Source organism: Galeopterus variegatus, unplaced genomic scaffold (assembly GCF_000696425.1).
Source record: "Galeopterus variegatus unplaced genomic scaffold, G_variegatus-3.0.2 Scaffold647, whole genome shotgun sequence".
Taxonomy (NCBI): domain Eukaryota; kingdom Metazoa; phylum Chordata; class Mammalia; order Dermoptera; family Cynocephalidae; genus Galeopterus; species Galeopterus variegatus.
The window spans coordinates 300,714-370,488 of NW_007726758.1; the positions used below are offsets into that span (position 1 = coordinate 300,714).

General features: G+C 49.6%; 3 protein-coding genes and 1 pseudogene across 6 annotated transcripts; 2 read left to right on the plus strand and 2 right to left on the minus strand.

Annotated features, from left to right (window-relative positions):
* The first annotated feature begins 11,868 nt into the window (after positions 1-11,868).
* IRGC (immunity-related GTPase family, cinema) lies at positions 11,869-14,829 on the plus strand. Its single transcript, XM_008570943.1, has 2 exons — positions 11,869-11,944; positions 13,305-14,829. The coding sequence occupies exon 2, from the start codon at positions 13,372-13,374 to the stop codon at positions 14,761-14,763; it is 1,392 nt and encodes a 463-aa protein (XP_008569165.1). The 5' UTR covers positions 11,869-11,944; positions 13,305-13,371; the 3' UTR covers positions 14,764-14,829.
* Positions 14,830-19,901: 5,072 nt separating this feature from the next.
* On the plus strand, positions 19,902-21,035 carry LOC103589087 (annotated as a pseudogene).
* Positions 21,036-22,862: 1,827 nt separating this feature from the next.
* Positions 22,863-43,907, minus strand: SMG9 (SMG9 nonsense mediated mRNA decay factor). 3 transcript variants are annotated; one of them, XM_008570944.1, is made up of 14 exons: positions 43,561-43,907; positions 40,381-40,536; positions 37,776-37,850; positions 37,423-37,687; positions 37,228-37,325; positions 35,492-35,604; positions 31,386-31,497; positions 29,287-29,382; positions 28,819-28,904; positions 26,251-26,357; positions 25,384-25,491; positions 25,084-25,212; positions 24,636-24,780; positions 22,863-23,381 (listed from the first exon to the last, which is right to left on the minus strand). In XM_008570944.1, the coding sequence occupies exons 2-14, from the start codon at positions 40,528-40,530 to the stop codon at positions 23,303-23,305; spliced, it is 1,563 nt and encodes a 520-aa protein (XP_008569166.1). In that variant the 5' UTR covers positions 40,531-40,536; positions 43,561-43,907; the 3' UTR covers positions 22,863-23,302. The 3 variants fall into 3 exon arrangements, with proteins under 3 accessions (XP_008569166.1, XP_008569168.1, XP_008569167.1); XM_008570946.1 differs by lacking the exons at positions 40,381-40,536; positions 43,561-43,907 and adding an exon at positions 39,373-39,676; XM_008570945.1 differs by lacking the exon at positions 22,863-23,381 and having other exon boundaries at positions 24,694-24,929; positions 43,561-43,845.
* Positions 43,908-53,199: 9,292 nt separating this feature from the next.
* On the minus strand, positions 53,200-66,173 carry KCNN4 (potassium intermediate/small conductance calcium-activated channel, subfamily N, member 4). Of its 2 annotated transcripts, XM_008570948.1 has the most exons (9): positions 65,633-65,856; positions 62,606-62,701; positions 60,893-61,308; positions 58,983-59,118; positions 56,315-56,425; positions 56,033-56,151; positions 55,588-55,657; positions 54,165-54,332; positions 53,200-53,751 (listed from the first exon to the last, which is right to left on the minus strand). In XM_008570948.1, exons 1-8 carry the CDS (start codon positions 65,789-65,791, stop codon positions 54,168-54,170), a joined length of 1,272 nt encoding a protein of 423 aa, XP_008569170.1. In that variant the 5' UTR covers positions 65,792-65,856; the 3' UTR covers positions 53,200-53,751; positions 54,165-54,167. The 2 variants fall into 2 exon arrangements, with proteins under 2 accessions (XP_008569170.1, XP_008569169.1); XM_008570947.1 differs by having other exon boundaries at positions 53,200-54,332; positions 65,633-66,173.
* Positions 66,174-69,775: the final 3,602 nt, after the last annotated feature.

Sequence of the window (69,775 nt, forward strand, 5' to 3'; positions counted from 1 at the left end):
TATCCATGGGTAATTGATTCGGCAGTTCCAAAGAGTCATCAAGTACCTACCTTTCTGCTCTGGCGCTCTCAGCATGTTGCTGTCTGCATGACAATGGCCATAGCCTCAGCATCATGTCCTCATACAACCACAGCCAAAGCTGGAAGGGGTTGCTGCCCATCTTTGTCTTTCCAGAAACCCCATCCCTTAGCACACTTCCCCTCATGTCTCCTTGGCCAAAATCGAGCCAGCCAATCCCTGGCCAGGTGATAGACTTATCCTGATTGGCTTTGCCTAATCAAGATTCAGCCCCTGGGGCTGAGACAGGTCCCAGCCTCTTCTCAAGTACACGGCTGCCCCAGATTCTGAACAAAATGGGGTTCTATTAGCAAGGAAGAAGGGGGAATGGAACAACAGGGGTCAGCCAGAAAGAGAAACCACCACAGATGTTTCAGCAGAAGGAATTTAAAACAGGGAACTGTTTACAAAGTGTTGGAAGGGCTGGGAGAGCAAAAGAGAGAAGGAGGCGAGCTGGAGAGCAAAAACGAAGAAAGGGGAGGGTGTTCCAGCCACTGTGGCTGTGTAACAACATTACCCCCAAATTTAGTGGCATAAACCATTAATTCAGGATTGTGAAGCAGGAATTTGGGGATGCTTTGTCTCTGCTCCATGATGTGTGGTGCATTCACTGGGGTGGTTTGAGGTTGGGAGGCTGGAACCATCCGGGGGCTCATATACCCATAACTATGGCATCTGATGCAGGATGTTGGCTGAGACCTTACCTGGGGCTATCGCTAGAACACCTACATGTGGCTTCTCTGTGCGCTTGGACTTCCTTACAACATGGGTGTCTCAGCTTGTGGGAGGCAGAATTCTAAAATGGCTCCCCAAGATTTCTACCCTAATCCCTGGGACTGTGAATATCATGGAATACCATACTCATAATGATGTTATGTTACATGGCAAAGAGTATATTGCAAATGTCATTAAGGTTACCAATTAGTTGACTTTGAGTTCATCAAAGGGGAGATTATCTTGGTGGATTTAATCTACTCACACAAGCCATTTATTTATTTATTTATTTTTTTTAAAAGATGACCGGTAAGGGGATCTTAACCCTTGACTTGGTGTTGTCAGCACCACGCTCAGCCAGTGAGCGAACCGGCCATCCCTATATGGGATCTGAACCCGAGGCCTTGGTGTTATCAGCACCACACTCTACCGAGTGAGCCACGGGCCGGCCCCACACAAGCCATTTAAAAGCAGAGCATTTTCTCTGTCTGGTAGCAGAAGCAGAAGTTCATATTTGAAGTGTGAAAAGGATTTGATTCAGCACTGCTGGCCTGAGCTTGGAGGGGCTGTGTGTAAAGGATGTGAGAGTGCCCTCTAGGGGCTGACAGTGACCCCAGCCAAGAGCCAGCAAGAAAGTGGGGACCTCTGTCCTGTAAATGCAAGTAACCAATTCTGCTAAAAACCTGGACAAGCTTGGAATAGGACCCCAGGCCGCAGAGAAGAACCCAGCCTGGCCAACACGTTGATTTTGGCCTTGAGAGATCCTAAGCAGAGAACCTAGCAAGCCCAGCAGACTTGATCTACATAACCGTGTGATAATAAATGGGTGCTAGTTTATTTATTTATTTATTTTTTAAAAGATGACCGGTAAGGGGATCTTAACCCTTGACTTGGTGTTGTCAGCACCACGCTCTCCCAAGTGAGCTAACCAGCCATCCCTACATGGGATCCGAACCCATGGCCTTGATGTTAGCACCACACTCTCCCGAGTGAGCCACAGGCCGGCCCAAATGGGTGCTAGTTTAAAAAAATTTTTAATTGTGGCAAAATATGTGCAACAAAAATTTACCATCTTAATCATTTAAAACTGCACAGTTCAGTAGTTTTAACTATATTCACATTGCTGTGCAATCAATTTTCAGAGCTTTTTCATCCTGCAAATCTCATACTCTATATCCATTAAACAACAACTCCCCATCTCCCTCCCCCCAGCCCCCGGCAACCACCATTCCACTTTCTGTTTCTATGAATTTGACTCCTCTAGATCCATCACATAAGTGGAATCATACAATATTTGCACATTTGTGACTGGCTTATTTCACTTAGTATAATATCCTCAAGGTTCATCCATGCTGTAGCACGCGTCAGAATTTCTGTCCTTTTAAGTCTGGATAATATTCCATTGTGTGGATACACCACATTTTGTTGATTTATTCATGTATTGATGGACACTTTGGTTGCTTCTACCTCATTAGCAAAAGTCCCTTGAATGTCCTTGTCCTTCAGGGGAGATCTCCCGTCACCTATGGGGCTGTGGCATTCTTCTAAGACCTCTGTAGTGGATTGAATTATGTCCCCCCAACACTCACTGGAGCTTGAATTGTGTCCCTCAAGTTCTATGTATTAGAAACTTGGCCCCCGAGGGCCGGCCCGTGGCTCACTCGGGAGAGTGCGGTGCTGATAACACCAAGGCCACGGGTTCGGATCCTATATATGGATGGCCGGTTAGCTCACTGGGTGAGCGTGGTGCTGATAGCACCAAGTCAAGGGTTAAGATCCCCTTACCGGTCATCTTTTAAAGAAAAAAAAAAAAAGAAAGAAACTTGGCCCCCAATGTGACTATTAAGAGGGTGGGAAATTGAAAGGTGGAGCCTTGAAGAGGTGATTGGATTGTAGGACCATGCTGTAGTGAATGGATTAAAAATTGTGGTCAGGGGCGTGGTTCTGAGGGCTTTAAAAGAAAAGGAGAGTCTGCCTCTCTCCCTGCTCTTGCTGCTTCCATCATCTTGCAGTGTGAGACCCCTGGGTCACTGTCACCACCACCAGATGGACTTTGGACTTCCCAACCTCAGAAACTGTAAGCAATAAATTTCGTTTTCTTTATAAATCACCCAGTTCTCTGTATTCTGTTATAAGCAACAAAAAATGGACTAATACAGCCTTTATAGAAAAATTTTGTCAACGGGCCAGCCCTGTGGCTCACTCAGGAGAGCGTGGTGCTGACAACACCAAGTCAAGGGTTAAGAGCCCCTTACCGGTCATCTTTAAGGAAGAAAAGAAAAAAAAGAAAAATCTTATTAGAAGCGGCTAGTTCAATGTACAGACAGGAGACACATCCAAAGAGAGAGCCTAGCAGAGTGGTTAAGATGTGGACTCAGGTTCCAGGCTGTCTGGTTTTGAAAGCCAGATTTGCTTTTGCCAGTTACTAGTTCTGTGACCTTGTGTGAGTGACTTGACCTCAGCTTTCCCATTTGTGAAATGGGGAAAGAACGGATCCTACTCACAGAGTCAATGTTAGGGGCAGAGTCGATACGATAAGTGCGCAAAACTCAGAGCAGTTGACGACATTCAGAGAGAGCGCGAACGAGTCAGCGGTAGCCGGGACGTTCATTGTGGGGTCGGGGTGCCCTTTGGATCGTGCAGCCGGGAGGTGCGTTCGACTCCAAAAGCCCCTTTCTTTCTGCGACCCAATGTGTCCTTCTGTCTGGAGGGTGCCTGCCCTAAAGGGTCAGTGCAGAGGAACCTGAGGTTGGCAGGGGAGAGGGTGAGGAAGGAAGGCGACATGTCTGCCAGATTGGATCCCTGGGGATGGGGCCGGGATATGATCCATCCCGTCTGAGCCTGAAGCCCACCGGCAAGTGCTCAGAAAATGTTTGCAGTCGGAAATAGCCATTTAATGACTGCGACCCTTGGGCGAGGTGGGGGAAGTAGAAGGGAATTATTCAAAACATACAAAAACAAAATAAAAAATAAGCGGTGTTTCTAGTTGCTTAGTTGAAAGACAGAAAACATTAAAACAGTTGAAATTCCCAGTGGCCCTTTCCCTGGCCTTGTCTCTTTCCTCACCTGAGAAAACTATTCGGAACATGATATTTCTAATTTTGTTACCTATGTACATGCGTTTAATTTTTTTTTTTTAAAGATGACCGGTAAGGGGATCTTAACCCTTGACTTGGTGTTGTCAGCACCACGCTCAGCCAGTGAGCGAACCAGCCATCCCTATATGGGATCCGAACCCAGGGCCTTGGTGTTATCAGCACCGCACTCTCCCCAGTGAGCCACGGGCCGGCCTATGCTTTTAATTTTTTAAGGAATGTCTTTTCCTTTTTTTTTTTTTCTCTCTGCTTGGCCTTTTCCCTTTTCTCTCCCTCACTGACTCTCCCACAGGCCCCCATCCCCGGAAATTTCATGTTAATAACCTAGTGTATCTCCTCCCTTGATTTTCCAAACTCAAATAATCCTATATATACATTTTATACATACTATATGCATATATCTGTGCATATATAGATGTCAGTATAAACGTACATATTTATACATATCTCCACACATACATATAGATATATAGGGTTCTGGGATGTTTTTGGGGTTTTTTTCTGTCTTTCAAAAATAACATTAGCCACGGCTCTCGGCATCTTGCTTTTCTCACTTGACATTACCTCATGGAACTCCTCCAAGTCACTTGATTCACCGTTTTTAGTGACCATATGGGGTGGTTTTCATGGCCACAGTGTGGATGTCAGTCATTGTCCTATTGAAGGGATTCACGTTGTTTCCTTTTTTCTCCCCGCTACTATGAGAGATTCAACAGTAAATATCCTGATGAAAGTATGACAGTTTATTATCTTTCGTTTCTGTATCTCTTCTATAGATTCCTAATAAATTTTAAAAGCTTGGATGACATATCCCTTTAATGCATTTAAAGAAGATTCTAAAATGTATAATGAAATGAAATCAAAGGTTACAGTTAAAAATTAAAAGTAAAAAATAGTGAAGTGGCCACCACGTCCCCAGGTGCCATCTCCACCCAGATGAGGCTCCCTGGACATCCTTTCTCCTCTGCAGACTCCAGGAAGCAGACAATTAAATTACTTCAGTCCTGGGAAGGTCCATGGGATAAATTCTCAGGAACATGGGTGCTGGGTTGAAGGGAATGTGGGCATTTAATTCATTAATAGCTGATGTGGATTCGCCTCAAATATTTCTTCTTGAGCCCATTTGCGTGGGGGAGACCTGGTTCTCTCTGTCAGGCGGAATCTGACTTCCTAGCCCTGCCCCTCTGCCACTCCCTGCCCTACCTCCCTGAACCTTTGGAAGTAACAACTTGGGGTTTTAAGCAGTGCTGGGCCACCCCAGGCCTGATACAAAAGGCCCTATATACAAGGGTACTTCCAAAAGATTGTGGAAAAATAGCATTGAAAGATAATACAAATCTTTCTATGAACATTTTGAAGTACCCTCAAACCTGTGTACCTGTTACCTGCTTTCATGTATTTTTTAAAGGTGGATTTTTCCCCAGAACATTACATAAGTTGAAAAAAATACCAAAAAATTGTAAAGTGGATATATTAAAACTCACATTATTCAGAGGTAAATTATTTTAATTATACCAATATAAAAATTTATTATAATTTTATTTCAGCTTAGGTTAATTAAACTTGGTCAAGAAAAATTGTCAAGCAGGAAAATTCTCTCAATTGAAAATGAGGTAAGTCAGGAAGTAGATTTTTTTTTTTTTTTTTTTTTTTTTGGTTTTTTTTTTTTTGGCGGAATCTGACTTCCTAGCCCTGCCCCTCTGCCACTCCCTGCCCTACCTCCCTGAACCTTTGGAAGTAACAACTTGGGGTTTTAAGCAGTGCTGGGCCACCCCAGGCCTGATACAAAAGGCCCTATATACAAGGGTACTTCCAAAAGATTGTGGAAAAATAGCATTGAAAGATAATACAAATCTTTCTATGAACATTTTGAAGTACCCTCAAACCTGTGTACCTGTTACCTGCTTTCATGTATTTTTTAAAGGTGGATTTTTCCCCAGAACATTACATAAGTTGAAAAAAATACCAAAAAATTGTAAAGTGGATATATTAAAACTCACATTATTCAGAGGTAAATTATTTTAATTATACCAATATAAAAATTTATTATAATTTTATTTCAGCTTAGGTTAATTAAACTTGGTCAAGAAAAATTGTCAAGCAGGAAAATTCTCTCAATTGAAAATGAGGTAAGTCAGGAAGTAGATTTTTTTTTTTTTTTTTTTTTTTGGTCTTTTGTCTTTTTCCGTGTCCGGCAACAGATTGCAACCCTCAGTGTTACCCCCGTACCGGACCGGGGACCGGCAACGGGATTGCAACCCTCGGTGTTGCCCCCGCGCCTCGCTCAGCCAGTGAGCGGGAACCGGTCTGTATGTGGGATCCGAACCCTCGGGCGGGAGCGCCGCTGCGCTTCCCAAGCGGCGCACTTATCCAGTGCGCCACTGGGCTGGCCCAGGAAGTAGATTTTGAAAACATGGATGAGTTTGTTTCCATCAGAGCCGGGGTGCACATTTTCCTTTTGCTTCAGGTACCAACATGGCTTGGTACGGCATTGGTCTTTCCTTAAAATTTTGATATTTTGTTCATCAACGTGTAATGGATTTTTTTTTTGCATTAATTTTGATTTGTTAAAATACTGCATTAAAATATTATTTATCCTGATTACTGAGATTTTTGGTTCACCCTTAAATTTTGCACCCACTTGTTGGCCCTACTTCTGACCAAATTCTGCCACTGAAGGCAGAAAGATCCCCACTTCATTCCTGCGTTATTTCTCACTAGTCTGTGGATTGGCTGGGCTCAACTGGATAGTTCTTCTACCCCCATGTGGTGTCAGCTGGGGTCATTCCTGTGGATGCATTCAGCTGGAGCTCAGCTGTGGCTGGAATGTCCTAGATGGCTTCAGGTTCTTCTCCATGTGGCCACTGTTTGTACATGGGGTGTCACCAGTAGCATAGCAGGACCGCTTTGCACGGTAGCTCAGGGCTCCAAGGAGAAGCTGCTACTTTTAAGGCCTGAGCTTGAACATCCAAAAATATCACTTTTGCCACATTATATTAATCAAAGCAAGTCACAGAGGTGGCCCAAGCTCAAGGGGAGGGGAAAGAAACTCCACTTCTTGCTGGGAAGAGTGGCGTCTACTCACAGGCAAGGGAGGAATTGTCATGGCAGTTTGCCACACACTTACAGGCATTCCACCACGTCCCCCAACCTCCCATCTCCTTACCCTTGCTTGCTTGCTTGCTTTTTTTTTGGCGGCTGGTATGGGGATCTAAACCCTTGACCTTGGTCTTATAACACCATGCTCTAACCAACTGAGGCAACCAGCCAGCCCATTGCTTTCTTTTTCTTCATTTTTGCTTATCACCACTTGACACTATCTTAATTACTTTTGTTTATTATCTATATCTCTCAAAAAAATATAAGGTCCATGAGAACTGTGTCTTATTCAACACTGTTACCAGTGCCTAGAGCTGTGCCTAGCACATGGAAGGCCCCCAATATTTAAATGAATGAATGAATGAGTCCCTGGGGATGAGCTTCAGGTTTACCCAGGGTTCTGGGGAGTGGAGTGAAGGTGAAGGCCAGAATGTGTAGATATTCTTAGGGAAGTGCTTTAGGATTTCTGAGAGACTCAGAGAGGAAGGACAGGGAGGAAAGGAGAAGGATTAGGAGTGGGCAGGAGAAATGATAGGAAGACGAAAAGCAGAGGACTGGGAGCTTCATGAGGGACAGTCCTGGTCACTGCTATCTCTCCAGTCTCAACCAACCAGAGCCTGGCACACAGTAGGTGTCCAGAAAGCATGTGCTGAATGAGTGACCTTTCTCCCAAGAGCCTTCACCGACTCCGTTCCCCACCCCCTGACGCCGGGTCAGGCACCCCTCGGCTCCCACACCCCTCTAGGCAACGCCATCCCCACCTTAACCACTGTGGATCATCACTGTGTGGGGGCAGGGTCTGTGTTCCTCACTGGACTCTAAGTCCTGTGGAGGGAGGTTGGGGCTGTTGCAGTCACCTCTGGGTCCCGAACATCAACCACCGGGCCCTTGTTGCATCAATTTCCTCCCCATGAGGCAGGGCTGCCTCTGTCATTGCTGTGTTCCCAGCCTGGCCAGGCACAGAGTGGACACTCAGAAAACACTTTCATAGATGCTGAGACGCACTTCGCTCTCTCTCCCTGCCTTTTTTTTTTTTTTTTTTCTCACATTTTAACAATTCTGAGATCAGAAGGAGTCAAGGTGGAGGATGCCTTACGATCGCTGTCAGCTGGGAAGCCATTGTGCATACGTAGCTGGTCACTGCCCGGATGTGCTAATGGAGTTGCTTTTAATAGCATTATCACGGCTCCATGTGGTAAGGAGGACAGTGCAGTGTGGACTAGCACAGATGTCACCTACTCTGAGGCAAAAGCAACGCCAAAGAGTGGGACTCTGCGTAGTTTTAGGACTAGCTTAGCCAATTTATTTCCCTTTATTTTCCTAGTGGTGTATAATGAAAATCTGTGTTTTCTAAATCAGTTTACAAAAAGCTCTTTCAGTAACTGTAAAAGAAAAATTTTAAGTGATAAGGAAATGTTGTTTCATAGTTTTATTGGTAGCACTTTTTTTCTTTGTTAGGGGGACAGAAAAGGATGTGTCTGACAATCCACCTTCCATTTGATTATGTGTGGAACCCGTTGAAAGAATGAGTGAATAAATGTGTTCGTCTCATTTGTCTCTTCCTCTCTAGTCCAGCCTCAGCTGTTCGGTTTTACATCTGTCTTGGGATGAAGGTGAGAGAACAGAATTCTAGTTTTGGTTAAATGAGTTATCCGGCTGCCTGCTTGTCTCAGTTGATTAGAGCATGGCCTTGTAACCCAAGTCAGGTGTTCGGTTCCCTGAACCAGCCAGCTGCCAAAAGGAGAGGAAAAAAAAAGAGATAAAAAAATGATTTATTCTAACTAATGTGCTTGAAAATAGTGCCTGGCACGGCCCGTGGCTCACTCGGGAGAGTGCGGTGCTGATAACACCAAGGCCACGGGTTCGGATCCCACATAGGGATGGCCGGTTGGCTCACTTGGGAGAGCGTGGTGCTGACAACACCAAGTCAAGGGTTAAGACCCCCTTACCGGTCATCTTTAAAAAAAAAAAAAAAAAAAAAGTAGCGCCTGGCACATTGTAGAGGCTCATGAACGTACACGATTGTGATGTCACTCTGCCTTTGTGTGTGGTCATGTTTCTTGCTCCACCAGCCTGCGAGTTCTATAACAGCTGGGAGAAGCGTGACTCACACCTCTGAACCAGTACGGGGTCTGTCCTAGGATCAAGTCTAAAGAAATGTTTGTGGAATGATCAAAAAACTGAGTGAATTATTGGATAAACAAAAGTTCTCTTTCAACTCAGGGCCTTTGTGTAAGCTGGTCCCTTAGCCTGAGATGCAGTTCCCTGGCAGATCCCCCAGCTCACTCCTACTCACCCTTCAGGTCTCAGCTCAGGGCTGGCTGGTTAGCTCAGTTGGTTGGAATGCAGTGTTATAATACCAAGATCAAGGGTTTAAATCTCTGGAGTGGCCAGCCACACACACACACACACAAAAACCAAACAAAAAAACCCCAAACACACACAAAAAAGATCTCAGCTCAGGTGCTACCTCCTCCAGGAAGCCCTCCCTGACCACCAGGCTGGGTTAGGCATCCCCTTTGTTCTCCCATGACCTTATAGGGTCCCCTATCCTAGTCCTACCCACTCTGGGTCATCATTATCTTGGGATGGATGTGACTCCTCCACTGGACTCTGAGCCCCATGGGACAGCCTGGGGCTGTCTTGGTCATTGCTGCATCCCCAGAACCCAGCCCAGGAGGGGTCTAGAGAGGTGTCGAATGTTTGATGAATGAAAAGGGAAAAGGGAAGAGGCTTGCTAGGTGGGCAAGGGTGTAACCTCTCTGGCTGGTGCTGTCAGCAGCTGGCAGGGGTGCCCTGGAGCATGCCGGTCTGCATCGAATGCATGTGAGCATATGCCTGTGGCTCTGTCTCTGCCTGCAGTCACCCTGCGCTGTGACCATCTCCCTCTCCTCAGACCTGCAGCACCAAGGGCGGTGCCTGGGTCTGATGCACCTCTGTATCCCTGGCTCTGAGCTGGAGAAGGGAGGAGGTTCACATATGGATGCAGTACATTGGGTGCAGTCTGTATACATTGTGTGTAACTGTGTCTCTTAAGGTCTGCAAGTCTGTGTGTGCCTGAATGTGTGTGTGTGTTACCAGCTGGCCTGTACAGGGATCAAACCCTGGACCTTGGTGTTATTGGCATCACGCTCTAACCAACTAATTAATGGCTAACTGGCCGTGAATGTATATGAGTCTGTCTGAGTTTTGCTTTTCTTTAATAACTGTATCTGAGGTCTTTCTGTATCTTTTCTTTTCCTCTTGGGTCAGGTGTGTGTGTTTGTGCATTTGGGGAAGGAGTCTTGGGTGTCTGCTAGTCTGTATGTGTTTTGTGTCCGGGAATGTCTTAGAATGTTTCTTCATCTTTTAGTCTCTATGCGTTTGTGTCAGTCAGTGACGTATGGACACAGGAAATGGATGAGTCTGTGTTTCTCTCTTGCCTCTGGCTTAGGAACTCTGGACTATGTGGGCAGCAACTCTGGGTGTGGCCTCGAGCTAGTCTGTTCCCTTCCCAGGCCTCTTTTTCCTCCTCACTCGTTTTCAGAGATTTCTTTCTAGAACTGACCTGTGGATGGTCAGGCAAATCCTCTGAGTAGCAGAGGCCTGTGGTACATCTCAGAAACGGGGATGCGGGAAGGCCCTGCGGAGCCTGGCCTGGGCAGAGAGGAAGCCAGGAGGGGAGACAGGGCCGAGACAGCTGTAAAAGGACTAGAGGGCAGGGGGGAGGCCTGGGAGCTGCAGGGGCAGGGGACAGGGTGCAAGGAGCTGCTGGAGCCTGGGGGGTGTCCCCCAGTGGGCTGGGTTTTGGTCTGTCTAGGTCTTCACCTTCTTCCAGGTGTGTCTCGGCCTCCACCTCTTGATTCCCATCTTTAAGGCTCTGTGCCTTTTCATTCTCTCTGTCACTTGTGCCTCTGACTCTGTGGTTGTCTCTGACTTGGTCTCTTGTCCACTCTTTCTTCCCGCCTGACTTCCCCTCTGTTCTTTTCTTGGGGATTCTCTTCCCCCACCTAACCCCCTTTTTCTCAATGGGTCTTTGCCTCTCCCTTTTTTCATTCATTTCTCTCTCCACTTCCATTTCCTTCTTTGTCACACTGATGCCATCTCAAAAGGTCATGAGGAAGCAGAGGAAGGAGAGAGCAGAATGGAGAAAGGGGAGGACTGGCTCACTCGGGAGAGCGTGGTGCTGACAACACCAAGTCAAGGGTTAAGATCCCCTTACTGGTCATCTTTGTAAAAAAAAAAAGGTGTTGTGGAGGAGTTGGCCTCTGGGCTGGGATTTGAAGGATGGGCTGGGGGGACGGTGGGAGGGGATATTAAAATTCCAAGGAAGGAAGAAGGCCTGAGCTCGGGGAGTCTGGATACAGATTCACAGCTGGTGTGGAGCTGCCCTGCCGCCACCATGGGCTGTGAGTCCTGGCCAATGCCCAGCACAGGTGTGCTGGCAGGGACCATGTGGGTGGCCTCAGACTCGGCCCCTCCCCATGGCTTCTTCTGGTCCCTGCCACCACTGGCCAAGCCAACTCGCTACTCTCAGAGCATGCACAACACCTCGTGAAGAAGGTAGGTGAGAAGATGGTGCAGAGAAGGCCAATGAATGGCCTGTTTAGGGAACTGAGAGTCCCCTGGATGGAGGGTGGGGTGGTGGGCAGAGCCAGGTCCTCAGATGCCAGGCTGTGAATTTAGGACTTTGTCATGGAGGACATGGTGGCTTTTGAACAAATCTCAGTATTAGATCTCTTTGGGGCCCCTATGGGGGACTGAGGGCCCAGTGTGACTGAATGGTGGCTCCATCAGCTGCTGGGGGGTGGGGTCCCCTCCCCACATCAGGGCCCCGCCCCTTGACATCACTGTCACATTATTGCACTAGGGCTGGCTGACCAATAAGACGCTGCTTGCTATTATAATGGGTCCTAGCAACAGGGTCTGACTCTGGTCTAATGGGAGGAGGCCCCACCAGCAGGGAGAGAGTGAGGCGAGAGGGAGAGCCTGCAGGGCAGGTGAGTCCCCCGAGGGCAGGGGTCTCCAGCTGGGCCCTGCGGTGGGTGGAGGCAGGGGCTTCCATTCCCATTCCCAACCCCCTTAGTCCTAATTCCACCTGCCTTGGCCTTGCTGCTGGGTCCTGTCCCAGGCTCCTACTCTTTCTCCTAAGGCCATACGCTGAGATGGGTTAGGGAGAGGGCATGGGGGGAGTGGGCACAGCACTGGGGAAATGCCCCACCCAGGATAGGAGGATCAGCTCTGGCAGGAACAATGTAATGACGGCCCAGTATAAAACGAAAATGTAGGGCCCCGTTTCAGATATTATAAAGAATTTGCTCAGCATCAGCAGGACACTAAACCAAACACTGAGCCCTATAGGGCACAAGGCCCCATAAAACTGGCCCCTTCCCCAGGTCACCCCACAGACTCCTGACAGTGCCGACCATCATGCCCATTATCCAGAGAAGCAAACAGGCCCAGAGAGGGGCTTCATTTTGCTTCAGGTCACACAGAAAATTAGTAGCAGAGATAGGATGTGAGTTGGGGCCTGTGAGACTCCAAAGCCCCCTTGTCACCTCTCTGAGGGTAACGGAGACGAAAAGGATTACTCAAAGCCCATTTCTTCAGGGCAATGAGAGGCTCGAAGGGGTTAATCCCAGGAGGAATTTGCTCAAGAGAGGAGGATCCCAGGAGTAACCCCAAATAAGGTTTTCTCTCAGTTTTTATTGTCCAGGCAAGAAAGTTACAGAGAAGAACAAAGGTGGTTAATCAGTCATAGTGTAAGCAATTTACTATTTATGGAGTCAAAAACACTAAGCTATGTGAAGTACAAAGAGAAACAATGAGATAATCGTCATGGCAACACTTAGTTCCCCAAGAAACTGAAAGAAATAATTGAAGGCAGATGAGGAACATAACCCAAGCTTAACCTTGAAGCCTTTAGCTCACATACTTTCCCATCATTAGCTTTAGCTGCGCCAAGGACGACTGCCCTTAGAGCAAGCACTTTTGCTGTGTTACAATTTCCTTATCTACAACAGACTTTAGTCCTGAGAAAGTTTTCTGTCTTTTCCCAAGTTTAGCATTTCTATGTGTAATTCTAAAAAGTTAGGCTATTCCTTAAACTACAGGGCTTTGGCCCTGCTAAAACTAAGGACTGTGGTCCTACTAAGATAAAGGTTAAGGCCCCGTGAAATACATGTGCTTTATTAATGTTAGTATCTCCACACCCCTAACTCACGCCAAAAATGTACCCCGGGTTCTTGAGGAAGAGGGAGTGGTGCGGTTCCAGAAGGATTTCCTTCATATCCTTGCTTTCTCTCTCCCTGCCCCATGCCAAGTCCCAGGAGTCGTGAACTGCTCCCTTCTCCTCCACAGACGCTGAGGATCACGCGTCCTGTGACTCTCCCCTGTTCCCCTGCCACTCTCCGAACCACTGGTCACCATGGCTACTTCGAAGTTGCCCATGGTGTGTGGGGAGGAGGAGACGACCATCCTCATGGCAAAGGAAGAGCTGGAGGCCCTGCGCACAGCCTTTGAGTCAGGTGACATTCCCCAGGCTGCCTCTCGCCTCCGGGAGCTGCTGGCCTCCTCGGAAAGCACCCGTCTGGAGGTGGGCATCACAGGCGAGTCGGGAGCTGGCAAGTCATCCCTCATCAACGCCCTGCGTGGCCTGGGAGCTGAGGACCCCGGCGCAGCTCTCACAGGCGTTGTGGAGACCACAATGCAACCCTCGCCCTATCCGCACCCACAGTTTCCTGACGTGACCCTGTGGGATCTGCCAGGGGCTGGCTCTCCGGGCTGCTCGGCTGACAAGTACCTGAAGCAGGTGGCCTTTGGCCGCTATGACTTCTTCCTGCTGGTCTCCCCCCACCGCTGCGGGGCTGTTGAGACCCGCCTGGCCTCAGAGATCCTGCGCCAGGGCAAGAAGTTCTACTTTGTGCGCACAAAGGTGGATGAGGACCTGGTGGCCACGCGAACCCAGCGGCCCTCAGGCTTCAGCGAGGCCGCTGTCCTGCAGGAGATCCGAGACCACTGTGCCGAGCGCCTGCGGGCGGTCGGGGTGACCGACCCCCGCATCTTCCTCGTGTCCAACCTCTCACCGGCCCACTACGACTTTCCGATGCTCGTGTCCACCTGGGAGCGCGACTTGCCTGCCCACCGGCGCCACGCTGGCCTGCTGTCGCTGCCCGGTATCTCACTGGAGGCTCTGCAGAAGAAGAAGGACATGCTCCAGGAGCAAGTGCTCAAGACGGCCCTGGTGTCCGGCGTTATCCAGGCCCTGCCCGTGCCAGGGCTGGCGGCCGCCTATGACGACGCCCTGCTCATCCGCTCGCTGCGCGGCTATCACCGCAGCTTCGGCCTGGACGATGACTCGCTGGCCAAGCTGGCTGAGCAGGTGGGCAAACAGGCGGGGGACCTGCGCTCCGTCATCCGCTCCCCGCTGGCTAATGAGGTCTCGCCTGAGGCTGTCCTGCGGCTCTACTCACAGTCGTCCGGTGGCGCCATGCGGGTGGCCCGTGCCTTTGAGAAGGGCATCCCTGTGTTTGGTACGCTGGTGGCTGGTGGCATCAGCTTTGGCACTGTCTACACCATGCTCCAGGGCTGTCTCAATGAGATGGCTGAGGATGCCCAGCGGGTCCGCATCAAAGCCCTTGAGGAGGATGAGCCCCAGACTGAGGTCAGCTTGGAGGCAGCTGGTGACAATGGTGTGGAAAAGCGGGGATCCAGGGAGGGAGGCTGCGAGGACGCCCCGCTCTCGACCCGCCGGAAGCTCGGCCTCCTTCTCAAGTACATTCTTGACAGCTGGAAGAAGCGTGACTTAGAAGAGAAATAAAAGTGCAGCTCCCAGCCCCTGCCTCACCCACAAACGAAGCCTTAACAAAACCAGCCAACTAACCAAAGAGCCGGTGTGGTGAATTGAGAGCTGCAGTTGCTGAGGGCGGAGTGTGGAGGGGGGATCTGGAGGGAGGGGCGAGAACTCACCATCTTGAGGGAGGCAGGTGGGCCCGAGTCCAAGAGGGATAGACCAAATGGGGATAGGAGTTGACCTTGGGGTGAGAGGTTCAAGGTATACATGGTGGGCCCAGGGCTGCTCGGTGGTGTCACTCTCCCTGGTCCCCAAGTGATCAAGGGGGATTTGTGTGGTGGGCAGCACAGCCTGGTTCCCAGACAGGAGCCAATCGTCAGTTCACGTGGGTGGTTGAGTGGCGATTGGGTCCTACTAAGGTGCTTTAGATTCACTCTTATGTCCCTTTCTGAGAACCCAAGTGTCCCAAAGGCTGCCTCTGGAGAGGCAGCCAATCGGGACCTGGGATTGGCACAATGGTGCCTAGCAACTGTGTGAAACAGGTGGGAAGAGCAGGTGTCCCGGGCCCGCTCTGCCACCTGCGAGTGATCATTGGTGGGAGTGAGGGAGAGAGGCTAGATGGCCGTGGGGCTCACCTCCATGTGGCCTGTGGTGAGAGGGCGAGCGTATGGTTCCATGAGCATCACAGAAGAGAGGAGGCCATAGGCTCAACTCCACGGCCCAGAATGAGTCTCGTTTCAGAAAGACTGCAGGTGTCTCTCTGAGTGTGAATATGCGTGGTAAGATTTCTGGTGTGTCTGTGACTGGGAGTAATCTTGTAAGTCTCTGTGATTTTTATGCCATGGGTCTAAGACTGTGAGTTGTTTGCTGAGTCTTTGTGTGGTTGTGTATGTGTGGCTGGCAGGGGTGTGTTTGCGTGCATATACTGGAATTGTGCTGGAAGGCTGTGGGTCTGAGAGTGAGAGCGACTGTGCATTGGGGTTTGTGAAGCTGCATGTGGCTGTGAGTGACAGGGGGTACATGCAACACAATGGGTGAGGGTATCTGTATCTGGCCCAAGTGTCCCTGCGAGACCAAATCCTAAGACCAAACTTACAAGGCGCCTTGCTCTGTGCTTGGCTCTTGGAGGGATGTGAAAGTGAATCATCATATACATCGTATACACCCTCATACCTGTCCAAGCCTAAACTCTTACCTGCTGAGTCAAGGATCACACATGTTTAAAAAATTAAAAGAACTACCAGACTGAGGTGTTTGGACAGGACAGGGGCTGCCCCAAGGGCCTCTGTGGGCTCAGACAAGGGTCAGGTAAGGATTGGATTTATGTGCAGGGAAGAGGGGGAGTTTCCACAGTATGGGCAAAGGGATGGCAGCCAGAACAGGGCAGGGCTAATGCTGGGAGCCAGTGAGTTTGCCTTGTGTAAAAATAAGAAAAACTGCCAAAGACAGAGGAGCTGGGAGGGCAGCAGCTTCCCTGAGGCTTGAGGGCCTTGAGGATGGGAGCTGATTCACCACCCAACACAGCTGGTTGGGCTAAGGGCCCAGAAATGTTTCAGTGAAGAACGCTTCCTCCTGGGCTTGGGATCCTGGGGGCAGCAGGCAGTATAACCCTGGCAGCACAAGATGAGAACTCACATCCAGGGCTCAAGGAACTCAGAGGGGCAGGGGGAAGATGGATGGGACTGGAAAAACTGGCCAATGACTGCGAGCGGTGGGGGAGATTCAGGGTCCTGGGAGGTGGAGGAGACTCACCTTCCAGCTACAGCAGCTGAGGAGCAGTGATATGACCTGGGTCTCCCTTGGGAGAGTCTCCTGGATGCCTGGCTGGGGTGGAGGGGAATGTAAGACAGCAGCCGTCTTAGGGGGAAACAGTAACCGGGATCTGAGTCCTCTCCCGGGCTTTGCGTCCTCTGCCATGTGGGGTTGAGGAAGGATGGAGTCCAGGATCCAGCCCATGTGGTTACATCTTGGGCAAACCCTCCAAGGTTCATGAAGGTCATAAGGCAGCTCTGGAGGCTATGTACAAGGCGGGTGACAGAGGGGACCAAGGCACACGGAGTTGGCCTCATCCCTAAGTGCTCACATATATTCCCGTGGATTTTTCCAGGACCGGTGATGGTTCTAGCCTCATTTGGAGGCCTCAAATTACCCCTGACTCTAGGGACAGTCCCTAAGAAGGTGGTCTGCTTTTACCTTTAGGATTAGAGGGTTCCCTTTGCTGAAGGGCTCCTGTGTTTTGCAAAAGGACTCCCCTTTTCTCGGGAGGCCTCTCCATTGACTACTTGGTGTTCACATGGGCATTTCTGCACCAAAGAGAGTATAGGTGATCATGGTAGAGAAGTCCCAGACCCCCAGATGCCCAAGACTGATGGTCCCTTCCAAATCCATGCTCCAGTCCAGCTCACGTCCCTCTTCCCTGTGGACCCTCAGACTTTATCCTAAACACAGGACTTCCTGGCCTCGCTGGGGCTGGTATGGAAAGGCCAGGAATATGACATGTGAAGGTCTCCCCTCTCCTCTTCACCCACCTCAGCCAACTGGTTCCCACATCCTGTCCCCATCCCCCATCCTGACCCCCTCAGCCCATGCCAGTTCAGGCCTCGCCCTCTCCTGCCACCTCTTGCCGCAGCCTCCTGCTTCCTCTCCCAGGTTCCCCATAAGGCCCCAGAAGGATCTTCCTAATGTCCACAGTGGCCCTCTCCCTTCCCTGCTCAAACCTTCCGTGGCTACTCTGAGATAAAACCAAGCTGCTCAGGCTGATGTTCCAGGTCCTTCCCAAGCTGGCCTCTGCCTGAACCTCACCAAGAGTAAAACCCTGAGTCTTCCTAAAACTGCAGAGCTGAGAAGATTCCAAGGAGTCGGCTCTCCATTTCACAGGTAAGAAGACTGACACCTTTATCCTGTCCCATCCCTTACAGAAGGGGGAAATAAAGGTTGCAGCAGAGATGTGACCTGCCCCATGTGACCCAGCAAGTCCCTGGCACAGTTGGGTCTAGACGTGATCGTGCAGTCCCAGGGTGTCTGCCCTGGCTGTCCCTGTCCATCATACTAGTGAGAACTCCAAGACAGGACAGGGCTTGACAAGGTGTGCACCACAGTTGAGCAGACGTAAGTAGTCAGAAGCTAGGCAGCACGGGTGCAATGGGCAAATGTCGCACAGATGCAGCAGACCCACTGGCCCTGTCTTTTCCTTCAGGTCTAGGACTGCAGCACCCAAAGAGGTCTTAGCACTTAGTGGGCACTCAACTGTGCAATGATCTGGAGGTTTTGTATGGCAAAAAGATCCAAGGGAGCTGGTCTATGTCCTGGCTCTGGGGCAGGCTGAAAGATATGTAGCAAGTGATTTTTACCTTTCTAAGCCTGTTTCCTACTCTGTAAAACAGGGACTTAATAAAACTATGCCTGGGGCCGGCCCGTGGCTCACTTGGGAGAGCGTGGTGCTGACAACACCAAGTCAAGGGTTAAGATCCCCTTACCGGTCATCTTTAAAAAAAATAAAATAGGGCCGCCCCGGTGGCGCACTGCTATAATGCGCCGCTTGGGAGTGTGGTGGCGCTCCCGCCGAGGGTTCGGATCCCACATACAGACCGGCCGCTCACTGGCTGAGCAAGGCATGGGAGCAACACCGAGGGTTGCGATCCCGTTGCCGGTCCTGGTCCGGTACGGGGGTGACACTGAAGGTTGCGATCTGTTGCCGGACGCGGAAAAAGACAAAAAGGAAAAATAAATAAATAAATAAAATAAAATAAAATTATGCATGTGGTTAGAATAGTGGCTGGCCCAGAGTAAATGTTAACTATAATCAGTGATGATGAGGGTTTCAGCTCTTTCATTGCCCTATATTATTGATAATTGTGCCTGGTGCATGGTAAATGCCAAAAATTTATTTAAGAGTTTGAATTCTAGAATCAGAAGACCTCAGTCCCATTCCCAACAACCAATGCACCAGCCGGCAGCCTCGGGCATGTTAAATCATCCCCAGTGCCAAATGAGGATAGTAAGTGAATCTCTTTTTCCAGGCTGTTGTGAGCCAGGAGTACCTGGGCAGTGATGAATAAAGTTAACTAAAATAAAGCATTTAGCTTGGCAAATTGTTACACTCTTAGTACTATTACTGGTGATGCCGCAAACGCTTTGGGCATTGTTGTGTTTTCTATTATTATGGTTTCTTTTAAATTTGGCGTTGAGGTTTCCCTCTGGAGAGTCAAGACAGCCACTCTCTAGGAGAGCCCTCACCAGGGGAGTTAGGTTCATGTGTGAGTCAGGGGAGACACAACAAGGAGGTGAAACCAAAATGCCTAGAAGAAATTTATTCCTCACAGGCTCCAGAGAGGTTAGAGGTGCCTGTGGAAGGGAGGTGACAGAAAGCTCAACCAGTGGGGGACAAAGTGAGTGAGCGAGAGAGACAGAGGTAGGGAGAGGACCTGTGGCCCTATGCCTTTATTAAGGTATGTGGACATTATCCCTTAGGCTTTCCTGTGGGAGTTGTGGACTGGCAATTGTAAATATATTTACATTGGCATGTAAATAAGCTCAAAGGGGGGAACTTATTTCTATGACTCTGATGTCGACCATTAGGTTTTGTCATAGTCAGCTGCTGTGGGAGGGTTGGGTTTGGGGTCAGTGAGAGGAGGAACGAGTGGGCTATGTCACAAACAACCGCAAGGTGAGGGGAAGTTTCGACTAGGCCAATGTGACGAGGTATGACCGGATTTCAAACAACTTATGCCTGAAAATGGATGCTGAGGCAGCAACTATATTAAATTTATGACAGTATCTAGATAGAGAGGGCAATAGAGAGGGAAACTCAGAGTGAAGATACTCCCTTACCTGTCTTGTTGAAGGCCACCAAGTTCTGAAGACAGAGAACTAGGATCAGGCAGCCCATGGCAAGCAAAGCCCAGCCAAGCCTCAGCCAGTTAAAGACACTAATGCTGTCACTGGAGGAGGCCAGGTCTCTAAAGGAAGCCTTCAAGACAGGGAACCTGCTGGCAATAGTTGCCAAGTTGCAGTCCACACTTCATTTTCTGGAGAATGTCAGGCTGGACACTGGCATTAATGGGGACAGGCTCAGGCAAGTTGACCTTTGTCAACACCATCCAGAGGCTGGGAGACAAAGACCCCAACTCAGCCTGCGTGGGTGTGGTGGAAATGACTGCGGACACATGCCATACCTGCACACCAAGTATCCAGAGTCATCATCTGGGACCTGCGGGGCACAGGCACTCCCACCTTCCAGGCTGACAAATATTTCCAGTGGGTGCTGCTGGACTGTTATGACTTCATCATTACATTAGAGCATTTAAACACCAACTATGCCCAGCTGGCTGGCAAGATCCTGCAGCAGGGCAAGCGCTTCTACTTCATCCACTCCAAGGTGGACACGAACTTTTTCCACCTCCTGCAGCTGTTCCTCCAGCACCTTCTCTGAGAATGTGCCCAGTCAGATCTGGAAAAGCTGTTGGCAGCAGCTAAAGGATCAGGTGCAAGCTTGTGTGGGATGGGGTGGGTGAATCCTTAAGGAATTTCCAACTCCTTCCCCTTCATCTTCCAGCTGAGGCTCAGACTAGGAAAAGGGGTCACTCAAGGTCACACTGCATTACTGAACTAGGTCCCACAGTGAAATGCTTACAGCTGCCATCTTCTGGGTTGGCACTTTTGTCAGTGGTGACATAGAACACTTGCATTAAGGAAAAAAGGGTATGTATTGGCTCATGCATTTGCAAAGTCATAATAGTGCAAATGCAATGCGCCCAATGCAGATCTGGCACCTGGGGCAACTAACAAGAGGGTTTGCCATAGCCAGGCTCCATCTTCATGAACTCAATTCATCACAACACCCCTGGGAAGTAGGTACAATATCACCTTATTTTACAGATTAAAAAACAGAAGCTCAGAGAGGTTTGGTAACGTGCCCAAGGCCACAGGTGGTAGGTGGCAATGCTGGGATCTGAACTCAGGCAGCCTGGCTCCAGACCTGACACTCTTAAAGCAATGTTCTGTGCTCATGGCAAGCGCTTGAGCCCAGGCACCTGTCAGGACAACACAGTCTGCTCCAGTGTAGAAACTGAATGGTGGTCACGTTTTCTGCAGTGGTGGGTGTGAAGGATCCTGAAGTCTTCCTTATCTCCATGCTTGAATTGGGCAAGTGTGACTTCCACCTGCTGTAGGAGACAATAGTGAAGGAACTGGACAGCCTTGAACAGCAAGCATTGTTGGTCATGCCCAACATCTCACAGCCCATCCTAGAGAAGGCCTCCCTGCAGCAGCATATCTGGCTGTTGGCCACGGTGGCCTGAAGCATCAACCTGAGTCCCATGCTGGGCATAACAGTGTGGCGTGAGATCTGTACGCACTCATCCACTCCCTGGAAGGCTACCGTTGCAGCCTGACTCCCTTGTCAAGATGGCTGGGCAGATGGGCCAGCTTGGAGACAGTACATAGCCTATGAACCAAGGTCACCAAGGCACTGGTGGTGGAAATGCTTCCAGGCTAGGCTTCCAGAGGTGCCTCTGCTTTCACCCATCCTTCACCACCATATACCAAATGTGGCAGCCAAGGATGCACAGTGTGCTGATTCAGGCCTTCCTTGACAACTCCAGCCACAAGATCCCAGGTGTATCCAACCAGTAAATCTCAGCCCTGAGCCTAGGCCAACTGGAGGTGGCAGGGAAGGACTGGGAAGATGCAGTTCTCTGTCCCCAGGCTGTGTGGTATTGGGCGCTGGGGAGGAAGAAACTCAAGCTCTAACTCCCCTGGACTGAGCCCATGTGCTATCTTGTGCTTTTCCGCCCTGGGTCTTATGCCCTTCTCTGGCCATTGCCTCCACTTTCCCTCCTCTGGCAAATCCAGAGTCAACCAGTAGATAGACCCTCTAGGAAGCACTGGGTGGGAATGGGAATGGGGCTGGGAATGATGTCTTGACAAGACAGGGAGGAGCTCAGTTATCTAGCTGGAGGGGTCAGTTAGGAGGGTTTCTGCACAGATTGGGGCAGTCGGACAAAGGATTTAGAAGCATTTTTGTTAGAGGGCAGTGAATATCACAGCTCTGAAGGGCCTTCAGGATCAACTTACTGTTGGGATAATGGCCAGAGAGAGGAGGCTCCTAAGGTCAGTCAGGAAGTGACAGTGTCAGAGCCTGCTCTGGGTCTCACACCTTCCAGGCCTTAACTCCTCTCTGTAAAGACCTGCATGGACTCCCCACTTCTGGCCTGACCTCTGGCCTGCTGTTTTTCTTCACTGCCCTCTAACCCTCTCCAGTTGTGCTTTCTTCTTGAAAGGCACCAAGACACCAGTTATATGAACACCAGGACTGTATGGATATGCCTGAGAGGAGGAGGAAGCCAGCGAGACAAAGAAGTGACATGAGGGGTAGCGGATATACAGAGACCCAGCTGGCTGGACTGGAACTAACTGCTTTATTAAACAGTAAATTGGCAGGATTTGTTGGTAAGGACTACTTTGGGCAGCCAGACCAATTTGGAGACATACTTTGGGAAATACTGAACTAAGATTATGTACTGTATTTAACTGAGCAGATGAAGGTTGCTACTATATTGAACTGTATGGTGTATTTAACTGAATGCAGGCTCTGAATTAAAGGTAGGGACTGCTGTTTTTAAGCAAGAGTAGATGAGGTTTATAAGGGAAGGAAGACACCATTCTTAACCAACAGTAGGCACTGTCTCCAAGGATAAGGTATGATATTTGAACTAAGGGTAAGTACTATATTTAACTAAGGGCAAGTTCTATTTTTTAAACCAAATGTAGGCATTTATTTAACTAGGCATTTAACCCAAAGGTAGGTTAAATGAGCAGAAGACATGAGGGTAGTCACTGTATTTGGCTGAATAGTGTATTAATCTATTCAAAACGCACACAGAAGGGAGGCTTGATGCCATCCTGGGAAACAGAACAGTTCCTTCTGGGGGCTTCCTCCTTAGCAGAGACAGGTCTTCATCTGCTCCTGACAATTCTAAGACCCACAGTGGATGTGTCCCTGAGGGAAGTTCATTCAGGCTCCAATGGATGGCCAGGGATAATCTGCCCACAAGGGCCAGGTCCCACATCTGCCCTGCTTCCCAGGACAGCATGCTGAGTAAAAAGGAATAAGCAGAACACACAAACAGGCTTGCATGACTGTGTTTATTGGAACCTCCAGATCTGTTCCAATAGAGATCTCTCCAGACCCTGCCTCCCCTTACACGGAAGGGCTGGAGTCAGGGGAGAGGGGCCTGTTGCTCCTGTCCCTGAAAAGGGAGCTCAAGATAGAGCTTGGGCCTCCTGGTGACTGTTCAGACTCCTCCCATTGCTTGTCCCTGTGGGGACTTAGGATGAGCTGCCCCATCCCAGTTTGGGGGTGGGATCTCTTTCACCCCCTGAAAACCCCCAATTGAGGGTGGGGGGCTTAGCCCTGGACACCTCATGTTTCTGGGCGGAGAAGTTGCAATCCCTCGTCCATCAGACCTGCTGTCACTCTCCACCCCACTGCAGGAAGGACGTGCGTGCTCCCTCACCATCCACTGGGGACCCAGGAGGTTCCTATATGACATTCCTCCCCTTGACCTCAGGCCAGCAGGCGGCTGTACTCTGCCAGGGCAGAGGACTTTTTCACCCCATCCCAGATCCGGGCAGCATAGTGGAACCTGCAAGAGAAGGTCAACAGTTAGGGTTATCCTGGCTGGGGACCCACCCAGCTTAGCACCAGTCTTGGACAGGTGGGGAAACTGAAGCCCCATTTATGACCCAAAATGTGACTCTGACCCTCTTGGAGCCCAGACTCCTTGACCGAGATAAAGGGAAGATGCCAATACTGATGAGAGTTGGCCCTGCAGCCCTGCTTCTCCTACTACACCAGGTTAAGTAATAAAAAAAAAAAAATGGTGTTTGGGCTTGGACTAAGACTTCAAGTCCCCACCTCCAAGTCTAAACTTCTCTCACTCCACTCAGTGATGACTTCTGTGGGTAAGGGTTCTATCTCCACCTCTGCCAGAGTCTTGTGATGGTGGGAAACATCTAACAGCAGCTGCACAACCTTTTACCTCCCAAATTCTCCCCCTCCTCACTGGGACCTGGTTTAGACTAATGGGAAGAGCAGAGCTGGGGCTGAACACCAGCTCCACCCCACTTCTTCCCTTTGAGTCCTCAGTGGCTCCCTGCTGCTGTATTTGCATTCCTGACCCCTTCTGGTCACAGCCAACTGCAAAAAGACCCTAAAAGCCAAGTTAGAGAGGCGGTACCATGCCAAGCTATTTTTCTTTCAGATTTCTTTCTTTTCGAAGTAAGATGAGGCCGAACTGGACCTACTGGCTGTGGACTCTGGACACAGAAGTCATGTAAAGTAGGGGTTGGCGAGGTACCGCAGGGCCATGTGCGAGCAGAGGGAGAAAGCCAGCAGGTAGGGAAGGAGGAAAATGGAAGGGGACAATGAGATTGTGCTACCCAGTGAGAGCTGGAGAGTGCAGCTCCTGTGGTTCCTGTTGGCTTTCTGGTTCCTACCTCCTGTAGGGCTACATTTTCTGCACTCAGATCCTTGGAATAAATCTTCCTTAAGCTTAATTGAGCCCATTGGCACCTAGCAATCAAATGGCACCTATCCAAGCTGTGTGACTTTGCTATGTGACACACTTCTCTCCGAGCCTAAATTTCCGCACCAGTAAAATTGGTGACAAGACCTACACCCTGCTAGCTAATCAGGAGGATTCAAAGTCACATGAAGCAGCATGTTGCTTGGCATGGAGGAGGTGCTTACAGATGGTAGCAATCATCACTGTTCCAGAAAAGGAACTTGTGGTCTGGAGAGGAGCTTGATGAAGTCATGCCGCTCTCTGAGAGCCCTGTTGTGTCTGTATCAGGATGGGACACCTCAAATTGGCATCCTCTCCAAAGAGCTCTCTTACCAGTTCTTCTCAGTGAGGATTGTGTGTGATAGCTGTGGCCGGGCCATGGACATCACTTGGCTCCGGAGCTTGTTCACTAATGACTGGAAACTTGGGTGGCCACGGTACCCAGGCAGCAGGGAAAAGAGTGGGCTGGAACCGGGTCCTGAAAAGTTGGGGCAGGGAGGACAAGAGGGACAGACTGCCAGGAGAAGGTCTTCTTCCCAGTTAATAGCATCCTGGGCTTCAAGGAGCACCTCAGAGTTCAGCCCCAGCCCAGCTCCTTCTGTACTTTCACGACTCTGAAACATGCTCCTAAGAAAGGGTCCAAGCACGTTGGGGACATGCTAGAGTCTTCTCTCAGACCAGGTGAGTCCACGTTCCTCCCAGACCAAGGCAACCTGGGTCTCTCTGACCAAGCCAGGACCTGTCTCCCCGTGGACCAGATTCCCGTGAGGGGTAACTATACCTGCTCTTGGTGGGTTTTCATTCTCTGCTTCACTGTCCATGAAGGGCACTAGGAACAAGTTGACTTCAGAGTCCAGGAAGTCAGGTGGGAGCCCCGGGAAGACATTACACTGTAACATGGACAGAGTACCTGGAGAAGAAAATGCTTCAGCCTGCAGGTACCATGTTGTAGGTTTGGGGGGTGGAAGTAGTTGAGAGTTGAGCCAGGGTCAGGAGACTAGTCTGGGGGTCTCTGTCATGGAATTGGGTCAGGAGCTAGGAGGCCACTGGCCAGCTTGGGGGATAATTCGGGGAGCCTCACCCTTGTAACGCAAGTGGGAGTGGGCCATGAGCTGGTCGATCATTAGGTGCATTTGCCGCAGCTTCCGAGGACAGAAGTCCTCTCGGCGAGCTTTGTTCTGCAGAAAGACTGAGGATGGGAGGAGACAGGCCCTGTGAGGCAGACAGCACTTGGCCTCATGGACTCCCCTTTCTCACCTCAAAGACATGCCCTTTTACCCCTGAGTTCAGATCAGTGTAAATATTTACGTAATTTCACTTTAGCCTGAGGCCCTTTGCAGGGCAATGCAGGTAACCTAGAGGTGAGTCAGATCTGGTTTCTGCCCTTAAGAAGCCTCCAGTCTAATGAACAGACAGATGAGGAAGATGGCCACATAATCAGGAGCATCACAGGAGGAACAAGGGGCTTAGCAAGGCCAGGGGAGGTAAAGAACGTGCCTGGGGTGAGGGGTCATAAATGAACTAGATCTTTGTAGAAGAGAAGTAGAGCAGAAAAGGACACAGGCAAAGGAATGTCATGTGCCAAGGCCGGAAGAGGGAGAAAAGGTGGATGGGGGCCACTCAGTTTAGCCCAACACTCATTTCCTGAGCCTTGTGCTGGGAGATGCAAGGGACCCAGAAGCAGGCAGACCTGGGTCCTGTCTCATTCTGATCATGGAGCCAGACTGACTCAGAGGGTCATGCTCTTGGTGGCTAGGGTTGGACTGAAGCAGTGGGAATCTCAGAGGAAATAGCAGCTAATCCTTTTTGACTTCCCTCCTCACAACTTAGTGCTCCTCCCAGATCCTCATCCCTCCCCTTTCTTGCCATTTCCAGAGTGCTCCTGGCTTTCACACCCCGCCCCTATTCTTCCTCCTACTTCCCCTTCAGCCCCCAGAAAGCCTCTCACCAAGGTGGGGGTAGTACTCGGTGCCTTCATCGGAACCTGAGGAGCTGCTGGATTCATGGCTGGGGGACGGGGTGGAAGGCTTCACCATCTCTGCTGTCTGGAGGAACCTTGGGGTTGGGGGTGAGAGGCAGTTGCTCTTGCACTTGCATCCCATATCCCACAGCCTGGGAGAGGGGGCTCCCTTTGAGATTCTGATGAAAGCTACAGGCATGCTCAGAAAAATGCCACACACACCATGTTTCTCGCACAATTTTAGGGAACTCAGAGACAATCCTCTCAGACACCAATCCATGGATCTATGTCAACAGTACAAATTTGAGTTCATCCTATTTTTAAAAAATACTTTATTTTGTAGAACAGTTTTGGGTTCACACCAAAATTGGACAGAAAAAACAGAGAGTTCCCATATGTCTCCGGTCCCCACATATACATAGCCTCCCTCGCTGTCAATATCTCCCCCAGAGCAGTACATTTGTTACAAATGATAAATCTACATTGACACATCATTGCCCCAAGTCCATAGCTTACTACTAGTGTTCTCTTAGTGGTGTTCATTCTGTAGTTTTGGACAGTGTTTAATGACACGTATCCACCTTTATATCACCATACAGAGTAGTGTCACGGCCCTGAAAATCCTCTGTGCTCTACTTATTCATCCTTCCCTCCCTCCCTCCAACTCCTGGCAACCACCGATCTTTTTACTGTCTCCATAGTTTTGCCTTTTCCACAAGGTCATATAGTTGTAATCACACAGTATGCAGCCTTTCCAGACTGGCTTCTTTCATGTAATAATATGCACTTATTATTCTACATCTTTCATGGCTTGATAGCTATTTCTTGATGCACCACAGCTTCTTTACCCATTCACCTATTGAAAGACATCTTGGTTGTGTCCAAGTTTTGGAATTATTAATAGAGCTGCTATAAACATCTGTGTGCAGGTTTTTGTGTGGACATAAGTTTTCAGTTTATGCTATTTTTAAGTAGTTTTTTCAAATATGTAAAAGTAAATAAAACAAACCTGTTATCTAAGATAAGGGATAATGGGATCTGATAAAACGTGTGGATGTGTTCCTCAGAAACATACTGACTACAATTTCAAGGTGCTCGCTTACTGAGAAGCCCACCTGCAGACGACGGCTTAAACACAAGGCTCTGCCACATGCCAGCCCCTAAGCCAATACCCCCAACAGAAAGTAAACTCCACGAGGGCACTATGTTCGATATATTTGTTGTGTGAACAAATCCCAATGAACAATGGTAGAACAGGGTATTTCAGAATTAAGTCACTTAGATCTCGTCACAAGAACCAGCTCCACAGCAAGTCTTTTTTGCTCTTGGCCAGACCCACAGCTCACCCCCATCTCTAGTTATTAATACAAACAGTAAGCTCCCATTTATCAACTGATTACTATGTACCAGGTACTATGCTGAATGCTTTAAATTATTTAACTCGATCTGTACAAAAGAGTTTTACTGATGAGGAACTGAGGAGAGGAAATATACATGCCCAACAAGAGCTGGGATTCAAACCCCTGGCTGCCCGACTTTGGAGACATCTGCTTCCTAATCCCAGCTCTCCTCTCCCTGTGAGTTCCCATCCCTTCCTTCTGCCTGGACCTTGTGCCCAGAGCTGCTGTCCCACTTCCCACACTCCTAGCTGTCTCCTGGGGCCTGAGGCCAAGAGGAACATTTGCAGCCATAGATTCTGAGCCACTCTTATCTGGGGGCATTTGTGGAACCTGCCGCTGCTTCAGGCAGGGCTCCTGCCAGGTTCTGACTCCTTCTCTTTTCCTGCCTGCCAGGTACCAAAAGGACGGCACACATGCCTAGAGGAGATGGACAACAAAACTCCAAGGACCAGACAAGCCAGCTCCTTGTGCGACTCATTCAACAAATTTGTATTAAATGTCTACCTTGTGCCAGGTATTACGTAAGTACCCCAGGGACCCTGCCCTCCTGGGGCTTACACTCTAATGGGGGAGAGAAATCATAAGGAGATCTATAATATCCTGTCAGGAAGTGGTAAGTGCAATGAAGGAAAACACAGCAGGAAAGGTGGGGAGTGGGGGTTGGAGGGGAGGAGAGTACCTGGGGATGCTACGTTAGACAGTCAGAGAAGGCCTAAGGTTGACCTGAACAGCTTGAGGGAGTCTGAGAAGATCTGTGGGCAGTGTTTCTGGCTGAGCAATGAGGAGTGCAGAGGTCCTGAGCTGCAGGAGGAACAGCCATGAGGGCCACCTATGGCTTTAGTGGAGGGAATGAGGGAAAGCGGTGGGAGAGGCCAGCAAAGTGACCAGATGGTATGGGACTCTAAGCAAGCCATGTATGGAATGACTTTGGATTTTATTCTGATTGATGTGTAAAGTCAGCAGAGGGTTGTAAGTGTGTGTGCATGCATGCTTTCAGGTGGGGTTAGGTGGGGGTGACCCACTCCAGTTTACATTTTAAAAGGGTTCCTCTGGCTGCTGTGTGGAACCTGTGAGACCTTGGGCCATTGGCTCAGTCTCTGAGTCTCTGCCTCTTACCTCACTCTCCCCTTCTCCACTGTCCCCACCAGCTCCTCACCTGTAGAGACTGAGGTCTGTGAACCAGTCCTGGACGACAATCACCACATGGCAGACCGTGAAGAGGAAGGCAGCAATCTGGAGTGACTGAGGGTGGGCAGAAAGGGACAACAAAGTTGAGTGTCCCTTCTGCCCAGACTGGGGTCCCTGATCCTAGGACTCAGCTGAGGGGGAAGAAGGGCAAGGGCCTTAGAGCCTTTAAGCACCTACTGTGTACCCAGCACCATGCTGGCACTTCTTTTGCAGGCCATCCATATATCAGGCAAGGTAGGAATTAGCACTCCTATTTTATACAGTGAATGCTGAGGCTTAAAGAGGAGGGGGTAGAAAATGACTTGCCTGAGGGCACAGCCAGGAGTTGAGCCAGAAACTAAGTCAACAACACAGATCTAGCTCCCCATCACAGATCTTGAGAGGCTGGGGGTGGGGCTGTAAAGCCACACCCCTGGGCCTGGTTCAGCTCCCTCACCTGCATCTCAATGTAGGTGTGGGGAAGGTTGTACTCTGGAGGCAGTTTGCGGTCATTGTTGATGAGATGGTCCAAGATGGAGGGGCTCAGGATCGGCTGGGGCAAGGAAGAAAAAAGAGTGTCAGGGAAGGGGTTGGTCATGGCTACCCAAGTTCCACATGCTGAAGATAAGTACATTGCTTATCTCAGGACATAACAAGGTCAGAAATACAAGCTGGCACTTTCTAATTAGTACAATGCTGGTTAGCAAGAAAAGGCTAAAGAAAGAAATTTCAAAGCTGATACACTTGCCTCTAGAACCTTTACAAATCATCACTACTTTCAAGCATCTCATGCCCTAAAAGAAGAAATCTACTTGTGCTAATAAATTTAACATTTACTCGAATGAATCATGTCCCTTAAAAACTCCATTTATTGTTAGTTGTTTCATAAACTTTCAAAACTTTGGTAAGATAATTACTTAGGTCAAAAAATAATTAGCGTGAAAACTGGTAATTTAAAAATTGCATCAGTGTATATAAAATAATCAGTGATGAGCTCACCAAATCTTTCTTAAAGGAACACTGAATTTAAAAATGACGAGTGCTAAATTAGCCTGGTATTCTATTGACTTCTTACTGCAACGAGTGGAATTCTTTCAGAAAGGGGCCTTCACAACTGCTCACTTGCCAAAACTCCAAACATTGGGCAATGCTCTACTCCATCTTGTTTTGTTAACTTCCATTCTCCCCCTTACAGGCCTATGACCCAGCCTACAGCTAATTGTTTGTCTCCGGGTCCTGGCAGTCAATGCACAGGGCATGGCATATAGGGTTCATATTACATTTGCAAGTTTTCCACTCTGTGTGTCATCAATGCCCATGGTGACCAGAACTGTTCCATCAACTACAAGTGCTACTTATGAGCCAGGCCCTGTGCCCTAGCTGCTGTGATCCACAGAGTCAGAACCCTGCCCTGAAGAGCTCCATGCACGTGGGGGGTGGAAGCACACACTGTGGCAATGAGACTGGGCAAATCACATGCTGCAATGGGAGGTGCACATGGGCAACAATAGGCAACTCAGACAATGAGGAAGGCTCCTGAAAGGAGGCCACATCCGAGTGGAGTGTTCAGGGAGAAGGCATTAGCCAGGCAGTAAGGTAAGGGGAGAGACTAGCCTAATGATAATGATACCAAGAGTTAAGAGTATTTAGCACCTAATTCATGTGGGGTGCTGTCATTAGGACGTATTAACTCACTGAAACTTCACAAAAACCCTATGAGGCAGGCAATATTATTCTCCTCACTTAAGAAAACTGACTTGTGTAATGATACAATTTAAAAAAACTTAAAAAAAAACATGAAAACATCAAAAAAAGAAAGAAAACTGACTTGAACAAGGTTGGACAATTTGTTGATGGTTTCAAGTAAACAGATCTGGATGTGGGAAGTACAGAGAAGAGAGACCATGGCGAGGACTTGTGGTGTGTGTGTGGCAGTGGGCTGGTAACTACACCACAGAGGGTGAGGCTAGACAGTCTAAAAGAGTCAAGCCATACAACTCTGAAGGCCAGGCTAATGAATGTGGACTTTGAGAGCAAGGGAAAAGCTGAGGAAAGTGCCAGACAAATGCATGACAAGAGTTCTAATGACAGTGACGAGCCTGAGCACTAACCTCAGGCCAGATCCTGGCTAAGCACTTTGCCTGGATTGTTCCACTGAATTCTCGAAATTCCTAAGAGGCTGAATATAATTACCATCCCCATTCACAGGTGAAGAACTGAGGCTTAAGGGGGTTAAAACTTACTTAAAGTCACCAAGCTGGTAAGAATTAAAAGGCAGGATCTGAACACAGACCAGGGCCCAGACTTTTAAGCACTTTGGTAGAAGATCCTTTAGGCTACTGTGTAAAAGGGGAATGACAGACTTGACAAGGGGAAAACGTAAGACTTGACAAGAGACTAAGGGTAAAGAAAAGACACAACTTGCCCAAAGGCACCCAGCATGTCCATGGCTTGGCTGGAAGCATATGGAATCTATGCAGGGTTCTGACTTAAAAATATTCTGGGATGAGTCTGAATGCAGTATGCGGCAGGGTGGGGCAAGTGGCGAGCTGGCACCTGTGTGTCCAGGAAAACAATCCGCTCTTGGGTAATAAAGAAGTCGATGCCACTGGTCTGGTTGCCCCCTCGTTCCTTCATTTCAGCACTCTGGGCCCGGAAAACATACGCCCTGTGGAGAGGAGCAGGTTGGGGGTACATAAGAGCTCTGGTTCTCGGTCTTTGACACCTCCAAAGTATGACCTTGTGACATGAGCATGTGAGATGTGGTTCCCTGCCTGCCCACTGAGCCTTCCATCTGTGGCCCATGTCTGGGGGGAAGCCATGTTTTGCACCAAATGACTTCACTCCTACCTATAAGTAGATGCATTAGTTCAATTAATGAAGCCAGTAGACTGATGTGTTAAAGAGCATGGCCAGGTGTCAAATCCCAGCTCTGCCTCTTCCTGGCTGTATAGCTTTGGGCAAGTTCCTCAACCTCTTTCTTCTCAGTTTACTCATCTATAAAATGGGGATAACAATACTACCAAAACTCTTAAGATTACTGTGAAGTTAATATATATGTAAAGCCCTTAGAATAGTGTTTGATATACAGATATATATGGGTTAGCTATTAATTACCAAGTGTACCTCCTATATACCAGGCACTGGAGATACAGCTCTGAATGCCCTACACCCCCATGGTGAGAGGTAGCTTGGTGTCTTGGTTTGCATATCTTCCATCAGGTGAGTCTCCCTCATTTCTACCTGAGCTGTGTGCTGTGGATATAAGGGCAAAACAGGCAGAGCTGGACCTTACAAAATACACAAACGAAAAACAAAAACAAAAACAAAAAATCCAGCCCTGAACCTCTGAGTTCAACTTGGTGACTCTGTGACTTGGACAAAGTGATTTTACTTCTTTCAGTCTGTAAAATTAGGATAACAGTACCTAAACTCTGAAAGGGTGATTTCTGCCTCTCTGAGATGCTTAATGTGTTGTCTGACATGGAGCAGGCATCCTCCCACTTAACAAACACTATACTGAAAGCCTCTTATCTGCCAAATACCAGGATAAACAGTGAGCAAGAAAAAGTTTATGCTTCCATGGAGCTTCTGGTCTAGCTTACAAATCAACAGAATTCAGTAACTGTGGGTGTTAGAAAGGTGCGTAGCACTCCAAGTGGGGATAACTTAGTCAGTGGAGCTGGGAACGGCTGCCCTTAGGAGGGAAATGACATGGTGAGAGGGAGTTAATTGGACTGTGTGTGTGTGCGTGTGTGCATGTATGTATATGAGTATGTGTATGTATGCACAAGATGAACGCAGAGGAAGACTATTCCAGGCAGAAGACAGGTGACTTGTACAAGGAATCGAAAGCAGAAAGAATAGTAAAAGAAGAAAGAATGTGGGGGAGAGGTTAGGAGCAAGAAGAGGCTACATAGGCTCTTGTGGGGCATGGTAAGGAGCTGGCTACTTTGGTCTATGAGTCTGGAGAAGCCCCTGAAGAGATTTAAGAAGAGGAGTGATGGGATGAGATTTTGGTGTGAGAAGTTCCCCCTTGCTGCTCTGTGGTGAGGACTGTAGGGTGGAAAGAGCAGAGAAGGGCTTACAAGACCTAGTACCACAGGGCCTCCCTTTGCCTCTCTGACCTCATCTCCTACAACTCCCCTTCTTGCTTACTCTGCTCCAGTTCCTTGGCCTCCATACTATTCTGCACACATGCTGGGGAAGCTCCTACCTCAGAGACTTTACGTTTGCCATTCCCTCTCATTGAAATGCTCTACCTCCTCCAATTCTGTTCTCAAATGTTTCCCTTAGTGCGGCCTCCCCTGACCACCCTATTTGAAACTGTAGCTTTAGCCCCAACACTGCCTCCCTATAACTCCTCCTCCTGTTTTGCTATCTTCTAACATGCCAAATACTGTATTTATTTTGTTTACTATCTCCCCTATTAAAATATAAGCCCCATGAGGGTAGATTTTTTGTCAGTTTTGTATACTGTTGTATCTCCCAACAGCTATACAGTGCCTCACATAGTAAGCATTCAATAAATACTTGTTAAATTGAACTAAAGCAGGGTGACCAGATGAGAAGCTCTTGGCATCCTCCAGGGGAGATATTAATGGCTTAGACCAGAGAGGTGGGAATGAAGGAGAGGAGAAACAGATGAATTCTAAAGAGAATTAGGAGGTAAAATCTATGAGACCTGATGAAAAGAGTTGGTACAAAACCACAGGCTGACATGGCTCAAAAAAACAAGGTGGGCCAATAAGATTCTCTCTAGCTCAGGAGTCTGAACTGAGAGCCATGGGAAATTCTGCTAGTTGGGGGTGAAAGCCGAAATGGAAAGAATGATATCCAAGAGAGCTGGAGCTGTTCCAAAGTGGAGACAAGTTGGGGCCGGCCCGTGGCTCACTCAGGAGAGTGTGGTGCTGATAACACCAAGGCCACAGGTTCAGATCCCTATGTAGGGATTGGGCCAGTTAGCTCACTTGGGAGAGCGACAACACCAAGCCAACGGTTAAGGTCCCCTTACTGGTCATCTTTTAAAAAAAACCTTAATTGGGCCGGCCCGTGGCTCACTCAGGAGAGTGTGGTGCTGATAACACCAAGGCCATGGGTTCAGATCCCTATGTAGGGATTGGGCCAGTTAGCTCACTTGGGAGAGCGACAACACCAAGCCAACGGTTAAGGTCCCCTTACTGGTCATCTTTTAAAAAAAACCTTAATTGGGCCGGCCCGTGGCAAGTTGAGCTGAAGGCAAGAGTGAGCAAAGAAGTGGGGGAGAAGCTGATCTGGGAGAGAGGCAGAAACCTGGCAACTCCACTTCTACTGGATATACATCCTCATAATAGTGGTTCTTAATTTTTTCTGGGTCTCCATCAGCCCTCTCTGAGATCTGGTGAAAACTATGAACCCTTTCTCTAGAAAAAAAGCCTGACTACAGATGTGCATACAATTCTACATATATGAGGGTACTTCAAAAGATGCGTGGAAAAGTAGAATTAAGAGAATTGAATCTTTCCATGAACTTTTTGAAATACTCCTTTGTACTGTTAGGGGGTTCACAGATGCCCTAATGCCCATCTGTGGAATCCAGAGTAATATCACCTGCTTTATAAAAAACAAACCCCTGGGCCGGCCCGTGGCTCACTCGGGAGAGTGCGGTGCTGATAACACCAAGGCCCCGGGTTCGGATCCCATATAGGGATGGCCGGTTGGCTCACTGGCTGAGCGTGGTGCTGACAGCACCAAGTCAAGGGTTAAGATCCCCTTACCGGTCATCTTTAAAAAAAAATAAAAAATAAAAAACAAACCCCTATTTTTTTTTTTTAGGTAACTTGAATGAGTCTCTGTTCCTTACTACCCCAAGCTGCTACTACCCTTTCTCATCCACCATTTTGATTCTTCCTTACTTAGCTTGTATATCTCCCCCACTCCCTGTCTTTCTCCCTTTCCTTCTCTGCTCCTAGTTTCAGAGCCTATTTCTTAAACTCCCTCCTCTCCAAATTTCACTCCTATGACTTCACCCTTTATCTTCACAATCATATCCTATCCTTACTCAAGAATGTTGTTCAGGCCGGGAATCCTCATGTCTGGTCCTCCCCAGCCCAAAGGGGTAGAGCTATTTTTCAAAGGTGACCCAGCAGTACTGAGGCTGGTATAGAATCCCCTCCCTGTATCCAGATCTCTCTCCTCACTCTATTTCCCAGATCATATCAGCCACCATCCTGTGAGCATTTGCTCTGTGTCAGGTGCTCATTAAGTTTTGCCTTCTTGACCTAACTTCATCCTACAGAAACCCACTTGGACATGGGTTAATGAGAGGTGAAGTGACCTGCCCAAGGTCAACCCAAAGTCAAATAAGTAGCAGGACTGAGACTGAGGTGGGCCTAAGTCCAAAGCCTTAATGACTATATCATCCCACTTCCTGGCTGGGCTCTGTACTATTTCCTGGTGAGCTATATAGGGAGGGAGGGAGGGAAGAACAGGACTGGGTACTTTGGAGCTACACAGATTTAGTCCAGCCCATAATCATCCTCATCTAATAAAGACACTGAGACCTGGGGAGGGGAAGCAACTTCCCAAAGTCCTTTGAAAAACATAACTTGTAACAACCAGGCCTGCCCTCCCTAGGTAGGTGACCACCTCCCTCATGTACCCCTACATGATGCCCTGCTCACCTCTGGTCCTCCTCTGGAGTGTTGGCTGACAGTAATGACATGACCATGGACTTGCCTGTCCCCTGGAGTCCCAGGACACCAACCACCAACACATCGGTCTGATCCAACAGGTACTGTGGGAAGATGTAGGAAGATGACACTTATAAATGTCAGTTGCTAGGGCTGCAGTAAAATAGAAGACTTCAGACATCATTGTTGTTTGTCCACCTGCCTTACCAGATACAAAGATATAGTCCCAATCCCCTCAACTGGACAAAGGACCTCTGTCTGTGTTGTCGTGGGGTTATGTGTGGAATGTATGGGTGCAAAGAACAGCATCTGTGAGTTCTGAAGTAGGAAAGAGCCTGATGTGGTCAAGAAGCTAAAAGGAAGCCAATGTGGCTGGGACACAGTGGGAAAAGGGAAGTTTAATCTTGGGGAAGAGAAGGTGAGCGGTATAGGAATTGAAAGGCAGGTTGGAAAAGACAGGAATCGGTAACAGAAGGCTACTGGAGCAGACTCCTGGAAGGCTTCCTGCTTTAGGAAGCTTGGGAAAACATGGGGAAGCATGAGAAGGGAGTGGTGTGCAGGAAAGGAAGATTAGGCCATCCAGGCTCTTATCTGTAGGATTTAAGGGCCCTTCTGGAAATTCCTGAGACCTTCACCTCTGGGATACCAGCTCTGCTGTCCTTCACCACCAGGGGGCAGAAGAGACACTCCTCAAGGAAAACAGCTATGTACTGAAGTGTGGCTACTGCTCCTTACAATCACCTAGAGAGCTTTAGAAAAAGGGGGTAAAAAAAAATCGAATTCTAGGTCCAACCAGGGTTAAATATGCTTTAACACATTACAGAAAAATATCTAGAGCTGCCCTGATTAATATGGGAGGCATGGATCACATGTGGCTATTTAATTAAAATTAAACAAAACTGAAAATGACATTCTTTAGTCACGCTAGGCACATTTCAAGTGCTCAAGAACCACAGATGGGGATAGTGGCTACCATACTACATAGTGCAAATATAGAACATTTTCCTCCTTGCAGAAAATTCTACTTAGCGCTAAAGGGTACGGCCTGGAAACTGGCTTTTGTTTTTTTTTTTTGTTTTTTTTTAAAAAGGCTCCCCAGTTGATGTCAATGTGAGTGGACAGAGGCGGCAGGGGCCACGTGACAAATGTGCCTGGCATGTTGTCCTAATAAGTCCAGGCTTCTGGGGAAGGAGAGGGGACAACTCTGGGACAATCTGAGTAGGGGTGTGATATGACAGGTCTAGGGGAGATAAAGCAGAATAGGGGATATGTGGATTGGGAGACTGGAATTAGGTATGATGGTCTGGGAATGTGAGGTCTGAACAGGGGTTGCTAAGAGAGGGGGGGTGGCAGGGATCTCAAGGGAGTGACATTCAAAACAGTTAACACTGGGACAGCATGGGTTTTGACCAATTAGGACTGGAACAGGGTCCAGGGGACCCCTCTGCCATAGGATGGCACAGAAGATCCCAGGGCATCTGGAGTGGTAGTGAGAGTATCTCTACCAACCAGTATCAAAATATTTCCATATTTTAATAACCAGCATAGCTGAGCTAGTGAAACTCAGCCCTGGTTGTGTGAGAACTATCTGATCACCCCCTCTCACCACTGCAGTTGCTTGAAAGCTGTCCAGTCTGACGTTGCCTACCAAGAGCTGGAGGTAGGGGTGGAGGGACAGAGGGAATGGGGCCTGGGAAAGCTCAGGGCAGAGAGGGACCCCCGAATACCTCAATGGCACTGTCACACCAATTCATCTGGTCATCCACCAACTTGATGCTGTGCTTCATGCGCTCTGGGGGCAATAGTTTGGCCTGGCCCACAACAGCTGGAGATAGGAGAAAGCAGGAGACAGAAGATGCGGTGAGGGTCTGCGTGTGAGGGTGTGCCAGATCCCAACCCAATCCTGCCAAGTCCCAACTCACGGTCCATGGCTGATGGTGCGGCAGTGCCCATGCCTCGGTTCTGGATCTGGTACACAGGCTGTGTGGGCCTCTGCCCCTCCTTCTCCCCCTTGGGTGGTGCAGGGGCTGCAGGAGGTGGTGGGGCGGTGCCCTCAGGGGTAGAGGCACCTGTCATGGCCACAGGCCCTTTCCCTTCCTCCCGTGGCTTCATGAGGACAATGGGCTTCTCCAGAGGGGCTGGGGCAGGCGGGACAGCAGGGGCTGCTGGAGGTGGTGGCTGCTTTGACTATGGGGGTAAGTTTTCAGTCAATGGGGGATATCTTTTCCCTAATCAATCCCCTCCACCCTCCTTCTGAAGGTTCTTCCCTGCTCACACGCTCTGCTGGAGGTTTTGAGAGGATGATGGGGGTTTTCTGCATGACGGAAGTGCTTGTCTCTTCGCTGCCATCCTGTGGAGGGAGAGCAGTTACTCAGGAATGGCTCCCCTGGACACTCCAGATGGCCTTTATGTGCCAGTTACTATTCTAAATACCTTCTTCATATGTGAACTTCCTCAATCCTACCAACAACCCTGTGAGATAGGTACTATTACCCCCATTTTACAAATGAAGAAACTGAGGTAGATAGAAGTTAAGCAGCTTGCCCAAAATCACACAACCACGAGCAATGGAGCCAGCGTTTGAATCCAGACAGCCTGGCTCCATAACCACATAGTCAACCATTCTGTTCAGCTGCTTCTGCTAGACAACAATCAAAGTGGGAAGGAGCTAGGGTGCTGGAGCTAGACAGATCTGTGCTCAAACCTGGTTCTATTTCTTGCTGGCTGCTGAACTTGGATAAAGAACCACCCTCACTTATGCCTGTTTTCTCATCTGGCAAGTGGGAATAGGAATTCCTTCCTCTTAGGACTATCATGAGGATGAAATGGAGAGAGAACTTGTAACCTGTGCAGTGTGGCACCTGGCAGGTTCTCACTATCTGAGAGCTGCTGGTAGCATGATGTTCTTGATCACCTCTCCCCCTCAGCCCCACTCCTGCTCTAGTCAAGCTGGCAAACTGACTCCCACACCTTGCCCTCTTCATACTCCCCCAACTCAACTCACCCCCAATCTACTTAAAGGAGGGGAGAGATCTGAATTTGAGTCCTTTTCCTTCTCTGGTTCCTCAAGTAACCTTGGGAGACTCTTGACCCCTCACTGAGTCTGTTTCTTCACCCATACATTGAGAACACTTATTTAAATCCTGCTCATCTCACTAGCTTATGGTGAAGAACAAACAAAAGGATAATATGATGAAAGTGCTTTGGAAAGAGGAAAAGTTGAGGGAATAACTACAGGTGGGCTTCCAGAAGGCCAGGGAGGAATGGATGATTCCTAAGACCGAGGCTGTGAGGCGGAAAGATGATGGATAGACATATTCAGGAGGCAGAATATAATGTACAGTGCCTGACTAGTGCAAAGGGAGTGAGGGAGGGGAGAGGAAGGTACCCAGGATGAGGCCCAATAGGCTGTCACTGATATGAGGAGGAAAAATGGGAGGAGGAGGAGAAATGGTGGGAAGATAAGGAAGTCAGTGAGGGACATGGAGGATGTGAGAAGCCCATGGGTGAGTTAGGAGGCTGCTGAGGCGCAGGAACAAAGACAAGATCTCAGAGTTGCTCATCCAGGGACTAATGCTGACAGTGTAGAAAGATAGTAACATTCCTCAGAATGATGGACATGGAAGGAAAGACTACACATTCTCATTTATGCTGTGACCCAAGAGAAGGAACAAGAGCCCAGCTCACAGTGAATAAATTATTCTTCACTTTTGCAGTTTTATCGGCCACAAACTGGCCTCAACTGTTACCTTCTTCTACCCTATCAGACACCTCTGAGGAGGGCCCAGCCCTAGAAAACAACCCAGGGGGCAAGTTCTGGCAGTGAGTCAACTAAGCACATGAGAAGAGCAAGGCAGGGTCCGTGCACTCACCAAGGCCTCCTGATTCCCAGATCAAGTCACTCTCTATAGCAGGCAGAATGATGATGTGCTTGAGACTAAGCTGGATCTGGATCTGAGCCCTGGCCCCAAAGCTTATTGACTTTGTGACTTCGGGCAAATCCCTTCACATCTGAGACTCATTTCCTCATTAGTGAAAATTGGATCTATCACAGGTTCTACTTCATGGGGTAGGAAGGCCCAAAAGATGTAAAGCACTTAGCACAAGGCCAGCACACTGTATGCTGCTCAGTAAATAGAAATAGTTACTATGAGGGCCAGCCCATGGCTCACTTGGGAGAGTGTGGTGCTCATAACACCAAGGCCACGGGTTTGGATCCCTATATAGGGATAGCTGGTTGGCTCACTTGGGAGAGCATGGTGCTGACACCACCAAGTCAAGGGTTAGGATCCCCTTACTGGTCATCTTTAAAAAAAAAAAAAAAGAAAAGAAAAGAAAAGAAATAGTTACTACTGTTATTACACAACTCTTTAAAACATGAGCTAAACTCTCCAATGTCAATTTCACTCACAGTGAAACCCAAAATTCTTTCCAAAGCCTACCAGGTCCTACATGATCTGGCCCCAGTTACCTCTCTGACCTCATCTCCTATCACGCACCCTCATTCCTCATCCACTGCAGCAATACTAGCCTCCAGGCTATTCCTTGACCACACCAGACATAGGCCATTTCAGGGCCTTTGCACTTGCTGTATTCTGTCTAGAATGTTCTTCAACTCAGATTTTGACATGGCTTGTTCCCTGACCTCCTTCAGGTATCTGCTGAAGTCAGCTCTTCCGAGATACCTTCTCTGACCATGTCATCTAAAACAGCCCCCCTTTATCATTCTCCACCTTCCTACTTCATGAGGGCAGCCAGTTTTATTCACAAATATATCCCTAGCACCTAGATTACTTCCTGGTATGGTACATGGCAGGTGCTCAATAAACATTTGTGGAACAAATGGACATGTGAATGTGCTCTTGGGTCCAGACACTCACCCGTCTCTCTCTTTCCCATGGTGGAATATAGTCCCTCTCCCGACCACCAGGCCCAGAAAGATTCTGGGGGCCACCAGGGCCAGGTTCCTTCCACCGTCGCCGTCGCTCTATCCCATAGAGTCCAGGCTGACTGTGCCCAGACTCAGACATGGTTGCCTATGGAGGGAATAAGGGGATTTCAGGGTGAAAAGAGTCTCTTCCCACTCTACTTTGCTTATCCTGGACTATATGAAGGCACTTACTTTCAAAAGAGAGCTCTGTGGCTGTGGCAGCAATTGCCAGCTGGCTCCCAATATCCATTCTTAACTTCTTCCAAAAAAGTAAAACCCTAGGGCTGGTCTGTGGCTCACTTGGGAGAGTGTGGTGCTGATAACACCAAGGCCATGGGTTTGGATCGCTATGTAGGGATGGCCGGTTAGCTCACTTGGGAAAACGTGGTGCTGACAACAAGTAAAGGGTTAAGATCCCCTTACCGGTCATCTTTAAAAAAAATAAATAAATAAATAAAGTAAAACCCTCAGTTCTGAGCTAGGCTATCCAGAACACACTTGTTTGCAGTTAGGTGTGGCCATGTGACTAAGTACTTTCTGGCCAATTTTTTGCAGCTTTTGGAAACTTCCCTTCACAGATGCTGGCACATGCCTTTTGCCTTTTCCTCCTGCTGGCTGAAAGGAATGTGGGTGTGGAGGCTGGAACTCAAGCAGCCATCTTGGGCTGTGAGGCAAATTAATGGAAGGCAAGGTAAAGCCTTGGGGGGGCGGTGTCCCATATTAACCTTGAATTGCCTACCTCTGGAAGCAGTGAGAAACAAATACACTTCTATTTCTTACTTGTAGCCAAAACCATTCCCAACTACTGAAATGCTCCAACATAAATACAACTCACATGGGCCGGCCCGGTGGCGCACTGGATAGTGCGCCGCTTGGGAAGCGTGGCGGCGCTCCCGCCCAAGGGTTCGGATCCCACATACAGACCGGTTCCCGCTCACTGGCTGAGCGAGGTGCGGGGGCAACACCGAGGGTTGCAATCCCGTTGCCGGTCCCCGGTCCGGTACGGGGGCAACACTGAGGGTTGCGATCCGTTGCCGGACACGGAAAAAGACAAAAGACAAAAAAATAAAATAAAATAAAATAAATAAATAAATAAATAAATAAATACAACTCACAGGGCAGGTTCACACAAAAATGCGATATTCTCCTTCCCAAAATGCAGCAAGACATTTTCTAACAAATCATAATGTGATCCTGTCCAACAACTATTCTTGTTTTGTTTCTTTTGTGGCTGGCAGGCATGGGGATCTGAACCTGTGACATTGGTGTTATAAGGCTGCACTCTAACCAACTGAAGCTAACCCACCAGTCCAATGACAACTACTCTTTTGATCACCCATTCCAGGCATATGTGGGGAATGGGCTCCAACACCAAAGGGCCTATTTCCACCTGGTATCCCATGCCATTTGAGTATCCTTCTATTCCTGATGGTCTGCTATCCCTCACACTCTGAATTTTACCTCCTTTCAAGATTTCGTCAGTGTTTAATCTATTTAAGATGTTATACAATGTATGGCTCCCTACACTACCCACTCTCCACCATTTAGTATCTGTTCACAGGTCCCTAGTGAGTGTTTCCCCAGGTGGTTACACATCATCATTCTATGGAGGTCTTTTGAGTACTTAACTGTTTGCAGGATTCTATGGGGCTATCTGCTCTAGCTCAGAGGTCAGACTGGTAAATGGTGTCCTGCGGGCCAAATGTGGTCTGCCTTCTGTTTTTGTAAATACTGAGTTTTACTGGAACAAAGCTACATCCATCAATTTACAAACTGTCTACGGCCACGTTCTTGATACAATGGCAGAGCTGAGTAGTTGAGACAGAGACAGTATGGTCTGCAGAGCCTAAAATAATTACTTCCTGGCCCTTTAGGGAAAGTTTGCTGACCCTTGCTTAGCTCTTAAGTGCCTGTTAAATCACTCTATGAATCCTTCCCACCACCACCTCAGTACATAATGACACAAACAGGTCCCTGTGAAACTCTCCAGAACTGAAATATCTGTTTACAGGATGCAAGTGATTTTGACAGCCAGGCAAGGGCTTGCCTAGTTCCTCTCTCCCAGCCACAAACCGGGTTGAAAATTGCCTTCATCGACAGAGGACAAGGGCCTGTTTACAGGTGCTTATTGAAAATGATTCATTCTGCATTTAAATAACAGTTTACAGTCTCCGATGCAGATTCTCCCCAGAACTTGGGACTCCTCCCTCCTTCGCAATTGTGTTTACACATTATTCTCAACACCTCCCCAGAGCTTAAGTGTCCGTTTTCATGCCTCAACAGGGATTCTGCACCAGCACTAAAGTGTGGGTTTACATAACTATGAAGATCCTCTTCCCACGCAAGTAAGTGTCCACTTGTGTGTTATTCTAGGAACTTCCACAGTCTATTTAATAGCCCCTGTGGGAAGCTCCCCAGAACTTAAAAGTCCACCTACATGCAACTTGGGGACCCCCCCCCCCCCCCTGCCGTGTCCACGCTCCTTTGGAGATTCCCTCAGAACTTACAAAGCCAGTCAATTTAAGGGTATTTACAGGACTCCTATGGCGAACTCTCAGAAATTAAGATTCTAACTTACACATTCTTTGGCGGGGAGGGGGCTTCCTCAGTACTTAAACATCTCTTCACATCTCTTTGGGGATCTCCCAAAAATCTAAGTGTCTATTTGCAAATAACTTGGGGAAACCGTCCCATCTCCTATATGGGAGCCTCTCCCCGTAATTAGGCATCGGTTTACAAGTCTCTCAAGGGGAACCCAACAACTCAAGTTTCTATTTACACATTATTTGGAGAACCGCCCTAGTATTTAAGAATCTGTTTGTAGGCCCTCTACGAGGGTATTCCCGGAAATAGTTTCTCTTCATACGTTATTGGAGAGACCTCCCCAGTACTTTAGGGAAGGTTTGCAGGGTCTATGAGGATCTCCCAGAACTGAAGTTTCTATTTACACGTGTCGTTCCGCCCGCCCCCACCCCCGCCAACGCGGCACTGTTAAGCTGCCGTCACCTCCCTACTCAGTTCCGCACACCCGCCCAGCGTCCGTTTAACGGTCAAGGCGGGGGCGGGGCCTGGCGGCGCGCCCCGCCCCCAGCCAGTGCGCGGGCTTCACGCGGGCTCGCGGGTTCCTTACCTAAGGCGGCTGCTGATTGGTTCCTGGGGCTCGGCGCAACGCGCGCTCTCCCGTCACGAGCGTGGGGTGGGGGCGGGGAGGTTTCACCACAAGTCACCCGCCTGGAAATGGCGTTTGGAGGCCGGGAGCGTGGGAGGGGAAGAAAGAGAAAACGGGCACCCGCCACTCTGGAACCGGCTTCGGCGTCCCGGAAGCGGCACTTAAGGAACGCCAGCCCGAAAGAGGAAGAGAAGGAGGAGGAAATATCGCGGGTCCAAGCTTAGATCTGGTTTCGTAGCTGCTGGCTGTGCGCATGCGTGCGGGCTGGACTCGCGAGAGCTGAATGTGAGCGCCTAGCTGAACATGCGCTGAGGGAGGGAGTTGGCTTCAGCACGCATGCGGATTACAGAAGGAGGGGGGCGGGAGAGCGCCACGGCTCTGACTCAATGCGCGTGCGCGTCGGTGGAGGTCAGGGGAAATGGGTGGATAGTAGACAGAGGAGGGGAGGGCGGCTCCTGACGTTTCGGGTTCGAATCTCGCCTCTTCAGTGATATTGGCGAGATGCAGCGGGGGATGGAGCAGCTGGGAGGAATTTCAGTGTTGAGTGGCTGAGAACACATGAGTGAATCAGAACTGGCGTGTACCCTGGGCGAGATCCCGGTCTGTGGAGGGAGTCGGCTAGGGGACGAAATCACTTAGGAAAGGACCCAATCCAGTTGGACCTTGAAGGACAGCAGACAAGGGCACCACTCCAGGCGAAGGGAACAGCTGAGCAAAGGTGGCGAGGACCCCCTTGGACTCAGGGTTCCCCTAGGGTGGGAGGTGAGGCAGCAGAGGTGGGCAGATCAGATCCTAAAGGGCTTCAGTGTCATTTCTGTTGGGAGCAGAACTACGTTTTAAATACCTCGGGGTCGCGGTGGAAAAAGGGATGCAGTCGAGGGTCGGAATTGAAACGCCAGCGAGTGGAGCGCTGAAGAGGACTAGTGGCCGAGGGTGCGGCCTACGGGTAGCGCATGCGCAGTCGAAGGGATTTGGTGACTTAGCGCAGGTTGTTACCAAATGGGAAGATACAAAGGTGAATGGGGGCCGACCCGTGGCTCACTCGGGAGAGTGCGGCCTTGGGAGCGCCCTGGCGCTCCGCGGGTTCGGATCCTATATATAGGGATGGCCGGTGCGCTCACTGGCTGAGCGCGGTGCGGACGACACCAAGCCAAGGGTTGCGATCTCCTTACCGGTCACACACAAAAAAGTGAATGGGAAATATCCCGCTTTTTTTTTTTTTTTCAGAGAAGAGGGGGTGCGGCTGGCCGGTATGGGGATCCGAACCCTTGACCTCGGTGTTACAACATGGTGCTCTAAACAACTGAACTAACGGACTAGCCACATTTCCCACTTTTCACATGAAATCTTCTAAAGTGTTTTTAAAATTATATTTGAGGGGCCGGCCTGTGGCTCACTCGGGAGAGTGTGGTGCTGATAATACCAAGGCCACGGGTTCGGATCCCATATAGGGATGGCCGGTTTGCTCACTGGGTGAGCGTGGTGCTGACAACACCAAGTCAAGGGTTAAGATCCCCTTACCGGTCATCTTAAAAAAAAAAAAATTATATTTGAACAGGTAATACATATACAATTTAAGGTACACAAAAGTAAGTCCCAAACTCTGCTCCCCATTTTCTGTTCCTAAAGCACTGGTTCTCAGTTTCCTCCTGGAGCAGCTGTTACAGCAAAGCATTGGAGTTAAGAGCATGTATTGGGTTATATGAGTAGCAGCTGACCTTGGCTGAGTTCCTTAACACCCTGCCTCTTTGTCCCCTTTGTGAAATGGGATAGTCAGGAACAAATGTGCGAAAGTGCCTAGAACAGTGCCTGTTGCATAATAGTGAGACAGTAAGGCTAAGCCTGTGAACCAAATTGACTTTATTTTCCCTGCAAGGGACATTTTATTACTTTTCCACTCCTCAGTCGGTGAGATCCCCCGCCCAGGGCACATGATTACCCCATGATCGGCCCTGATGAAATAAACTGAGATAAGAGGGTGTTGGACTAGAGCTGACAGGCTCTTCAAACCTGTTGTACAGACTGGGTCACAGACCCTTCACATGCAGGTCGTGAGCTAGTAGTTGGGAAAGACCCCGGGAGCCATTAGCAGAGTTGACAGGTTCATTCCAACGCGAGCTAAGTCAGCAACAGCTCGTAGTAATGGCAGTAGCAGCCTCTCTGTAGCCTCTCCCACCCCAGGATTCCGCGGGCAGGGGGGCACTGTGGATCAGACCCATTCGTCCTTTATACTCAAGTCGATAATCCAGGACACCTGGGTGCGAGTCAGACAACCCAGGAACACCTGAGCAAACATGCACAATTATATCAGACAATAACCAAGAAACACCTGGGTGCATATTTATATCAAATGCTTGGCAAGATTCTGAATATCTGAGGGACCCTGACCATTTACCTTCACTTTCCATACAGAGGGGAACAGATATTCACTGACTTGCAAAACCCCTTCCCAAGGCTTGTAAGTTACAGATTAAATTTAAAACCACTGTAGGAATTCCTGCATGCACACAAAACTTCAAGGTGACTGCTACATTGACCTTCCTGGAGTGACGATGATGAACACCACTGCCATCTTGGACCTACTGAGCAGGTGCAAGAACCAAAGCCTTAACTGAGCATGTGCCCATGATGCAACCAGGAAGACAGAATGGACCACCTCCAGTGATGCTGGCTTGTACCTCTTAATTCCTTTCCATATAAAAGACTCAGAACAGCTCCCCTCGGGAGGCTAGCCTTACTGTAGCTACCCCACTTATGCATAAGTCTGTCTCCTCTTTTAATAAAGTGTTGCTTGCTTTACTGCTGGGTACATTGTTCATTTCTATGACTTTGGGACCCAAGAGCCTAATTCAGTAACAGCACTATGTGTTGCCATTATTTTGTGGTCTACGATGATGATAGTGGTTGATTCTGAGGTGCCCCATACCCTCCAAGCCTCATCCCTGCTGCCATTTTCCCAGCACCTGGTGCCAGGTAGAACCATTTCTCCAGGCTGCCACAGGCTAGGTGAAAACACTAATCATGTTAACAGACATGAGCTCTGTTTATGGATTTTCCAGAGAGATTGTGGGTGTCTAAGGGAGATATACATGACAAGCCATCTCTGTATTATGTCTGTCAGTGTCCATTTTTACATCTTCTCAGGCCACAACTATTTCTTATCTGAATTTCTCAACGCCAGACTACCCTCCATTGCTAGTTTCACAGGCAATCCTTAGAGGTTGAAATGACTTAAAAAGGGAAAAGAAGAGGCTTTGCATTGACCTTGCGTCCACCGTGTACCAGGTTCTGTGTTCCCTGCTTTATATACATCACTATGAACTACCCCTCCTTCCCCGTTTAACGGATACAGAAAATGAGTCTGAAAGAGAGAAGGCCCTTACCGAAGGCCCATAGCTAGGAAGCAGCAGGGCCTGGATTCAGACCCAAGCCTGTCTCACTCCAGGGTGAGCCCACAGTTTTTTCCTGGCACCAGGCAGCCTGCCTTGTGGTGAGTGAGTGGTACAGTCAGGCACCCAGAGAGCTACTTTTTCTCTCATGTTAGTGGCATGGTATGCTGTTGTATGGATACTTTAACAATTTCCCTATTGATGGACATTTAGACTGTTTCTGAACTTTTGCTCTTACAAACATTTGCTGCAAATATCCATGTACATCTGATTGCATGTATATGATAGTATTACCAGTAGAATATCTTGTTTGAAATTGAATTGCTGAGTGAAAGAGTATGTGATTGGAAATTTTGAGAGCCATTGTCAAATGAGCTATTCAACTCTTTATTCATTTCTCTGTTCATTTCATTCATTCTTATATTTAACGAATTACAGAACTATAGTTGTTTGCCAGACATGGGTGTAGGCCAGAGATCCTATAGTGAATAGGACAGAGCACTCGCCCTCCAGGAGGAGATATTCTAGTGGGGCAGATGACATCAGGTAAAAGATTCTTGGAAGAAAAGAAAATCAAGGATGGTAGGGAGGATTGGAGAGATATTGGTCAAAGGATACAAAATTTCAGTTAGGAGGAATAAGTTCAAGGGATCCATTGTACAGCATGGTGACTATAGTTAATAACAATGTACCATATACTTAAAAATTGCTAAAAGAATAGATTTTAATTGTTCTCACCACAAAAAAAGATAAGTATGTGAGGTAATGCGTTGTTAATTAGCTGGATGTAGCCATTCCACAGTACATATGTATATCAAAACATCATGTTGTATACCATAAATATGTGTAATTTTTATTTTTCAACTAAAAAATAAGAAAATAAAATCAAAAGAAAAGGAAATCAGGCTAAGGGAATTGAGAGTGACAGAGGTCACAGTGAGTGACAGCTGGTCAGGGAAGGCTGCTCTGAGGAGGTGACATTTGAGCAGAGAGTGAAAGAAGGTAAGGAAATGAGCCAGATAAAGATGCTGAAGAACAGTAATGAAAGACCCCGAGGTGGGAGTGGGCCTGACTGTTCAATGATCATCAAGGTGGCCAAAGTGGCTGAAGCAGAAAAATGGGAGGGGAAGAAGGGCAGGATAATTTAGGGATGGAGATGTAGACAAAGCCAGGTTACACAAGGTATTACAAGCCATGGTAAGGGTTTTGAGATTATTTCCAAGTGTAACTGGAAGGATGTAAACAAGGACCAGCATGTTCTGGTACATGTTTTGTAAAGATTTCTGTAGTGAACAACAAAAATTTATAGTGGTTGTAGGGGTGAAGGATATAGACAGATGCAGGTCAGGACTGTAGGGACAATTTTTTGAGAATGTGTTAGCTTTTTTGAATCGTGTCACTGTTGTCTATGCACAGACAAGTTAAATGAAAACAGTGCTGGTTGCTGTGAGGAGGATGGCCTGTTGTCCGGCAGGAGCGGAAACTGATTTTCTTGCTTGGGTGAGAGATGGTTGAGGCTCAGGAAGAAGGTGGTGCCGATAGATGATGTGAGAAAGGTCGAGAACTGGGATCTGTTTTGAAGGTAGAGCCGAGGGATTAAACGTGGAGTGTGAGAGGAAGCAAGAATCAGAAATGACGTAAAAGCTATCCTAGAGATCTATTGTACAACATGGTGACTATAATTTAGAATGTATTGTTATGAAAATTGCTAGAAGAGTAGATTTTAAGTGTTCTTACCACAAAAAAATAAATGTGAGGTAATGCATATGTTAACTAGCTTGATTTAGCCATTCTACAATGTATACGTGTGTCAAAATTTCATGATGTACATCATTAAAAAAAAAAAAGTCATCCTAAAGATTTATGGCCTGCCAACTGGATGAAGAGTGATGCTTTTTACAGGCGTGGGGAGTAGTCTTGATGGGTAATTGATGAGCTCTGGCTTCTTAACTTTGAGGTATACATTGGACATCAAGAAGTGACTGGGGGGCCGGCCCGGTGGCGCACTGCTACAGTGCGCCGCTTGGGAGCGTGGTGGCGCTCCCGCCAAGGGTTCAGATCCCACGTACAGACCGGTTCCCGCTCACTGGCTGAGCGAGGGGCGGGAGCAACACCGAGGGTTGCGATCCCGTTGCTGGTCCCGGTCCGGTACAGGGGCAACACTGAGGGTTGCGATCCGTTGCCGGACATGAAAAAAGACAAAAAGGAAAAAAAAAAAAGAAGTGACTGGAATTAGGGGGAGAAGGTGGGGTTTGGAGATAGAGGTTTTTTTTTTCCCTGACTTTTCATTACAGAATTTTAAAAACATGGACAAAGATATAATGGTATAAAGAACCCCACCTACCCATCGCCCAGAATTGATAATCATCTACATTTTACTTGTCTCGTTTTTTCTCTTTTCCCTTCCCACATATAAGCAACACTTTAAAAAAAAATTTGTTGTTTGAAGCAAATCACAGATGTCCTGTCATTTTATCAATAACTATACAAGTTTGCTAAATTTTGGAGCTGCTCATGCATAGAGGATATCTAAAGCCCTGAGATTTGCTGAGATCATGCAGGCCGAGGCGTTGGAAGGCACAGAGACCAGCGCCTGGGCCTCCCACATTTAGGGCTCAGGGATAGGAGCAGCATCCTGGAGAGGGCTGAGAGGGAGCAAGAACATCAGAGGAGGTGATTACCTGGAGCTAAGGGAACAAAGGGTTCCGAAGAGGTGATTGACTAGGGAGCAGAGATATGGGGCATAGCTGGAGGTGAACGTGGGCTCCACCACGAAGAAAAGGGCTTTTTTATCCCCCCAGTCTCTGTTATGGAAACTTCTCAATATCATAATACAGATTCTATAAGGAAAAGCTTATAAGTACTTATCATTCCAGATGTTTGGCAGTTTGGTAAATAGTGAACTTTAAGGATACTGTAGAATCTAAAATGCTTCCTAAAGTTCCAGCGGGATGTTTATACGATGAGAGAAATTACGGCATGTTTGCATGCTGGTTGGAGTGATAGAGGGAAAATGGATGAAGCTGGGTTCTTAGGGAGGTTAAGAGAGGCGTGGATGGGGCACAGGTGTAGAGGGGGTCAGACTTGAATTGAAGAAGAGCCAGTTTATCCTGGTAAAAGAAGGGGAAGTTTTACCATTTGACATCCCCTTCAAATTGTGAAAAGCACTCTCCTGTTTTTTATATGTTAGCAGCTATTCCAAACAGCATAAATGCTCAAAGCTGGTCTTTGGACTGCCAGTCTGGTTCAATGATTAGGATGATATGGCTTCCTTTATGGACCATAACAAAGAACTGGACAAATACTGGTGATGTTTGTCCTAAGTGGTTGGGGCAAGAGGGAGGGGAGAGCAGCGGGCAGTTACGACAAAGAATGTTTGGGAAGGAAAAGGAGCCCAATGGCTGGAGAAGCCAGGACAGTGAGGGGAAGGGAAGGGGAGAGGAGGAGGATGGAGCCAGATCTTGCAGAGTCCTCCAGGTGAGGCTTTTGGGTATATTGACAACATAGAACACTGTTCTACAGTGAAAAAGATGGGCAATGTGGATGAATCTCACAGCCATTATGCGGATCCCAAGGAGCATATATACACCAGGGCAGGCAGCAGGGTTCCTTTCAAAGTTCAGAGTTGGTCAAAAGAAATGAAGATGGAGGTCAGGATGGTGGTTACTGGGGATGGAGGAGGGTATTGGCTGGGAGGGACACAAGAGCTTTTAGGAGTCTGGAAATGTCTAACTTGATCTAGGTGGTGGCTACTCAAATGAATGCATTTGTAAAAATTCTTTGAGATATTAATTTGTCTTCTTTATATGAAATATGTTTCAGTTACAGAAAAAAAGATCTAGGCCTCGGAGCTAGACTTTGACAGGAGATGTGGGAGCCATGGAAGAGCTTTGAGCATGGGAAGGGCTGGGTCAGGTCTGGTGTTAGAAAGGTCCTCAAAGGGCAGTATGGGGCATGCATGAAGTCTTCTCATAGTGCAGGCAGTACCGAAATAGGAGAGGGAGGTATCCAGAATCACTATGAAACTGAGCCCCTGGAGGACAGAGCCTGCAGATTCATGTCTGCAGCCCAGCTCTTGGCTCAGGATCTTCAGGAAGTGATGATTTGGTGGTGGTGGTGTCAGGGGGTGGTTACAAAAACTGCCAGAAGGGGGGCATTTGGACCTGGGTCCCACACAGGAGGATGGGGGCAGGTAAGTTGGGACAGATCTAAGATGATTCAGAACATGGGATCTCTTGTGTGTTCTCTTAGTTTCTTTGTTGAAAGTCCGTTCTAACCAGTTCCGACCTTGTCTCAGCTGAAACCAACATGTGGTAGAAGATGAGGAGCTTTGGGCCATTCCAGGTATTCAGTGTGTTCATTCAGTGACATTCACTGAGGCGTTGGCATTGAAGACAGGATAGTGAACAAAAATGAAAATACAGTATAATGATCTCTCAGTGTCTGAATGGGCCAGTCAGTCAAGTGCTGGGGCTCTGGACCCAGGCTGCCTGGGTCACATCCTAGCTATCCCACCTCTTGCTATGGCTTTGGACAGTTTCTTAATCTCTCCACAATTTGGTTTCCCTATCTATAAAATGGGACCAATGGTGCCCACTTTGCCTCCTTTTGTGAGACCATTTATATAAAGGACTTAGCACAGTGCTTGACCTAATAAATATTATTATGATAGGGACAGGTTGATGGGGCCATGGGAGCTTCAGAGAGGGCTTCCTAGAGGAAGAGACATCTAAGCCATGGCCTAAAGGAGGAGTAGAAAGGAGTTTGCCAGCCGAAGGGGAGTGAGATGAGGAAAGAGCAGTCCCAGAAGAATGAGCTTGGCAGGGGATTTGGCAACACGGCTAGGAGGCCTTCCTGCAGGAGAATGGTGTTGGAGATGTCTTTGGAGGTGTCATCCAATTCCTTTCTTGAGCCCCCACCTTTGCTCCCCAGGTGGGCTGGCATCCAAAGGAAGGGCAGTATGTGCAGTGGGTGGTGAAGGCCGCAATTTAATCTCAGGGCTAATGGGCGAGGCTGGCTGTGGACTTTTAGGAAATCCAAAGATAGCTGAGCAGAAGAGGATGACTTGCAGCCTGGGCTTCCCCTCAAAGTGAGGGAAGTAAGGATGAATCATCTCCTCAAGCTGAAGTGAAGCTGCTGTCGGAAGTCAGACCAAGGCCACTCTGCCTCTGACTCACCTCAGGTGGGGCTGAGAGGGAGGGCTCAGCAGTGGGATGGGCTGGGTGTGAATCTGGGCCCTGCAGCTAGGATTCCTAGCTTACTGGCTGGGCCCGTGGACCAGCCTGGCTCCTCTTTTTTCTTTTCTCAAAAAGATGACCTGTAAGGGGATACTAACCCTTGACTTGGTGCCATCAGCACCACGCTCTCCCAAGTGAGCTAACCAGCCATCCCTATATAGGGATCCAAACCCGTGGCCTTGGTGTTATCAGCACCACACTCTCCTAAGTGAGCCCTAAGCCTGGCTCCTCTTGAAACCTATTTCTATCGCTGTAGAATGCGGTAGGGTGGGGCAAGGGAGTGGTTATGATGATTTATAAAAGCAGGGAGCACAGAGTTGGGCACACAGTAGGGCCTCTGTTAAGTGCCACCCCTCTTCCTTTTCCTCATCTGAGTCCTAGCAGACTCCTCCTGACCAGATGTGAAACAGGTCGTGGGATGGTTTGGGGCTCCTGTTAGTCTTTTGATGGGTGAGTTGTCATCTAGGTTCTGGTCAGGAATGCGGGGAGGCGGAGCAGCAAAAAAATTTTAAAAAAGAAAAAGGATAGCCACTTATTGTGTGTGATAATCAATAAAAATAATAAAAATGATTATCTCTCACGTACTTGGTTCTTACCAAATCCCCGACCCTCTGTACCACTCCTTGTTTTAATCCTCACAGCAATTCCATGGGGAGGTAGCCCCATTTTACAGGTGAGGTAAAATGTTCAGAGAGGTAAAGGCACTTTCCCAAGGTCCCACAGGAAGTGGATGGCAGAACGGGCATTTGGACCCTGATTTGTCTGAATTCAGAGTTCTTGCTTTTAGCCTCAGATCTGTGCAGGGGGTTGTTGAGGACTTCCCAGCCTACAGAGCTGGGAGGACGCTTTGGAGTAGCCTTTATTTTATAGACGGGAAACAGATTTAGACAGGGCAAGGACCTTCCACTGAATGGTCTGCCAGTTTGGAGTATAGATGTGTTTAGAAATAAACAGCAACTTCTTCTGGCTTTGTTTAACACTTCGTTTATTACAAAGTATAAGAGCAGAGACTGGTGAGCTGCACACTCTTCCTCCTTCCTCCCCACCAGATAGTCTCTGCAGCTCTAGAAAAGTCGTGTCCTCCTTGCTGTCCCACCAGGGGGCGCTGCTTCCTGCCTAGCCCCAGCCTCAGTCCTGGTGCCTTCAGCTTGTCCAGCAGCAACTGAATCTTCTCAGGATCCTAGCTAGACTCCAGGCCCCAAGTCCCTTCCTCCCCTGGGACCCAGAAGCCTGACCCCCAGGTGCCTCCACTTCTAACTGAAAGCTGGAGGTCATCTATAGCAGCACAGTGGAAATGTTTTTGATGAGGGTATGTGGGGTGGTGGTGACCATGTTCCCATTTGGGGTCTCAGTTGGGCCAAGGCTTCCCCCCTTTAGCCAGCAATGAGTCAAGCCATGCTGATGTGTGGCCCCCTTTGGTCCTTACACTTGAGGTATTTTATTCTCAGGGCTGAGTCAGGATTGGCAGGGAGGATGTCCTTGACCTCAGTCCTGGGGAAAGCAGGCTGGTTCTTCCTCCATGGATCCTGGACAGACAAAGAGAGGTTGATGGACAGGCAGACCAGAAAGCAGAGGGAGAGTGAGAGTGGGGACACACTGAGGCAGACAAACCAGTGGGCAGAGGTGGGAGGAAGAGGGTAGGCGTACCCCAGCACCAATAGACCAGGGTGCAGATGGGCATTGGGAGAGAGGCATAGATGGACAGAGCTAGAGAACATGCCTAGGAATAGGAAGAGAGAAACAGGCAGAGAACAAGCAGAGAAAGAGGGAGAAAGGTACTGAGGTTCAGTGAAGTGGAGACAGAATGAATGTCTCCTTCCTTCACTGCCAGTTCAGCCCTGAACTCAGAGCCCTTTCCTCCAGACAGAGCCAGAGCTGAAGAGAAAGGGTGGCCTTGTTTCCAGGGTCACACTTCCCACTCAAGTCCCAGCCCCCTCACCAGCTATGTGGTCTCCTGGCTGGATTCTGGAAGCTGCCGAGGCCCCAGGGCAGTGCTAAGCAGCTCAGTCAGGGCATCCAGCTTCCCTGCTAATGTGTCAATTCGCTTTTCCAGGGCCCGGTGTGAGCTGCTCAGACCCAGCTGCAAGTCACACAGGATCATGTGCATCTGAGTGGGAAGAGGGTGGGTATCAGAGGGCTGGGGTCAAAACTCCCCACTCCCCCAGGGTAAGGCAATGGAACCAACAGTGACTAAATCCTTACTGGCCCTTGAGGATTATCCTCAATAATAACTGTTAGCATTTATTAAACACCCACCAGATACTAACTTCTTGGCCAGGTGCTTTTCCTGTATGGTTTGAAATCCTAAAAGCTGTGAGAGTGGGAATTTTGTTCCTATCTTACAGCTGAGGAATCTGAAGCATGGGACAGTTAAATGACATGCCCAAGGCAGCCCCTAGAATAGGGCCTAGAATGCAGTAGGTGCTCATTAAATATTAGTGGATTTGATGATGCCTGACTCCAAAATCCATACAGTATAGCCCTTTTACTACATTCTCAAACTAGGATTCACAGCTTGACACTTGAGGGTTTGTGAGCCTTCTATGAAAATTCTTGAATTCTGTGTCTTTGGCTCAATAATTTTCGGAAATTATGACTGGCCCAGTCTGGCAGATCTGGGCCACCACCTCCTCACTGAGACCTGCCATGCAGTTTTAAGGCCTGCATTTGTGACTATGTTTACCATGGCATTGGTGCCAAGGGCCACTGTTTGAATTGTTGCAGACTAATAAGGAAAAGCAAAGGACACCAGATAAGCAAAAGGTGCTGTGAGCCAGGCCAAGGGAGCATGATGTCACTGTCCTTGAGCACTGGCAGAATCAAGAGTCTCAGCAGAAGGGAGTGGGCAAGCTGAGTCTTGTCTCGGCCAGGCAAGCTTGCCCAGCATGGAAGCCCCTGTGGTCCTGGGCACCCCCTTCACAGTAGCAGCAGAGATGGAGTTTTCCTGAAACAATGTCACCCGTGTCCATGTCAGTGTTGTTTATTTGAATTTTATTGGTTTTGCCATCTATGTTTGACCTTGGTGTGTAAATTTGCTTTGGTTTTATTGTATAAGAGTTGTAGCTGGAAGGAATTTTATATCCGTCCACATGTAAGTAACTTGAAAATAAAGATAACTTAAAATCAAATACTGAGATTCTTTGTACAATTTCTTTTAAGTTTAAAAGAGATCTGCACTTTGAGTGTAAGAAACTCTATATTGCATCATTCTTTCTTTACTTCCTTCATTCAACCATAAACCTTTACTGAGTAACTTTGTGTGCCAGGCCCTTGCTAAGGTTCCTTATTCTAGGGCCAGATTTCCTTGCCAGCCACCTCAACCTCCCCCTTCTTCCAAACCTCCTCCCATGGGATCCCAGTACTTTGGAGATGTCCACCATGGAGTTCACTTGTTCCCGCAGCTTTCGGTGTTTCAGACGCACCTGGCGGAACCTGTGGGAAGATATGGGGGATCAGTTCTCATACAAACCTGGTCCCTAGATGTGGCCCTAGCTTGGGCTGGGGAGGAGAGAAGAGACCAACACAGACACACTACAAAGAGGAAAAGTTGCCTAGGAGCTGAAGGGATGGGAGGGGGTGACTGCACCCATAAGCCCCATCCTCAGACACTCTGAGACATGCACAGATAAACCAGCATAGACACATAGAGCCACGGTCCAATCCAGGTGAACAGCTGTTCATTGAAACCATACATGGTGCCCTGACCTGAACAGCCATGGTCATGCACACACACACAAGTTGTGCACAGAGATGATGTGGACATGGGCACACACAGATGCATGCGCACACATGCAGAGTGGCCCTCACGTGTTGATTGCGGCCAGCAGCCTGCGCTGATGCTTGCGGGCAGCTCCGGAGTCCTTCCTGCGCGTGTGTTTGTAGAACATCCAGGCCTCCTGCAGTACTCGGGCAGCTGACTCCTTCATCTGGGGTGGGTGGCACAGTGTCAGTGGAGATAGACCCCTAGGGCTCTGGGAGGAGGAGCCTGGGGGCCTGGACTCCTGGATCCTGGGAGAGGAGCAGGCTGGGGCCTGGACTCCTGGCTTTTGGAGGAGGGGTGTATTCTGTGTGCCATATGCCCATCCTCACCTCTTTGGCATACTGGATGTCCATCATGAAGTTGTGTACGTGCTTCTCTGCCTTGTTAAACTCCAGCTTCCGCGCTACCACAGCCACCAGCAGGGCTGTGCAGCAGACCCCCTGTGGGCACAGCAGGTGCTGTGGCATGAGGCTGCGGGGCTCTGTGGGCCAGCCTTTTGCCACCAACTCTATCTTTGAACCCTCCCAACAGCCACCGAAGGCAGCTACAACCATCCCCATTTGACAGACAAGCAAACAGACTCAGAAAGGAGAACCAAGGTCCTACAGCTCAGGGTGGTGGAGCTGAGATCAGAAAGCACATGTCTTTCCAAATTCTATGGTGGTATTCCCTCCATCAGAATGGCCTCCTTCATCAAAAATATAATTGGAGGAGAGAGAGGAAAGCTGGTTCTGGGTAGGGGCAGACCTCTGATTCGCTTCCTTCTCACTGCTCATACCTAGCTGGCCATTAGGTCATGGAGGGTGTCTCTCACCTTCCTCCCACCCCCACAGCCTCTTCCCAGCTCTGGCCCTGTCCTCTCCCTCCTGGACCACCTCCAGCATCCCACTCACCTTACCTTGACCCCAGAGAGACCCGACACCCTGTTATGACCCTGCCATTTTCATTCTAATCTCCTTCTAGGTTCCCACTACCTTCCAAGGTCTAGGACTCACTCCCAGACAACTCATAGCCCTGGCTGCATTCTGCCTCATCCGCCTGAGCACTTTGTCTGAACATTCATTCTCCTCCCTTTCTTCTGCCAAGTCTCCTGGTTCTTGAAGAACCTCGAAGGCCCTGTCAAATCTCAACTGCTCTGTGGCACCCGCTCACTTTTCCTTGAGTTAGAATGAATACTCCTCTGAAGCTTCCCCCACCCTATATGTTTCAGCTCTCGATCACTCAGAACAATTTACTGGTCACATACATTGGCCCCAAGGGCTGCCTGGGTTCCCAGCCCAGGTCTGATCAAGTTATTTAATCTCTCAGTTATTTAATTTCTCATCTGTAAAACAGGCATGCCGTCACAGTGTTATTCTGTGGATTCCATCAGTTAACACCTAGAAAGTGTTTATATATATAAATTTTTTGGCAGCTGGATGGTACGGGATCCGAACCCATGACCTTGGTGTTATAAAGCTGCACTCAAGCCAACTGAGTTAACTGGCCAGCCCAGGACAGTGTTTAGAGCAGAGACCAGCACAGAGTATGTGCTCAATAAATGTAAAGTGATTATTATTCCATTGCACCATGGAACTTCTCAGCCAAAAGTGGGCTGTGAGCTCTGGTGCACATTGCCTTATCTTTCAAGATGTTCGTTTCTCCTGTCAAATGAGGGAGAAGGTCACAGGCAGCTTTAAGGGTCCCTGGACCTATGGGAGTGTTTTCCTGGCCTCTCTTCCCTTGTCTCAAAGACTCACCATTATGGGCGATTATATTTCCCTGTCACCCCATCCATCACCTGTGGATTCAGGGCTTAGGGATTCAACACATCCCTCTTGGGACAACATCAGGGCTAGGGACTGATGGCTTAGTCCCTGAGGGTAAGAGCAACTAGATCTTGTGGGAAGGTGAGGGCCAAGGCATAAGACGCTGGGGCCTGGAGGGCGATAGGAACTGGGTGAGTGGAACTGGATAACTGGGTCTATGGAGGGAAGGAGATGGACATCTGGATTCAGGAAGAGGCCGCTGTGGGGAGGAGGCTTGATTCGGGGGCTGGGAAGCCTCTGTTTCATCATTGAGGACACAGGAGCTGGGGTTGGAGCAGCTGGATGCCTGAGACCAGTTACAATAACAGTGCCCCCAGCCCCGTTTACTAAGCACTGCCTATGTGCTGGACACTGTTTGAAGCCCTTTACATGGTTGAATTCATTTAACGATCTCAGCAATGCCACGAGGAGTATACTAGTATTGGCATCCTTTTTTATAGATGAGGAAATTGATGCCCAGAGAGATTACATGGCTTGCCCAAGGACCCCAGCTAGGAAGTGGCAGAAGCAAGGTTTGAACCCAGGTAGCCTGGCCCCACAGGCATGCTCTTGATGACTACACTGTACCCTTGATGGAGGATGGAAGACAGAATTCTTGGGTTCTGCTGGAGCCTGGAGCTGGAAAACCAGGTGCCTGAGTCCTAGACAACTTAGAAGGTGGAGCAAAAGATGCCTGAGTTTTGTTTTTTTGTTTTTTTTTTTTTAAAGATGACCGGTAAGGGGATCTTAACTCTTGACTTGGTGTTGTCAGCACCACGCTCACCCAGTGAGCAAAGCGGCCATCCCTATATGGGATCCGAACCCGTGGCCTTGGTGTTATCAGCACCGCACTCTCCCGAGTGAGCCACGGGCTGGCCCCGATGCCTGAGTCTTGATGGGGCTGGGAACTAGATTCCTGGGTTCTGGGACAAAATGGGGCTGGGATGTCAGGGGTCTGGGTCCCTGAGGAGGATAAGGGCTAGGATACTAGGTTCTGGAGAGAGAAAAGACAAAGGGGCTGGATTCCTTGGTCTTAAAAGGAAATGGTACTGGGTGTCTGAGTGCTGAAGAAGGAATAGGACTGTGGGGGTGCAGACACCCAAGTTTTTCAGAGGGTGTTCCTGAAAGCCTGTGTTGGCTCCATGGTTTCCTGGGGCCCAGAGGATGAGCAGTTTGGGATAGGGGTAGGGTCCCTGACGGCTGTACTCACCATGACTCCAGTGCAGAGGCAGACAATCTTGCCCCACATGGTGCCCGGCACCACGTCCCCATAGCCGATGGTCAGGAACGTGATGGGAATCAGCCACAGAGTGTCTGAAAGGTGTCCAGTGGCATTGACAGCCTGCCTACAGGGAAGAGTGCGTGAGTCTGAGACTCCACCTTGGAGATTCCTATCACATTTGCCACTCTCTGCTCCCAATGCACACCTGTAGTCTCAAGAAGTACTAGATACAGAGCCAATAAGTTCTGGGCTTTGGAAAGCCTGCCTGGCCTCTTCTCTGCTGTGTGACCTGGCAAGATGCTCAGCCACTGTGGGCTGTGGGACTTGAACCTGGGTCTGGCGAATTCCAGAGCCTGTGTGGTTTCAGCTAGGCTACTGGGCTGCCACATTTAAAGTGTGTGATTGAGGGTTTAGGAGCTGAAACCCAGCCCAAAATTCACTTGTCAGACCCTGGCAGGGGGCTGTGTCAACCCAGAGGAAGGGGCGTCTTTTTCTAATTTCCACAAAGATGCTGTATGGCCTTGAAGTAGTCCTATCAGAAGTGAAAAGATGGAACTCTAAAAAGCCTTGGCAGGACTCTGCCCTCCTTGCCCCTCCCTTCATAGAAGGGGATATTTACATCCAGCCATGGAAGGGATAAAAAAATAGATTTGTCTAACTTTGCCCACAGGCCCCTTGCATCAAAATCATCAGGGAAAGCTTCATTCATGAGAGCCCCAGACACCTCAGACTTACTAAATCAGAGTTTCCGGGGGTGGGAATGGAATCTGCTCTGTTAGCAAGCCCCACGCCCCCGTTCTCAAGTACAATCAAGTTTGAGGACTCCTGCCTTGGGATTTTGAACTTTGACTTCCTCCCCATTCTCCCATTTTTAAGAGGAGAAACATGATGGGGGGATCACTCATTAATCCTAATTCTGACTGATTTCTCAGTTGGGAAAACTAAGACCCTGGGAAGTAAAGGAGTTTAAAATCATGAAACAATAGAATTGCCAGTGAGACTTTAAAGATGGTAGAATTTGACACACATTTTGTAAATGAGAAAACTGAGGCTCAGGGAGGAGAGATCTACGGCCAAATCTTCTCATTTTCCACCTCCTCTCAAGAATGTTTTGTCAGATGCACTAAACTAGAAGTTCTTAAACTTGGATGGGTGTCACAATCACCAGGAGGTCTTGTTAAAACAGATTGCCGGGCCCCATTCCCCAGGATTTTGGATTTGGCAAGTATGGGGCCTGAATATGCATTTGCAGCAAGTTCCCAGGCAATGCTGCTGGTCCTGGAGCCACACCTTGAGAGCCACTGGCTAAATTTACTCCCAATTTCTTTCTCTGTAGGATAGAAATTGAGGCTCTGAAAGGGTATGGGCCCCACATCAGGTCGCACAGTCTCCAGCTGGCAGCCTGGAATCTGGTCCCAATTCTCTGCAGGGAATTCTTTTCCAGATCAGTTCCAAATCACCCCTTTGCCAGGGTCACAACAAGCAGCTACTGTGCCTCTGTGCTAAGTTGGAAAAGGTGTCCCTTCTTCCAAGCCAGATGCAACCCTTAGCCAGGTCCCAGAGCCTGGATTTGGAGACTGAACAGATGCCTGGAAACCTGAAGCAGGAGAGGTCCGGAGACACAAGGGAAGGGCTTGCGAAGGTCTGTGTGTGTATCTGGGAAGACCTGACGGCTGCATGTAGAGGAATGCTTGGGGCTGGCCTGTTGGTTCCTCCAGCCCCGGAGGATGAGGGTGTGGGCAAACAGCCAGGAAGAGAAGGGTGGAAAGTGTGAGCTTTCTCCACTGTTTGGCGCCAGGGGCCCTCAACCGTGCAGGTACCACCGTACAGGGCAGCAGTGGCTGTGGCTCAGGTGCTCCAGGTACCCCCGCGACCCCATCTGCCCCTAGTAACCTCACCTCTCGGCCACGGTCAGCACCCAGGCCGTGGTGAGCCAGAGGCCAAGCGTGAGGCAGAGCAGCAGGCGGCCAGGGTGCGTGTTCATGTACAGCTTGGCCACGAACCAGTGGCGGAAGCGGACCTGGTTGAGAGCGCCTATGCTGCGGTAGGATGCGTTGAGCAGGACGCCGCTGCGCAGGAGCACGGCGCGGGGCACCAGGTAGAGGCGCAGCAGCATGGCCAGGGACAGCAGCGCCTCCCCCTGGCTCAGGAAGCTCGGCCAGGGCTGCGTCGCCCCCGAACCCTGCGCGCACGGTGGGCCCAGCCCTGGTGCCGGGTGCAGCCCGCACACCGCCAGCTCCAGCAAGATCTGTGCCGCCTGCCGCCGGGTCAGCGCCACGCGCCAGTCCCGGAGCCCGTTGTCGGTCATGAACAGCTGCGGGGAAGGAGCCGAGCAGGGAGGCGGGTCAGGTGCAGGTCAGGCGGCTGCCCGCCCGCCTGCGCCCGGAGATAAGGGGGCGCACCCGTCCGGCCCCGGGAGGGAGATAGCGCAGGGCTGTGGGGCTGGGGAGGGCTGGGAAAGGGGCGGGCAGGACCCGAGGAAATCATCGCTCCACTTTCTCCCCTCTCACACCCCCTAGTTTCAGCCTACTTCCAGAACTTTCAGTCCGTGAACACTTATTGAACGCCTAGTCTACGGTGTGCCCGGCATTGTTCTATGTGCCGAGCATAGAGAAGAACAAAGCAGGTAAACCCCTGCCTCCCTGGAGCTTACACCCCACATCCCTGGAGCCTTCTCCTGCTCCTGTTTCTGGGGACACTTGTTAACTGTAACAGCAGTAACATCAGCAATAACAATGGCCAGCTTTATTGGGCACTTTGGAGGTGCCAGGCACTGCTTTATCCCCTTGTTTGTGACTCAGTGAATGCTCACAACACAGTGAGATTGATATTATTATTGCTCCCATTTTATAGGTGGGGAAACTGAGGCCCAAGTCTCTCAGGTGGGCAGTGGCATAGCTGGGCTACAAACCCAGACCACTTAACTGCTCTATGACTGTTATTAACGATAATGATAATGTGCATTTTTTACTGAATTCCTTTAATGTGCCAGGCACTGCACGGGGCATTATTATGCATGGCCAATAGTCCCCACTATACTCAAAGGTATGGGAAGAGGGAGGCAGGGAAAGAAGAGTGGGACAACAGGATCTGGGGAGACGGGCGATGGGATGTGTCAGGGTGAGATGGCATTGGAGATATGGGTGGGAAGAGTTCCTGGGTCTGGAGGCTACTGACAGAACTGGGGAGGTCAGGAGTGGGCAGTAGCTGGGACTTTAGGCTGCTTGGTACTGGACTAGGTGGAGACACAGTGATGGAGGACAGAGATCTGGGAGATCGGGCCTGGAGTGAGGCTGCCTGGGGGCAGAGTGGACAGAGGCCCAGGGTGCAGAGGTGGGGAAGCTGGGGAGCTGGAAGGGCAAGAACTCTTAGCACCGCTGAGTGTGCAAGGGGGGAGGGGGTGCAGGTGGAGGAAGGGCCGGGGCCACTCCAGGAGGTTTTGTCTGTCTGTCTGTGGTTCATCCCATCCCAACGGGTGAGGGTGTGGATGCAGCTCAGGGTGGAGGAACATCATTACTCAGATCAGGAGGTGGAAGAGGATGGAAAGTGTGAGCTGACAGGGCGTGGTGGGGGTTGGGGGGAGGAAGGCTCAGGGGTGGGGCGTCGCCTACCTGGACCTCTTTGGCGTGAAAGGCTGTGATAAGGCAAAGGAGCAAGATGGTGGAAGTGCTGATCATGCATTTAACGAGGAACAAGTAGAGCGCCCACTGTCAGGAGGGATAGAAAAAGGGGATGAGATCCCAGGTCTCCACCTGGTCAGTCCCTCTACCTTCCTCCAAAAGTACCATCCCTTCTCGATTCCCAGTTTCCCAGCCTCCTCCACCCACCCTCCCAACCCCCACCACCCAGACCAGTCCCTCCCGATATCTTGGTTCTGGAGAAGTCTCAAGCCATCATCTGGTCCCCAGGGAGGGTGCTCTCTTCCTTCCCAAATGGAAAACCCTGTCCAGGTGCTGGTGTCCACTTTCCTCCTTGGCTCTTCTCCCTTGACCCATACCTCTGAAACTCACATTCCTTCTTATTCCCCTGTCCTGTTCCCCATTAAAAATAGTTCCTCAGTGCGTGTGTGTGTGTGAGTGTGTGTGTGTGTGTGTGTTTGTGAGGGGTATCTAGAAAAGACACCTAGCCTCTGGAGAGTGCCCCCTCCTCTTCCCTTCCCACCCAGCTGGTCCTGCCCTGGAAATCAACTTCAATGCCCCCCTGCCCCAATTCCAGAAGAGCCTAGAAACTGTCATTAAATCACCAAGCACAGAATGACATCCTTCTCTGCTCTCTTTCAGGGGGCTGAGCCCCTGAGACCCTGGCCCCAGCTCTGAAAGGGCTCCCCACCCCCACTCCTGCCCCCTGTGTCTCCTCTCCCCCTTCCTGCCCTCTCTCCTGGCTCTAAGCCCAGGGCAGATTTGGCTGGAAGCATAGGGCCTCCAGAAACCTCTCTTTGCGTAGCAATACGTTGGAGGAATCTAGAATTCTGAAGGAAGGGATTTGGAGGGGACTGGGACTGCTGGATTCCGGCAAGAGGGGTTGCCCCTGCCTGGGAGATGTTGTCAGGGAAGGGGGCTACCTGGGCTCCCCTGCTGCGCCCTGCACCTGTCTCTCCTAAGGCCGTTGCCAGCTCCCCTGGCTGGGCCCCACCTCTGAGCAGAGGAAGAGGGCCAGTTTCCTGTCCTGGGGGCCTGCTCCTCTCCCCCTTCTGGAACAATGGTGCCGTTGTCCCCAGCCCTTCCCCCCCCCCCCTACTTCTATGGCTCCCCAGTTCCCTGTCTCTTTCTTCAGTCTGTCTCAATCCCCACCCCGCTGGACAGGAGTCCCCACCCCACACTGCAGTTCACTTCTCTGGTGGCTTCTCTACTGTTCCAGTTCCTCCCACCCCAAATCCCAGACCCGCTCACACTGGGCCTGTATTCTGGTGTCTGAATTTCCCTGTCTCTGGGGATGGTTGTTTCTGCTCTCCTTGTGTTTTGAGGGTCTTTATTTCTATTGGGCTTTCTATCTCTCTTACTAGTGAATTTCTCAGCAGATCTCAAGTCTTCTCTATTTGTCTTTCTCTGTGACTGCACCTCTCTGTCTCTTACTTCATCTTTGTCTCCATCTTTTTCTCTCTGTGCATCTCTGTTTCTCTCTCTGTACCACTCTCCATCCTGCACTTCCTCCCCGCCAGTCCCTCCCCCTGGGAGCAGGTTTCTGGGGCCATGCAAGGTGAGTTCATTAGACTAAGATGGTTGTAGGGTGAGGGGACATGGTTGTTATCAAGACTAAGGAGGACCTGTAGGGTCATGTATTTCAATCCTCACCCCCAATTTACAGATGGGGAGACTGAGGCTCAGAGAGCTGCAGCAGCTTCCCCAAGGTCCCACTGACAGAGGTAGTGGCCTGGCAGGTGGTAGCGGGAAGGAAGAAAGGAGAGGTAAGAAATGGGAGGAGGGGGTGGGGAAGAAAGGACCCCCTTGTCCCTTTCCATCTGCCAGGGGCTACCATGTCCCCACCTCCCCTGCTGGGTGCGGTGCTGAAGTGTAGAAGTGGCGGGTTGGCCCCAGCCTTGCTTCCTGTTGTCATGGGCTTTGGCAGCCCCACCCCCTCAGTGTCTGCTGCCCTCGCCTCGGCCGCCTGGCCAGAGGAAGTTGGCTTGCCCTGACCCTCCACGTGGCTCCTGGTCACTTCAGAGCTGCCCACCTCCTCCGCCCTGAAATCCAAGTCTGAGCCTCAGTCCCCGGGAATCCTCTCAATCCAATCTTCACATCAGCGCCCGCCCCCTCCCCCCCCCAGCCTAATTCCACAACCCATAGTCCCAGACAGGTCTCCAACCCCTCCTTTCCTGTCGGGCAATTCCATTCTCCCCTCGAGCCACCGAGCCACCGATTCTGACCCTTGCCCTCCATCTGCCCCCGTCACTGTCCTGACCAGGCTGGAATGTGTGAGGAGCCTGCTGAGATCTGTCCCACCCCACCTGTCCTTTTCCTCCCCACTCCCCACTATCCTTAAAGTTGTCAGCCCTGCTTCCCTCAAAGACTTTCTAATCCTTCTCCTTCCGACCCAGGAGCCTTGGCCCCCATCCCCCTCCTCCCCTGGGGCCCAGGAGTCCAGGTTACTATAAACCTACCTCTCCATTATTTCCCCTACTAAATAGCAGGTAGATTCTGGGGGAAATTGAACTTAATACTGGAGATGAGGGGTGTGGGAGGGAGGGTGTTTTCCATTTCCCACCCCTGCCAGTTTTTTTTCTGGGCTCTGCCTTTGCAGCTGAGGTACTGGGTAAAAGTTAGAGGTTAGATAAGAACCGAGGAGCCACCGCCTACTGGAAGAAGTTAGTCTTTCTCTCCACCCTCCCTTCACCAAACCTGGGGCTACCTCTCTCCTAATCTGCTTTTGGGAAACTCAGTATCTGATCAGCCACCTTCTGGCCTCCAGGGGTGCTGGGTCTCCGCAGTCTAATTGCAACATCTTCAAAGACAAATGCTGTGATCCCTATTCCCTTCCTCCTGCAGAGAGTCTCCAGAATCTACCTCCCTCGGGTCCTGGGAGTTGAGACCCCAGCTCCTCCTCCTTCAGACCCAGAAGTCAAGGCCCCAGCCTCCTCTTCCCTCAGACCCAGAAGTCACAGCCCCCAGCCTCTCATGGCCCAGAATAAGGGCTCCACTCACCGGGCACCCCCCGAACCACAGCATCTCTGCGTGCAGCACCATGAGTCCGATGCCAACTCCCGCCAGCGCCAGCGCCCAGCCCACCAGCGACTTCTCCTGCTCTAGCAAGCGCTTTCGCCGTCGCAGGGCCCCCAGGCCAGGCACCAGCTCCCCGCCCATGGCCCCCAGGGTCTTGGGACTCAGCCAGCTTCCTGCCCAAGATCCCCCACCTCGCAGCAGGCAAAGAGCAGCCACTGTGGCTTGCAGGTTGTGGCCGGTTGGCTGCTCTGCTTGTTCTGGGGCTTTTGCTCTGAGGCACAGCAGAGCCCTGTGCCCTCTGGGGAGTGGTGACGGCTGGGCAGGGCGGGGAGGGACCGGGGAGGACCCTGGGTAGGGGGAGGCTCCCCAACCCCTCTTCCCAGGCTAAGGAGGGGCTGGGGTGTGTCTTGGGGCAGAGCAAGGAAGAGGCATCCATCCATGTAGATAGACACACACTGACACACACAATGGTCTGCACCTTGTGATACACACCTACACTCACCACACTCAGACACCACATGACACAGCATGGCCGGAAACGTAGCCTCACACACCAGGGCACACAACACAACCTACACGGAGTGACTCACAACTCCCAATAAGCTCTGAAACCCACAGCCACCCCCAGACACTACACACATGGTGTGACACACGCAGGCACTTAGCAAGGCAGGCAGTGTCCCGTGGTGCACACAGCTACCCAAACATTGTCTACACAACAGGCACAAACATTACATTCAAAACTGTCACCACATTATCTGACACAAAGAGCCACACCCAAACACCACACATAGAGTGTTGCACATCCTTGGCTACACAAACACAACATGCACCAAGTGCTACAGAAACACACAATATGCATTGACATAGTGATACCCAAATGCCACACACAACACACCTATGTAAACAATGCACTCATGGTGTCCCAAACATGACACACCCATGGAACAATACCCAATATGTGTAGACACACAACATTTAGGGACACTCCTGTGGCAGCCCCAGTCACCCAGCACTTAGAGAAATGCACACTGACACACGTCATGGCGCATGGCAACTCCAGCACCCACGTTTATGATGATGATGCACAGCACACACTGATTCACCCAGACACACAGGATACCCTGGTGCACAATGTGATCCAAGTTCATGGTCAGAGAATACTGAGCAGATGCATGCAGAGACCTGCAGTGTACGACGACACACAGAGAAACCCAAGCAGCACCTGCTCAAAGTAAGACATTCTGATATATTTTGGCCACACAAACACAACACAGCGCGAGTGGTGGGCATGCAGGCTGTGTTCTTGGCAGAGAAGGTAGAGGCCACTGACATGGACATACATCTTTACATGAGAGGCAGGGTCACATCACTAAGTGATACACAACGTTACACACACAAGGCCCACAATGAGACACAACACACACTGACACACACAGCAGCAAATGCAATGCAGAATGATGCACAGTGACTCCCAGAGTGACACACACTGTAGAATGTGACAATTTGCAGCAGCACAAAAGAAACACATGGGTGTGTACACCACACATTTGGACATAGATTTAAACCCTCCCACAGCTACACACAGGGACACACTGACATGGCAACACAAAACACCTCGTACAGTGTTACACACTAATCTCATGCCACAGCAGTCACAGTGTCCTCATGGACACTGCTGTCGCAGGAACCCACAGACATAACCCCTCCCCATGCCCTATGTCATGCAGGAACGTGGACCCGCCAGCCACAGAGAAATGAGACACTCATGCGTAGACATGCCTGGCAACACACCAACACAACCCACATGGACACACCCAGAGACACCAAACCACACACACAGACACACCCAGTGACAAAAACACAATCCGTGCGGGGGCCCCACCTCATGGCACACAAATGATTCCCACTCAGTGAGACATAGCGGGAGAAGGATAGAGACACCCCCGGGCACACCCAGACGGCACACGGTGTCCGCTTGTAGAAAAGGCTGCCCCAGGCACTCTCGAGGCCTCGGCCCGGCCACCGCCGCCCCTGTGGCCTGGCTTCGGTCTCTCTGTGCCTCTCTCCACCTTTCGTTTCTCTGGGCCTTTCCCTGGGCTCCTTTCTCAGCCTCTCCTCCTCTGGAAGCCTCTGGCTTTGTCTTTACCTCTGTCTTCGTCTGTCTTTCTCGGTCTCTGTTTTTCTCTCCCCGTGCCTCTGTCTCTATCTCTCTCTGTGTATCCCCCTTTCTCTCTCTGGGTATCTCCCTTTGTCTCTCTACCTCTGTCTCCATCTTTGTGTCCCTCAGTTTTTCTATTCCTTTTCTCTCCCTGTCACTGTCTCTCTGCGTTCATCTTTGTGTGTGTCTTCCTGTCTGTCTCTGTGCTCCCTTTTCTGCCCCATTCTCTGTCTCTAGGGCCCTGTGCTTCTGTCTCTTGCTCACGTCTCTGCTGCACTCTTTCCCTGCCTCCGGGTCTCCATTTGAGCCTCTATGTTTCTCTCTGTCTGGGCCTCTCTGTCCTTGACCTTGCCTCAGTTTCTCTCTGCTGTTCACCAGCCCTTCCAGTTCCACGCCGGTACCACTCAGAGGCTTAGGGCCAGAGATACAGAGACCGCATCCACCTGCGCGTCAGAAGTCACAAGGCAGAGCCCTCCGGCTCAGCCCCTCCCTCCACAGCTTCTGTGCTGTCTTTCAGGCACTGGTGAAAACCTGACACAGGGACTGACACAGAGGGAAAGAGAGATAATCACAGAGACCTTGAGCGGTGCAGCCAGAGGGGAACAGGGTGTGTGGGGGGGGGGTGGGTGGAGAGAGCGTGCGTGCAAGAGAGAGAATATTAAAAAGTCAAAGACATGGAGGGAAGAGACCCAGAGGTGAAGAGAAAGCAGAAGCCAGAATCAAGACATGGGAGTTAGAGAAGGGAGAAATTTTATCTGCAGACAGACCACACTAAAAGAGAAAAACTGCAAAGGCTGGGCCTGAAGATGCCTGGGTGGCTGCAATGGGGTCACAGTGGGAGGGCACCTGCTTCCAAACTGAAGTTCTGGACTGCAGGGGTCAGTCAGTAGGAAATATCACTCCACAGCCAGCATCCTCCAGCCCAGGAAGGAGGGGCTGAGCCAGGGGGTAGGGGTGACTCAGGGCCCCAGAGCTTCCTGTGACTCAGCCTTGGTCTCAACCCTGGAGGGGGGAGTGAAGGAGGAGAGGGGTCTCTGTAAAAGAGAGGGAGACGGAATGCCAGAGGACCTCAATGCCTAAGAGCAGGGGCCCAAGAGGAGGGGCCGGGGGTGGGGGGCCCGGACTCCTGGGTCTGGGGGAGGAGGGACATGGATCCCATACTTTTTTTCCAGGAAGACGGAAGAACTGATTTCAAACTCTCCAGGACTTTTCCTTGGCCTCGTCCCAGCTGCCCCACCTTCGTTCCAACCCTATCTCCGGGCCTGGAAAGGACCCAGGTGTCTCGGAGCCCAGCCGGAAGGGGACGAGGACAAAGGGTTGTTTTATTGGGCAGGGTGGTGGAGGGGAGTGAAGAAAAGGGTGTCTCAAGCGGAAAGGTCACTCATCGCCCAGGGCTCAGGCAGCGAAAGTCTGTGCTGAGCCTGGGGGAAGACATCCTGAAAGTCAGGGGCCTGTGGCGGCAAATTCTCCACCGCAGTCTCTCGGACTTTGGCATTTGGAGGCTCCAGGGTTTATGGACAGTGCCACCTCGTGGTGACTTTGGGAACTGCAGACTCATGCTTACCTTGCCTAGTTCCTTGTGAACGCATTGGAGCCGCTACTGAGTGCCGGGCACTGCTCTAAGAGTGGAGCTTCACCCTCGTGGAGCTTCCAGGCCAAATTGATTAAATAGATGGGTTCCATCAATCTCAGTCTCTCTTTCGTTTTCGCTCCGTTTCTGAGTCTTTGTTTCTCCCTCTGTATCTCGCTGGCCTTGCTTCTTGGTTTCTGTCTCCTGGTCTTGACCTCCAAGTGCATGCCTCTCTCCTCTTTCTTTCTGTTTTTGTTTATTTTCTCCTTTGTATCTCTGTGTTCCCCATCAGTTAAAAATTATGTTTATTCTTATGTTAAGACAGACCCACACCACACACAGACACATATACAGGTACACACACATACACACACAGACATACACACATACACAC

Coding starts and splice junctions, on each gene's coding strand:
- IRGC (XM_008570943.1), top strand. CDS start 13,372: ATGGCTACTTCGAAGTTGCCCATGGTGTGTGGGGAGGAGGAGACGACC.
- SMG9 (XM_008570944.1), bottom strand. CDS start 40,530: ATGTCTGAGTCTGGGCACAGTCAGCCTGGACTCTATGGGATAGAGCGA. Junction 31,498..35,491: donor ACTCCAGAGGAGGACCAGAG/GTGAGCAGGGCA, acceptor TCCTCTCCACAG/GGCGTATGTTTTCCGGGCCC. Junction 26,358..28,818: donor ACAGACCTCAGTCTCTACAG/GTGAGGAGCTGG, acceptor CCCAACCCCAAG/GTTCCTCCAGACAGCAGAGA.
- KCNN4 (XM_008570947.1), bottom strand. CDS start 65,791: ATGGGCGGGGAGCTGGTGCCTGGCCTGGGGGCCCTGCGACGGCGAAAG. Junction 61,309..62,605: donor TTCACGCCAAAGAGGTCCAG/GTAGGCGACGCC, acceptor CCTTCCCCGCAG/CTGTTCATGACCGACAACGG. Junction 55,658..56,032: donor CTGCTGGCCGCAATCAACAC/GTGAGGGCCACT, acceptor ATCTTCCCACAG/GTTCCGCCAGGTGCGTCTGA.